We start from the raw sequence: 72089 nt of genomic DNA, 5'->3' as shown, positions 1-72089 counted from the left end.
AAAATTTGTCACAGATCCTAAAACTTGAGGAGTTGGCCAAAGTCTGAGGAGACATTTGCATGGTCTAATCGTACCTCTCCCAAGACATTTATTAAGTATGAAGCGAAAAATAGTAATTTTACAGTGGAGAAACTGAAAAACATCACCTTAACCAAGTGACCAAGATTCTGATGTCACCAGGAATAGGACATATTAATATCATGTACTCCCTATGCACTGAGAAGGGCATATTGCTTTTGTGATATTCTTGCCAAAAAATGCCAAAAAATCTAATTGGGACAATGCATAAGACAAACCCAAACAAGGGACATCCTACACAACTGGCCAGTACTCTTCAAAACTGTCAAGATCAAAAAAGACTAAGTGCTGTCACTGCTTGGAGGAACTAAGGAGAAATGACAATTAAATGTAATGTGGGACCTGAGACTGGACAGATGTGGAAAAACCTGCGCAACCTGGATAAAAGTCTGTAGTTTAGTTAATGGTATTGTACTAATGTTAGTTTCTGGTTTTGAACATTGTACTATGGTTACACAATATGCTGACATTTGGGGAAGCTGGGTGAAGAGTATATGGGAATTCTCTGAACTATTCTTGTAACTTTTCTGAGTCTAAAATTACTTTTTGGTTTAAAAAAAATTGAGCAAAGGAGGTTCTAAATTCTGTAACCAAAAAGTAGAAATTTCCTCACTTCCTGAATTTGCTGTTAACAAAAATTACTCAGAGATTACAAAGAAAAGGACTTTATATAATCTAGATTCTCCTTCTAGTAACTGCATGGCTAAACACAGTTCTATATGTTGATTATTTAATTTCCTTATTTACTATCACATAGAGAACTGGGAGTAATAATGTGAAAAAACACAAGACTTGTAGCATTAGGCCTAATTCACATCCAAGAGCTAGCACTCATTACCTGTGTGATCTTGGGTGAGTTTTTTTACTCTCTCTGAGTCTCAGTCTATATACACATAAAATGGAAATAAGATCCTCTGGTCAAGGCACTAAGAGGTGGCTTCTGGGTCTGAAAGTGAAGGAGGATGATATAAAATAGGGCTGGAGAAGACGGTAGATGTAGGACCTAGTTGTGGAAGTGGATCTAGACAGGGCTTGTGAATGGATCTGATGTAAGGATAGGGGCTGAGGGAAAGACCAGAGTCAAGGATGGACCCCTGGTCTGAACGGAGCAGCTGGGCTGGACAGTGAAGCCATTTACTGAGTCCTGGAATGGTCTGGGAGGATGGAGCAGAAGCAACATTTAAAGAGATAATGGCTAAAACCATTTCCAGGTCTGATTCATAAAGTATAAGATAAAAACACATTTAAAAGTGAAACTAATGAAAAACAAAGAGAAGCATCTTCAAAGCATTTAGAAAAAAAAAAAGAAAGAAAGAAACCCAGCAGCACATCTTCAAAGGAACAGCCATGAGATTAATAACTGACTTATCAACAGAAATAATAATGACAGAAGACCAGACCACAGAATGAAAAGGAAAGAAAATAACTTGCAACCTAGAATTCTATTCCCAGTGAAAATAACCTCCAAAAGTAAAGGCAAAATAAAGACCTTTCCCATCAAACAGAAGCTAAGAGAGTGCATCATTAGCACAGGCAGAAAAAAAAAAAAAAGAAAGATTAAAAGAAATTCTTCAGGCAGAAGGAAAAGGACTGTACGGGACACACTGGAATGCGGGAGGGGAGAACAAGCGACGGAAGGTGAGCGTACTGGTACATCTAAGTGAACACTGGCTTTCGACACTCGTCACGTTAGTTATGTGTGTTATGTGTCTACACAAATTAAATACACATGGAATTGGAATGCATAGCAACCAGTAACAAATGGTGGAAAGGGTAAAATGGGAATGGAAGTGTTCTAAGACCCTGAAAGGGCAAAAATTACTAAGTTTCCTTAGACTCTTCTAAATCAGGAATGCATGCTGATACCATAAGGACAGCCACTAAAAAAAGAGTAAGAGGATGAAAAAAAATAAATAAAATAAAATAAAAGAGTAAGAGGATGAATAATAAATTAACAGAAGTGAAAAACTGGAATTTAAAAAATGTTGGACTGATCTAAACGGAAGGCAAGAAGGAAGAGAAAAAGAAACAAAACAGGTGGGACAAATAGAAAAGAATAGTAAGATAGGAGATAAAATCAAATACACTTGCAGTTAATGTAATGTATTAAATGTAGACAAACCAACCACCCCAATTAAGCCTCCCTATAATCCTGTAGACACACTATCAGCCACATTTTACAGGTGAAGAATTTGAGGTACAGAGAAGTGATCTGCCAAAGGCTGTCCCGCTAAGAAGTTGCCATATCAGAATTCGAACCAGCAGCCCGCCTCCGAGACCAGAGCATGTCACCCCTCCAGGAGCTCCCCTTGTCTCTGTCCACCCAACACTACTTTAGGTCAGCATTCCAGACTGCACACAGACTCCAGCAACAAACTCCTTAACCCCGGGCTCGCTGGTGCCACATTGTTGCCATGGTGACCATGCTAAGGCACAAAGTAGATCTCCTCTCTCCCCTAAATTAAAATTTCTTCCTGGATTCTCATTTACTTCAGGACAGACCTAAGTCAGGGGAGGTCCTTCTAGATGAGGCCTCTACCAGCCTTCCTTGCCCCTCCATCTACTGCTTCCTGCCCTACATTCCAGGAAAGCTGGATTCCTGGGGTTTCCAGCAAGTGCAAGCCCCACTTTCAGCCAGAAAGGTGTGAGCTCTGCTCCATTCTCTCTGGCACCTCCTCTGTAAAGCAACCATGAGGGTCAGCCCCAGCCCCCTCCATCCCTACCGTTATGATTAGGAATGGCACCATTCCCTAAGAACTTTTTCTGTGCCAGAGACTGCGCTGCATGCTTTATGGGCACCCTTCCTATTTAACCTTCACAACTCCACGATGCAAGTCCTGCTTGTCTTCATCTTCTAGACAGGAAGGGGACTCAGAATGGTTAAGTGGATTACTCAAGCAAATCCACTAACTCAGGGAGTCGATTTTTTTACTAGGTACTAAGAGGCCTGGCACTGAGGTACTGGGTTAAGAGCAGTGAACAGAACAGGTATGCAAGCTACGGAAGTAAGCATATGTGCTACACGTGCATACAGACTCCCCGTTGCATCTGTAGAGCATACAGGCTCCATGCTGTGTATGTATCGCTTATAGATGGATGTAACATATATATTACTGCATATAGACCAAATGTTGCAAATGTATTGCATACATTCTATGTTGCATATAGACTGTGGTAGTTGACAAGTTACATGAGGAATATAATAAAGTAGGGGGGGGGGGCATGAAGCAGGTTGCAGTGTTTTAAAAGGGTGATCAGGGAGGGCCTTGCTGAGAAGGCAACACCTTAGGAAAGACATGAAGGACGGGATGGCCATGTGGGTACCCCAGAGACAAGCCTCCTGAGCAAAATTCCAGGAAGTTGGCTGGAGGAGGGATGGGAACGCGGGGATGCCTTGAGGGAAGAGCAATGAGGAAACAGCAAGGCGGGGAGCACTGAAATGTTAATTACTTATGAAGCAACCTGACCCCGGCCAGACCATGAGCTCCTCAGGACATGGTCATATCCCCAGCTTTCGGGCATACAGGAAGCACTTTAAAACAAAGGAATCTGGACTTCGATCTTGAGTGCAACAGTAAAGGGGCACTTTCTCCTCTGCCACATTTCGTGGATTGGGAACCCTGAGGCCAGCACCACCCGTGCTCAGCCACACCGCACCATACCCACATGTGCCTCCCGACGAGTCTGACACCATCCGAGTCGCAGGAACTGGATCGCTATATGGTGAGCCTCTATGAATTCTTCTGAAGCAAAGGAAGGGCGCAGGAGAGACTGCCAGGGGCGGGGCGGCCTGATTCTGACTATAACCCTGGTTTCATTCACATCACCTTCCCACTTGAAGAAAAACCGAGCTATTATAAATACAAAGTACAATCAGATTAATGTCACAGCCCTGAATTCTTGAAGAAATGAGGTGCAAGGCCATCAGGCTATATGGCATGATGTAAAAACCTATCACTCAAGGAGAGAGCCCTTGTCCTTTCCCTGTAGCCAATGTTGACAGGGGGTGAGAAACTTGGCTAAGACCAGACCAGATCAAGACTGAATTCCAGAGGGTTCTACATGAGGTAGACCCAACCCACCCCGAGAGGTGAGACCTACCAGATGACCTGTGTGGAGATGTCGGAGACTCAGGCCCGCAAAAAGGAAAACCAAAACCACCACCTGCAAAAACTTAGAAGCAGGCTTCAGAAAGGGAAAGGGGACCCTGAGGGTGGGGAACAGGCCAAAACCCCATCCGATGGAGTCAAAGTGGTCTAGAATCACTCCCTGGGCCCAGAGGAACATGTGTCCTGGACCAGGGGCTTTATCATGCCTTTGCTCTCTCCAGGAAGACTGACAGAGGACAGAAAGGCGTACAGGGAGATACTGATCATTCAGATATTTGAAAATAATCTTCCAAATTCTATGGAGACAGACAAAATGATCTGTAAACAACTGCATAACTATTAAGTCTATATACTTTATGACATGCAAAAACTTTCAGGCATAATGAAGCCTCTTGAATGATCAGTGTACTACATGGTTAGTCTTTATGGAACCTAAAATAAAACCTCACTATTTAAAATTAGAGAGGTTTGTTAAGTGCCATACCTTGGTTTCAGGGCATGTGGCTCATACCTGTCCTTGGTTAGGAACCGTTTCCCTGTCCCAATCCTATAAACCACCAGGCAGTGCTTTAGAAAAAACAAGATCTGCTCTATGGCCTGCAGTTAATAGTTTCCAAGTAGAACGACGGCTGGTGGTACTCGTCTAAACCGAAACCCCTGCTTCGTTGAAAATGCACTCCACTCATAATGAATAAGCATGTCAACAGAGATGAACACACTAGACTTTTAAATTACGTTTGCTGATGGCGATCTTTGGTGCCCCCAAGTGGTCATAAGTAATGTGCCATCTCAACAGGGAGACCTGTCCTGAGGGAAGGTGAAGACTGGGAAAAATTTTTTTCAGAACATATGGTTTAAAATGAGGATATCTGGGCAAGAGATGGTCCAGAAAAGAATGGCTCCTTTGCTGGACCTGAGCCAGACTGTGAGTTATTGCCAAGCCCCAAGGCCCAGGACACAATACCTCTTAGAGAAAGTAGGAATTATAATCCCTGATCATGAAAATTAAAATAAGCATAGATGTGATTTGTTTTAAAATTTCACATATAGAGTACCTGTCTGTATTCTTCTGTAATTTGCTTTTCCTCACTTAACACTATGGTTTTAAAGTGTTTTGTAGAGATCAGTGTGGTACAAAGATAATTCCTGCTTCATTTCCAAGGCTGGTCAACACCAAAAAGATATAGGTTGGCAAGGGGAGAAAGAGGAATAATGGCTTAAGGAGGGCATCATGTAATAAATTTATTATATTTTGTTACATTTTCCACTTTTCTCTTAATTCCAACTGTATACTATATAATCAACTGCTGTTCCAGAAATAAACCGTTTTTAAACATAAAAATATAAATTTTGCTTCTTAAAAGTGCATACACCTTGAATAATAAAACATACAAATAAATAACAGAAGTCAGTGACACATCTCATGCAGTTGTTTCTAAAATAATTTAAAAATGTACGGTACACTTTTCTTCCAGCCTCAAGAAAAGCCATCCCGCCTGCTGTATACAACTAAAGAAGAAAACGATACAGAAATCACTATGAACGGTGCACGAACAGTATCAAGGCATTCTGAGTTCAGTGACAGGGACATGCAGCTTTTAAGACAACTACAGAAATTCCAGTGTAGCACTGAAGCATTCGGGGAAGAAACTGTTTTTGTAATGGGGCTTGAATTCGATTTTAACCAGTGGTGAGAGGCACAGTTGGTGAGCAAAATGAGGGAACACAGACGCGTTTTTGGAAAGGCCAGCAGAGGACGGGAGCTTCAGAAAACCCTGGAACTGTCTTCCCATCTGGTACGAGGACGCTGGGTCACTGAGAATAGCACCTACAGGCAACTTCGCGCTGCAGATTCACCCCCACAAGGCCCCTCTGCTTCGAGGGGCTTTTCTACAGGGGGATTTCCAACTTGGATTTTCACTTAGATCTTCATTCCCTCGAAATGGTGGAAATACCAGGTAAGTTGTGTTTCTTTTCTTTTCTTTTTGTAGGCAGCATCCTGCTCCACAGGGTAAAACCACCTGAGCAGCACAGCAGACTACTCTGAAGATGTTGTACATGCCTTTAGCTCACCACAGATTAAAACTCGATTTCATTCGCCTCTCTAGGTAACATACTGCCAAATTTTTGGATGAGCATTATTTGACTTTTTGTAATTACATGGAAAAACACAGAGGGTTACCAAAAAACGACTCCAAATAAAATGCTTCACATTCATTTTTAAACTGAAAATAACTCCTGAAATGACACCGCGGAGAAGTAGAGAATGAGCTGACTAGGAAATCAGGTGACAGTGTGGAGTTTGCTACTGTAATTACTACAGAGACAGTCAGTCTATCAAAATCAGGAACAGGCTTTCCAAGGCCACGAGCGCTTTACTTCAGCATTTTCTAACTCAGAGTGCCTTCCCAGCTCCTCTGTGGGTCTGGCCCTGTGGTGGCATCCAGGGAAAAGGCTCTGGGAAGGATGCACACCACCCAGGGGACTGTCTGCTCTGGCCAACTGAAGACCATTGAATCCCACTAGACTCAAGTGTTGGGCCACCCACCAAACGCTCCAAACACCCAAATAGGGTCTCAAATCAGAGAGGCTCCCTTATTTCAAACAGGATGTTAAATCAGTGGTTCTCTTTTTTTCCCTTTCCTCTCCAATGAAACAAGAGTCTGAGTCACTCCTGAGTGCTTCACATGGCAGTGATTCTCACCACAGGGATGGTGTTTAGCACAGTGGTTCTCAATTCTGACTGCAAATTAGAAACCCCCAGGAGCTTTAATATGGATGGCAATTCCTGGGACCTTGCCCCTTCACGAGTTAGATCAAAATCTTGGGAGTGGGACCCAGGCATCTTTAAAAGTTCTCTAGATGATTCTAGTGAGTGCTGAGCATCAGAATCTCAGACGAGTCATTCAGAAGAGGCTTAAGAGAATCTTCAGGAGAGTATTCGTATGAGATCTGAAAAAGCCTTGCAAGCCTGCAATGGACCTCCCTTCCCTCCAAACTTGGGAAACACTTGTTTTGAATGCTTGTGAGATGGATCTAGAAACTAATCCACTGTAGTATGCTACCATAAATTCCATGAGCTTAGTCTTATTGTGACGAATGGCTGGGAAGCTCCAAAGCTTTCCGAAACAGCTCTACGTCTCTACAAAAGCATTTTAAAATTGTTAGCACTATTAGAAGCCACATTCAATCCTTGTGACCACAATAGAACCTTAGAAGATATAAAAAATTAAAATCTATAGAAAATGGCAGGTTGTTTTTTTTAGAACAAAATACTTTAGGAAAGTGTTCATGCTAAATACAGTATATAAACCCATGTGTGTTCAACATATCCAATTCCACTCCTGCTTGCAAAATACCATTTTACATACAATCTTGCCGACTTAAAAAAAAAAAAAAAAAAGCAAGCAGCAAAGAGAAACATTTGTAAGCAAAACAAGAAAACACATTCATGCCCTTCTGTACTGATGATTAAGCCACATGTAAAAAATTACAAATTCAAAAATAGAGCTCCATAATCCAAGAATTGCCTTTTTAAAAAATTTACACTTAGGGTAGTCTACATTTTATTAGTTATTTGCATAGGTGGTAAGAACATGCTTTCTGGGTTAGATGGAGGCCATGCAAAATCGTTTTCATTACTTGGGGGGAAAAAATGACTTGTCATGCTCAAATGGCAGCTGCAAAACAAACACTTTGAGAGTTGATCAAAAGGCAGTGTGAAACACTACGTGTTCATTTGAAGAAAGCATAGGATTTCCCCCTCAAAAATGTAGTCAGGTTTAACAGTAACGTTTCCTTTATGAAAGTAAAGACCGACAGTCTGCACCGCAGCAGCTACTCTGTTTGTGATATAGGCACTGGTTTGTCAGCCAAGTTTGTTCTTCTCAATTCCAAATAATACAAGTTCAACACGCCTCACAGAATATGTGTTTTATTGAAACTGTGCTTATGATTTGCATACTATCTCAAAAATCCAACCCAGAAACACTAATTATCTTGCCATCCAATAATTCCGATAACCTACGTACGAAACAACCGCTTCGGCTGTTCGGTTATTTGTCAGAATGAAATGTAACGTCAGATGTCAAGCTATTTTTTAGAAACACGTTTATTTGAAGTAAGTGAGCTCTGTTCCACAGCTCTTCTTTGCTCCATTCTTCCTAAAGGCTGACACTACCGCCTCCTTGACATACTGTCCCTAGTTTTTTCCGCGACAGTTACTTTAGAGAGATGGCAATTTGTCCCCGGCCCCCAATCCCCACATCTACTTTCATACACACGTGGATGACCAAATTCTAATGGAAAGTGACTTTGTAATGGATTTTCAACCCCTAAGTAGTAGAGACAGCTCAGTCTGAAAAAGTGGATGTTAAGAGTAAAATGTCTCTGAAGATGAAGAAGGGCACTTTTGGTTTCTGGAACAGGAGAGACTTGCTCAAGAGGACCACAGGCCTTGGCCAGTTCACCAGAATCCACTTGCTCTCTTTGTTCGGGGAGGGACCATCACTCCATTTAGGGTATCACTGGCATCCCCTGGCTCATCGGCTGGGCTCCCAGGGCTCCTCGGCTACAGCAAATTCGTGATGCTTTCCGCTTGCTTTTATGAGCAAAGCAGGCCCTCAACAAATGCTTGCAGAATGAATGAATGAATGAATGAGGAAAGAATGATTACAAGGGTTTAGGGCAGCTTCACAGAGAACTATAATATTTTACCAGACCACAAATACTCCCACATCCATGGCTATTGGTCCAGCGAGGTATTACTTCCTTTCAGTTAGGTTGCTTTTAGGATGGGAAAACACCAGGGCTGGGAGGTGATCTTGAAATGACATGAGCTCAAACGTTTCGTTGTGCTTCCACATTATACAAGGGATTGCAAAGGAATGATATAGCCTCAGTGCACTGGATGTTCACAGGAAAAGAAAGAAAAAATAGAAAGGTTTTTTAAAAGCAAAAAACATTAAAAAGCCACACTCCTGTCAGGGATTACTCTGTGCCTACCAGGAAATGACTGCTCTGGCCCACCTGGTTATCAACCAGAAACTCAGGCCCACCATCCCTGACAGATCATTTCTAACCCCAAAGCACAAATATGCTCAATGCGCCAAACATCACCAGGAAAATAAAAAACAAAGCAAACACCATGTCCCTAAGCTACTGAACAACTGAACTGAACCAAGTAATAATTTTCCCATAAGATCTTTCACACCTCAAAGACCACGTCCAAACTTTTGGGCAAATATCCTCTTCTGTGGCTTAAAGATGGTTCCTAGTCATTATGGATGAGATTTTCATTGTTTATCAAGAAAAAAAACAGAACAGCTTAAAGATGCCCAGACAATGCCGCAAGGCTTCCTTTTTTTTTTTTCATTTAAATATGAAAAAAAGAAGACTAAACCCCACAGACTTATAGTTTACAGATACTGAATTTTTTTTTCTAGTTCCCATGGAAAATTAAAAAGAAATCTGCAGAGTTGTTCTTTAGTTTGGTGTTTTTGGTTATTTTTTTTTTTTTTTGAAAAGAGTAGATATAATGGAAAATCCATTCCTGAAGGTCTCGAGAATAAAAATATTTGCCACTGTGAAAATTAAACTAGATTCTACTAATGCTTAACTGATAATAGCCACAGAAAAAGGTGTTATTAAACCCTTTGGGCAGACAAACTATAATTCTAAGGCTGTTTCAGAGCTTCGGATAGGAGATTTCAAATGACATCTACCTTTTTAAAAGAAAGACGAGAGGCTCAAATCAGACAAATATTCAACTCCTGATTGATGATCCCATACTTGGTGCATCCTTTCCAGGAAATAAAAGTGACACAGAAAAACCAGCAGTGGCTAAACACTGAGAGGGCTGTCAGTGTGCCCGAGGAAGCAGTGACAACACTGAGGGAGGGCAGCCAGTCGTCAACGGTCACACTACAACAGAGAGGAGAGGAGCGCTGCTTTGGGAGACCAGAAGCTGGTGCAGTGCAACGGGGACACCTAGTGAAGGGGTGAGTACAGGGTTGAGTGCACTGGGCAACAGGCTCATGTTCAGTGAACTTCACGGAGCACTATGGTAACTTCCACAAGGTGGAGTAGCTAATTCTTAAAAATTGCAAGGGTCTAAAATTCCAGCTACCCTCAGCAACAATGGCCTCCAGACTTGCAAGTTACCTGCTAACGCTCAAAGTAGCAGCAAAATAAAGTTAGAAACCTACTGGAAATATTTCCCAAGAGGTATTCATGGGGGAAGGCGGGATGGGGAGGGGAAAAAAAAAAGGCAGTACAGAATTCATAGCTATGCATGTGTATGTATTCTAATCACTTCACACACAGCAATACTGAAAAGGGAGGTTATAAATGGATTTGTGCACCAAGAGTTTAGGAAGAACTAGAAGGGTTTACAATTTTTTTTTTACAAGTTAGTATTTTAAACCATAAAAACTTAGCATGCTGTACTTCATAGCAAAGCGACAAATGCTACGCAAAGAGAATCAGGGTCATGACTCTCCTGACACTTAAAAAAAGAAATAGAAAAAAGTGCCAGGATACCTCCAGAAATCTCAAAGAACTATGTATCTTGCTTATCGGTGAGATTTTGGGGAGGTTCCCTTGTTTTCTGAACAAGAAATGCAATTCGCACTGACAACGCCAGATGGAACATGCTCCAATCCTGCTTCTGAGTTCTGGGCGAGAGGTGAGGTCTTAAGCACAGAGAAGAAGCGAGCGACTTACTGGAGAGCGGTCTGCCACTGACAAGCAGCATCAGAAGCGCACACGGAATACTTCGTCACACGCTGCTTCAACACACCATCGGCTGACGCTCAGCATTAAGCATCTTCTTTCCTCTCCAAGTTACAAGAAACACGGGCACGCGCACAGAGGGTAGCGTCGAGCTTTCAGCTTCCAACACACAAAAAAGCAACAGCAGGGAAGGAAAATGGTACAGATTCACGCATCTAGGTCAGAATCCACTTTTTTCCAGGACTCTTTCAAAGGTGTTAACTGCTCTACTACATTTCAAAATGCCAATGGCCATAGCTATAGCAAATTTAGAAGGAAAACAAAATTAATTAGTGACTGGCTCTCTGGCTGTCCTACGTGCCACCTCTTAGGACATATCTTAAGAATCAAGACAGCTTATAGTACACACATCTTTGCAGACATGAAGGTCTGAAAGACTTCAGTTCTGCCTCTAGAAATTTCTATCTGCGGCAGCTGGAGAAGCAACAGTCACTCACAGGCCACCTTCTTCGTCAACCCTTTTACTGATGTGCATCCACCCTAAACTGGCTGAGTATATACCTGAGAAACATTAGTGTGAAAATATTGCCCTTTACAGAGACTGGTAGATGGGGCCAAAGTGCAGAAGGTAAGTCTTCTCTCGGTTTGTTCGTTGTCAGCGTCACAGTTCTTAGAGCTCCTGGTGCCATACAACAATCAGCTGTGAGGACAAATCCTGCTCAGATGAAACCCAAGTCAAACAACCGATCCTTCTACAGCACACGCTAATGACAGCCTAACTGGTTCAGAGGTTTCCAAACCCTAATGCCCAACGGAAGTCATGAGAGTTCTCTGGAAAGAAATATGTACAATTGCTAAAGGGACCGCCCAGGGTCTCGTCTACAATTCTTCCAGTTAGCTTGGTATCAATGCTTTGCCTACGGCTGTTATTTGGTTCAATGGCAGAATAAGGCGACGCTTTTAACAATTTGCAGTTGAATTCTACACATACATATACACACACTCACACGCACATGCGCGAGCGCGCGCGCGCGCACACACACACACACACACACACCAGGCACGTGACCCAAAACATACAAAAGCATAGAGGGCTTTGGTGGGAGGGAAGGGTTCTAAATAAATAAACATCTTTACAGATAAAACACTTAGATTGCAGAAATATCACTGAGGTTTTGGAGAAGGCCGTGCAGAGGTTTGCATGCTAGAAGATAACTTTTTTGAGGATTTCTCAGCGGACTGCCTGCCACCAGGAGATGCCGGCACTCCAGGATCCGGCTGGGAAGACTTGGATTTGCGAGCAGAAAGCAGGGAATGTTTAGCAGAAGCAGGGTCCTTGGAGACAAGCTGCTCTCTTCCAGCTGCACTTGCATTGGGCTGCCGGGAACCTGGAGGCTGGTAGCCTTTCTCTGCTTCGTCATCCACGGCATTCTTACCAGCCGACTTGACAGAGCTCCCACCAGCCTTCTTGGAGAGTAAGGTTGTTTTGCCAAGGTCAGTCGACCGCCGGGTTTCCTTCTGTCTCAAGGCTGACTTGAAGAAGGACAGCCCCTTGTCTTCTGACTTGCTGTCCCTTTTCAGACCAGACTTCATGTTTGCATTGGGGGAACGCAGACTGGCCATGGAGGAGCTCCTGACGTGCTTTCCATCCCCTCGGCCCTCCCCCGCCCTGGCCTGGCTCACCCGAGGGGAGTTGGGTTTAGAGCTGGAGGTGACGCTGGCTCTGTCCGAAGCCAGGCTTTGCCTGGAGCCCTCTCTACTCAAGCTCCAGTCTGAAGTCCTGCTCTTCCCAGGAGGGAGGGGGCCCCTTGCAGCAGGGCCCGAGGATTTTTTGGCAGACGTGGAGGGAGCAGTGTAAGTGAGGGAGGAAGATGATTTCTGCCTCTGGGGTGAAGGAGATGACGTGGAGTCCTGGGGTTTGGAGGAGGACTCCTTTCTGGACTGGCCAGGAGCAGGGGAGGAATGCCGTCCACTGGCCCTGGAAGAAGAATCTGCTTTGCTTCGGGATCGGGAGGGCTTTATAGAAACTTTTACAGGAACGGGAGAAGAAGGGGATGTACTTGAAAGAGAGGATTCCTGGCTTGCCAAGACTGGTCTACCCTTCCGCAAGCTTCTGTCTGGCTCAGAAGTGCCTTTGGAGCTGGGGGATCTCTTGGCTGTGCTGTCTGGTTTCTTTGTGAGGGAGCCCGGGTGGCTTGTGGGTTTCACTTCTTTGACTGGAGAGCTGTCTACAGAATCGCTCTGATCCACATAAGCAATTTGGTTATTGTTATCAAATGGATCAGAGATGGGGGGCACATGATCCCCTTGTGCTGAGTTTTTGCTCTGTGTGTCTACAACACTGGAGTTCAATTTGCGGGTGTCTGATTCGTCTCTGAACACACCTTCCATGACAGCCAGAGGGGCCCGACCCACAGCCTTGTGCTCACGTCGGCTGTGAGTATCATTTGATTCCTGGTAACTGCTGGCAAGGTTCCTCAAGCTGCCAAAGCAAGAGATAGAGACCTTGTCATCCGCTGCCTCCCCGATCTTCTCCAAGGTGGAGGCAGAGGTGTGGATCGGAGAGTCCCCTGAGAACCGGGAGGGAGAACTGGAGCGCATCTGCAGCTTGGCGGACAGGGACCAAGAAGGTCTAATGCAATTGTCGTTAACGGCCAAGGGGCTGGTGACAGAAGATCTGGATGACAAGCTCTGACGCTGGACACTTCTCACGAATGGTCGAGTTGAGAAACCTCCTGAATGCAGCAGAGAGAATAGCATTAACCTAAACCAAAAACACGTCCCAGCAACACCTTAAGATATTGAAGATGGAAGGCAGGCAAGCCTGGTGGAATGACAAGAGTGTGACCATCACAGCCAGCATGTCTGGGGTCACAAAGGCAGCCACGTGACTTCCAACTTTTGTAAGCTCAATTCCCCTCTGTACAAAATAGGGACATTCTAACTCAAAAATCAGTGAAGGGTCTCTTTACTTCTTGCTGTACATCGGGGGTCAAGAGACTTAAAGGCTCAGACAGTTCATGCTCTAGGGTTTGTGGGCCAACCACTCAGCTCTGTCACTGCAGGATGAAAGCCACCACAGAAGACACATAAACCAATGGGTGTGGCTTTATTTACAAATAAAGACAGGGGCCATATTTCGCCCATAGGCAGTCTGCTCTAACTCACAGGATTACTATGAGAACTAAATAAAATCCTGAAAGTCTTATGCCCACCTGGCACTTCGCAGGCACTCAGTAAACGTGAGCTACTGATGTAGTTTCTTCATCTAAGGACAACCAGGACCCACAGAAGTCAAGTCGCTGCTCAAGATTACAGAGTCAGAGGCAGAGCAAACACCAGAACCACAAACCCTTGCCCCTGACTCAACACCACATGCAATCTGACTTGTGATTATTGACTAGCAGATCCGTGGAAAAAAACAGAGACAATATACTCCTAGCCTGAGTGACTTCAAACTTCTGAAGGGAATATCCATAATCAGAACAATATACTCCTGAGTGATTTCAAACTTCCGAAGAAAAAGTTCATAATTAGAACTACACACTTCTATTTTGAGTGCCTTAAAACTTCCTTCCAAAGAAAATATTCTAAATCAGACTCCGTGCATATTGGGTACTACAGCTGTGGTGTAAAACCTTCCAGATAAGATCCTCAGAGACAGGCTCTGCTCTGTGGGCACCACCCGGCCCCCTGGTGATGACGATGCTGAAGAGGATAGTGATTTCACCAACTACACTGTTTAAAAACTGACCGAGGGCAAACCAGCCTACTGTTAAAACAACAGTGAATTCTAAATTCAAAGACCACATTGAGAAAAACCTACCTAAACAAGCAAAGGTCCACTGGCTGGTTTTCCATAAAATGTCAGGAGCTTAGCGATTCCAGTTAAGTACTATTACTTTACAAATAAAGAGGTAACAAGCCAGAAGAGGGAGCGGGGCTGGAGTCGCAATGATGCAGACCTCCCCTGCCAGCCTCCTGCTGCTTCCCTCCACTTCACGTTCTCAGTTCTCACAATTACCCATCCCAAGACGCAGATTACAGCCACCAGCTGGCCTCAGATTACAGCCACCAGCTGGCCACCACCGGCTGGCCGCAGAAGGAGACTTGCTGCGACATGAGTCACTGTCCTCATTAGAGAAGCTGAGCTCACTCTCACCTCCTCCCAGCCTCAGTGCCTGGGCTGCCTGATCCCTCCCGCAACACCTGGGGTTCCTGTCAGAACTGAGGGTTCTGCTGCCATTACTCAAGCAGTCAGTGAAGGTTTAAAAAAAAGGGGAGGTCCATTTGTATTGTATTTCCCAAGTTTTTGTATTGCGACCATCTTCAGAATTCTTGAAAACTACCTTTATGCAAAGGCAAGAGTTTTTGCTCTAGATGCTTCTATACTTAAAAGAACATGCCACAAATTCCTCTAAAGGAAACGGAGGTAGAAAGGGGAGAAGTCAAGGGTCAGGTAGCCCTCACCGGAGCCAGCACCGTGACGCCTCCTTGCCAGGAGGCCCGGGGCAAATCACCACTTTGCAGAGTCCCCTTACAGCTTATTTTAAGGACTCTGAAAAGCACTTTGAAAGAAATGTATATATTATTGTACAGAGTTAGAGCTCCAGCCTCCACGCTAGACCTTAGAAGTGGAAAATAATGAAATGGGAGAAGAAAGTCATCCTAAAGTTTACAGAGGAAAAGTGAAGGACCAGGTTTATAGAAAATAGCACTTACGACTGTAACCTACAGCTACACAGCCCTTTTACCTTCTCCCAGTCTTCTTGGGCCTTAGTTCCTAAGCATGAGGTACACTGTGCATGTCTATGAGACACCATCATGGAAATGTGTCACAAAACCCATACCCACCATCATCTTCACTCCTCTCCCCAGCCATCTCCACCGACTCGGACAACGAGGCCAGGGAGGTACGTCTGGAGGAAGCTGCAGAGGTCACACTGGCTTGCTTGCTCCCCGGGAGTCGGCTCACCCAGTGTTCACACAAGGAAGAACTTGTGGAGCCTGCAGTAAAGGAAGCGGGCACTGAGGTCAGGTCAGAATCCCGGGCTGGCGGCTCGGTGCACACCTGCACAGAAGTGCGGCTGCCGGAGCTGGAAGCTGGCTGAGCCCATGCTGCTTGCCTGTTCCATTAAGATGAGAAGGAGGGCAGACTCGCACACGTTTATAGTACCGAAATGCAAGTGTAGGCATGGACACTTCATAATGCAAAGTGCAGGTCTTAAGTGCTGGCAATGGAATCATTCATACTCATTCTACAAATATTTATTAAGCACCTACTGCCAGGCACTGTTCTAAGCACACGGAAAAAATTCCCACACAGAGCAAATAAAAGTGGCATGCTCCGTTATCTACTTAGCCTCACTGCTTTGTGGAATAGTTAAGTCATTTTCACGATGTTAATATACAAACACACACACATACGCACATACCCAGGCTGCATGTCAGTCTCTTAGTGTCCATTCCAGGGATGCCCTAAAATATACTCCAGAGCAACAGATACTGCTCTTGAAATTGAGAACATGTCTTTAATAGACTTCGAGAGGATGTAATTTCCAAGCATATCTCAGGCTGTGGAAAGCACTGGGGGAAAGGACTAGAGCACTGGAGTTCCCACTCTCTTAATGGAGTGAGTGCCTACAGAGAGGCGGGTGTACTGAGTGGGGCTTGACCCCAGCAGGGGCTCACGCTGCTTCAGCTGTGCCCCCTTCCAGAGGCTTCGAACTTACCTCTCACAAGCTTCAGTCTGGGGCTAATACTCCCTAATGTGATCCCAGGTTACCATGTCCCCGTCCTCAGCCACAGTCTCTTAAACTCTGCATTAAGAAGCATGCATCGGGGCATCTGGGTGGCTCAGTGGGTTAAAGCCTCTGCCTTTGGCTCAGGTCATGTTCCCAGGGTCCTGGGATCGAGCCCCACATAGGCCTCTCTGCTCAGCAGGGAACCTGCTTTCCCCCTCTCCCTCTCTGCCTGCCTCTCCTCTACTTGTGATCTCTGTCAAATAAATAAAATCTATAAAAAACAAAAAAAAAAGAAGCATGCATCATCTTGTTTGGACTGTGTGGCTGTATCCAGACTAGACCCCATCCAGCTAAACTCAGCCCATCTAATAGGACTATAGCCTTTAACCCTTCTAACAGAACAGGCCAACCTCACAGGGAAAAATAACTCTTTCTAATGGCGCTTTACCTTTCCTAAAAGGCTCTAACGTTCACTTACCGAATGTGATGCACACAATGACCCCGTACGGCAGGCATTATTGGTATTCCCAGATTACAGGGGATTAAATATGTGGCTTAGATGGGATGTGCTCCAAGATGATGATTCAACCAAAACATGGCAAAGCCAAGACTCATTCTCTCTTTTAGAGTAGCATGCCATACTGTTTTTCCATCCATCCATTCATTCATTCATTAGCTCATACCACAAGCAAACATGGTGAGCTCACTTTGAGACAGGCTCTACCGCTTCCATGTGAACTCTGCTGGTTCACACGTTGCATCCCTGTTTTCTTGACTGCAATCATTTTGGTTTCTGGATTAAGTGTAAATGTGACAATTTATCCGATCAGCCCCACGGAGTCATGAGACCTTGTGGAGTTCTCTGGACCATTCATTACAATCTTCTGTTCTAGAAAAACCTGCCGAAGAATAAGTTGGCCTTACCTGCCACTGAGCTGTTGGCCGACCATGATGGAATAGCCGTCCGCCTCTGGTAGAAAAGGATGTACGCAGTCTGTGTGCAGACCTCATCTTCCGACAGCTGCTGCACGTCGCTGTCATCAAAGCAGTACCACAGGCCGTCCACAGAGTTCTTACAGTACGCTGCCAAAAAAGAGCCTGTCATCAGTACCAGGGGAGGAGGGCGCTAGCCCCTCCACTCTGCCCAAAGACACTTGTGTTTTGGCTCGCATCATTAATTCAAGAGCTTTTTAAGGCTGCATGTAATATGGTTAAAAAAAAAAATTTTAAATTGTCTATCACACTCAGGCAAAATGTTTCAGGGAATTCTAAACTATTCCAAATGGACAAAACTCTCTTTAATCTTAGAAAACACAATATACTCATTTATTTAAACCAGTGGGTCTCAACCTGGGACAATTCTGCTCCCCTAGGGACACCTGGCAATGAATGGAGACATTTTTGACTGTCACACTAGAGGGCAGGGTGCTATTGGCATTGAGTGGGTGACTGGGGATCCTGCTCAACATTCTACAATGCCCAGGACAGTCACCGCTGCAAGAATTATCCAGCCAAACTATCAAGAGTGCTAAGGCTGGAAAACCCTGATATAAGCATGTTATCACATTTTAATGTTTATTAGAGATAGAAAACAGAACTAGAAATAAGGATACTAACACTACCAGAAGCTAATATTTGTTTAGCACTTATTATGTGCCAAACTTCTCAGCTAATCCTATGAGATTTGTTCTATTATTATTACCATTTTACAGAAGCTCAAAAAGATTAACTGGTTTGCCCAAGGTCAAGCAGCTGGTGAGGGGCAGGGCCCAGCTCACAACAGATGAATCTAGTCCTAGATGTAATCTAGTGTAAGAAGAGCTTACACTTAAACCACCCCACCCTTCCTCCCTCAGGGGTAGCACAAACAGGGACCCAGAAGTCCCCTGGCAAACTAAGAACATTTGAGCTCATAAATGCATGCATGTTTCTCTCCAGTTCAAATTCTAAGCCTGAGATAGAAATAATGACCATTCAAGTACCAACAAAAGCAGATAAGAACTTAGTGTTCACGAAGCTATGTAATCTCAAAAGGATATATCAAGGGGTGTGATAAGCTTGATCCAGAGGGATACATTCTTAACAATCTTTCTACAAATACCCATTTATTGGAGTGAGAATGAATGAGTGTTAGAATATTTAACTGAACACTCCAGGAGCAGGGCATATAGTGTCCTAGAGCTCAGGAGTTCCCACTCCAGTGGCGCCAAAGAGTGACTCCCTTGTAGGCAACAGCCACGTTTGTCAGTATAGAACCTTAAGAAATGAAAGGGACCCGGGTGAGGAGGGGCTACATTGGACAAGTCCCCGAAAAGAAGATCAGAATAAGAATCTTTGATTGTGGGGAGGGAAGTCATGGATAGCTATGAACTGCTAGAACGAGAAGGGGAGAGAAGTGGAGAGAGAGGCAGCACAGGAGCTGGTAAAACAGCAACTGGCCAGTGGTGTCAGGTCAGACTTGATATAGAAATGACCCGGCTGGCGAGGTGGCTGCTCGTCTAGAGTGGGACACACACCCAAGACACGGTTACAGAGCAGCCCAGCACTTATGCTGCAGTGTTTCTCTTCAAGGTGGTCTGTTCTCAGTCACAGTAAGGCAACTAAGGCAGCAAGGCAAATCACTAATGGTTTCAGTGTATTTACAAAATAATTCTGCTTGCTTTTCTTCCTGGCACTAGCTTCTCAATTGTTCTCTAGACAAGTGCTACTCAAATTGTGGTTCATAGACTGGTCTCGGTCCATAAGATAAGCACCCAAACTGAGATTAGCATTTAATAGCAATCTGACGCTGTTGTGATATTCTTACTGTATTTTTACAAAGGCTGTTTCATGAAAAATTGGAAATTTTAAAAAAGAAAAAAGGCAGGTTCTTCATCAAGGAAGTCTGATCTAGAATTCATACACGAGTTAGCCATACACGTACTATGTAATTATAGCTAGAACTAGTGCAAAATAAAATTCTAATTAAAAACTTAAAAACATGTTATCTTGAATTCAACAACACTAAGGCATTTAAAATGTTCTCTAAACTAAAACCGTAAACTTTTATATATCAATCAGAAAAGCAGTGGTATAACCTAGGCATCACAAAGGGGAAATAATGCAGAAAGTGCCTAAGCTCTTCCTAGGTAACAACAGGTCCCGAGAGGCAGGCCTGCACCCTTCTAGCTCACTGGCGTAGTCACCAAGTTCATGTGAGGTCACCTGCCATAGGTCACAGAACGTGGAAGAGGTGTCTAGCTTCTAGCCCATGTTCCTGTCTCTAAACTATAGGACCTCCAAAGTACCTGTGGGTTTTCAGGTATTTTCCAAAGCCTACTCTATATAGAGAACAAAACAGGATAAAATCCAGTTCTGTCTTACTTTTTCTCAACAATTTCTTGCTAGAAAGTGCATTTTCTTGAGAAACAACATTATCAATGCAACGCACATTCTCTACCGACAGCAGGTTACTATCCCCACAGCTTCTCCTGTGCCTCCAGCACTCCGACCACATTCTCGGGGACCCCTGCCACGCCCACTATGCACATTTCCACCACAGAACCTACGACACATTACTGATCTTACATATCATCCGGCCCTATATCCCCCTATCCGATTACGCTCCTGGAAGACAGACTTAAGGCCTGCTCGTTTCTGATGCGTCTCTGCTGTGAGCCCATGGCAAGCTATATAGGATGTAGTCCATGAATGTTTACCTAAATAGAACCTACCAGTACAATCACGACAGTGTAAAATAATGGCCAAAACTTACAGAAAAACACTGCAAGAAATATTACCTACATACAAGGGACTCTATCATTCAGCTTTAAAAGGAAGGAGATTCCGACACATTTAGAACGTGGGTGAGTCTTACATGAACTAAGCTGGACACAAAAGGACAACTACTATATGGTTCCACTTACAGAAGGTTCCAGGAGTAATCAGATTCAGAGAGACAGGAAGACTGGTGGTAGCCAGGAGATGGGGGGAAGAAGGCAGATGAGAGTTGCTGTTTAATGTTTCCTTTTGGAAAGAAGAAAACGTCTCCAGACGGGTGGTGGTGAGGGCCGCACAACAACGTAAATGTACTTAGTGCCAATGAGCTGCACACTTCAAACGTGGTTCAAATGGTCAATTTTGATAGGTACGTTTATCGCTACTTTTTTAAAAAATGTTACCAACAGTTATTTCTGAGTGATGAGCCCATGGGTGATGATAATGTTCTTTCTCTCCCTCTCTCTAGTTTATAAATTTCAGATAATGAACAAAGTCACTTTTAAAAAATGAAGAATAAATTTAGCCTTGAAACAAAAAAAACTCTTCCAAGTCACTTTAAAGACTCTATGAAGCTGGTTCATATAATCACTCCAAATAAGCAAGAAGCTAGAATTTCAAGGAGGCGGAATGAAACCTTAAATGTGGAGCACAGGGGAGGTAACCACAGTGAGCCCTTGGTGGCCCAGACAGTGCTGTCTGTACGCACCACTCCCCAGTCAGGTCAGACAATTACTGGAGGATCCAACTCAGGAAAAGGAAGAATTTTCATTTATTTGCTCTTGGATAGAGATCCAGAGGATGAAACTGCCCTCAAAGTTGGCACACTGCCTACTGGAAGAGAAAGGGAGATTCTAAAGCAAAAGTAACCCTGTCAAAAGCAAAAGTTGTCTAAAGGAAGGGTCAGCATAGACACCCGGCCTCTCGCACTGCAGACCTGTGTAGTGCCCCCCTTGCATGGTGCCATGATGATTGCACACAGCATACAGATCATAGACGTAGTCCTCAGGGTCCCTCCCGAGTCCATAGGGCCGTCTCCATGGAGACCAATGGGATGGTAAACTCCAGCTGCTCTGACTTCTCTTAACCACATGAGGTGTCATATCCAGGCCAGTCAAGGGGAACTTGACCATGTTCTGAAGTTTCACACGCCTGTCTCCTTCCTGTTGCAAGAAGAAAAACAAGTTCTGATGATATTTTCATGCAAGTAGATGGGAGATCAGTTTTGTGTGGAATGTGGACCCTATCAGCTAGAGTGGTTTGAGTTACCTATCTGATGTTTCCCAAGGCACATACAAAATAGGGAAATTCACTAACAGTTTGAACTACCTGGAGAAACAGGTTGTAATACCACTAAAAGTAGAACAAGCCATGACCTACGTATAAGGGGTCATGAACCTCTGAGTCTCCATTTCCTTATCTGATACAGGGTTTTTAGGTTTTTTGACTTACAGAATGACATTATCAGGCAGTTCATCCTGATACCTCTGTCACAGAGGCATGCACAAGGGACGGAGTGATCATGTACGTGAGAGACGATGCACAATGCTGCCACAGAAGAGCGATGGATAAGCAGTATGCCCTTTTCCTCCCCACCTCTCCCAACAAGCACATTACTGCCTAACATTGACTTAATATATTCATTTAGGTGATAATCTTGGGTAATCTTTACTTTCTATTGAGGCCACTGGGAAATCCTCTGAAATCCAACCATTAGCTCAATGGCTGTTTTCTGAATGTTTCCTATCTATGGGAGCTTTAAGAAATTAACCAGCCACGGCTAACGCCCACCCCAAGGAACCAAGGATCTATTAAGAGAAGGAAAATGTTCATAAGAGAAAGGCAGGATGCACCCTAGATGGTCAGGAAGGTCAGACTAAAGAATCTGGACCTTGTTCGGCAATCAAGCACTGAGGCTTGAGGGAGGAGGGGACATCATCAGAACTGTGTGAGCAGTGCACAGGACGTGACATGAAGGAGCAGCTTAGGTTAGGAAATCAAGTAGAAGACAATGTGACTGCAACCAGCTAGGCAGTCTCACAGGTCTGCAGGGTGGGCTGACAGCACGAATGGGGAGAAGGGGACACACTCAGGAGACCATGTGGAGGCTCAGCCAAGCTCAAGAGGTGATTGGCTGTAGGGGAGGGCCAAGAAAGAAGTCAAAAGCAACACTGCAGTTTTGAGTCAGAGGTGTGTGCAGTGTGAGGACAGGCCTTCTAAAGAAAGAGAAAGTGAAGGAAGTTAGTGTGTGTGTGTGTGTGTGTGTGTGTGTGTGTGTGTGTGTGGAAGGGGCCAGAGAAGTCTGGGCTCTGAACATCACCAGCTTTCTACCTGTGGAAGAATGCATTTCTACCATGGAAGCATGCAGTTGGGACATTCCTTACTATTATAGGAGCCAAACCCCAAACCTTTCAGTGAAAGCCCAGCCCCAGGGATACTGTGCATGTCACCCCAGACACCTCCACTTCAACAGCAAGTCCTCAACATCTTCTGATTCTATTCCGGTCTTATCTTCATTGCCACTGCTCCATAGCAGCATCCCTCCCCTGGGCAGTTGCCATGGCTCCTTTCAGATCTCCCTAGCTTCATGGGTACAGCCTCACATTCTCTGCATGGCAGCCAGAATGGTCTCTTCAAATCACCAATTTGGTCATGTTGCTTCTCTGGTTATAACCCTTTATCAGAATCCCACTCTGCCTGCAAGGGTCTGCTTGGCCAGTTCCTGCACACCCCTTTGACCTCAACTCACAGCTTCCCCCACCCTCTGGAGCTTCAGCCAAACTGGCCTGCTTTCTGGCTCTGGCACGTGCTATCCGTGCCTAGGGCTCAGCGCACACTGCTCCCTCTGCCCCAGCGCGCCCACAGCCCTGCTGCCACCTCACCTGGGAGATGCCTCCTCCTAATCTTTAAGATACAAACCTTAAAGCTAGGCCTTAGGCACTTCGTAAACATTTACTTCCTCTTTACCTCTCCTACAACGGGGCCTCGGGAAATAGACAGCCTTTTTTTGAAAAACTGACTCAGAGTAATTCAGCTCAAAGCAGCTTTTCTTTGTATATATTTATGACTCATCTTCCCAACTATATGACAGCTCCCTGGGAGCAGGATGACACCCATTATTGGTGCAAAGAGAATTCTACCCACCCCAGAAAGGAGCTCTACTTTTTTTTTTTTCAATCCCAAAGTACAGTTACCAAATTTAAAATACAACATTCACAAATCAAAAGCAAGTCCTCAAAAACAAAGTAAAATATCTGCAGTATGAACTAAAATGTTTAGAAATTAAAGGGTTACAGGATGCTCCAATTTTGCTTTGGGTAAGAAGCAACTTTGGTAAAAAGAAACAGGGGGCAGATGTGTCTGTAACACCATGGACAGACACACTACATCAAAAAGGGACACCTGAAGAATCCCCATGCAGCCCACCGTAAGAAACGCCGTCACAGCTTTTCTCACTAGGACAGAGGATTTACCTACCTGTCGAAATCTCTTGAGATGTATAATAAGCACATCAGGCAGAGTCCAGAGGCTTAACGTAATGCTCCCCTGCTGCAGCTGCTTACAGTGCGGGCAACGCCAGGCGTCATCTGGGGCGAGCTGAAAACAAGCAGCACAAAACAACTTCCGTTAAGCAGCACTTAATGCAAGACTTTCTAGAGGAGACCGTGGCACTCCCTTCCTGGTCAGGGCAGGTGTGATTCAGAATCTCACTGGAAACCACGTATGATAGGGAGTCAATGGAAAAGCACAATCGCAAGAGGCACCTGGCCAGAGTGGCCCCCGAAGATTTGCTGAATACGTTATCTCTCAAAAAGGGATGACTGGGGCACCTGGGTGGCTCAGTGGGTTAAAGCCTCTGCCTTTGGCTCAGGTCATGATCCCAGGGTCCTAGGATCCAGCCCCGCATCGGGCTCTCTGCTCAGCAGGGAGCCTGCTTCCTCCTCTCTCTCTCTGCCTGCCTCTCCGCCTACTTGTGATCTCTGCCTGTCAAATAAAAAAAAAAAATCTTAAAAAAAAAAAAAAAAAAAAAAAAAAAAAAAAGGATGACTGAACAGGTAAATATTCCACCGAGGACGTTCAATGTCACAGAAGAACCTCAAATTCCACAAACTCCCAAACTCAACCTGTTGTCTTTCCATCAACACACTTCTTCCCCCTCTACGTCCTACCTCAGCGACCACCACTACCACCCACCAAAATTAGCATCCGTGGCAGGGGTGGGGGTGGGTATCGCAAGCCTTCAAACCCTTCGCTCTTCCTCTGATTCCACATCTATCTGAAGTAATTGTCCCCGCCACAGCTCACACCTGCCTCCTCTACTCCATTCCCACGGAGATGGCCTTAATTCCAAATCCTCACCCCTGCTCTTACCTGGACCTCTCCAAGTTTCCTAACCGCTCTCTCCACCCCAACAATGAAAAGCTCTGAAGAACGCCCCCACCTCCTGCTAGCAACAAGGTCTTTCTGAGGCTTCAAGTCCACGTGTGTCATCTCTCCAGGCGAGGCTTGCAGGATGCGGACACATTCAGTTAGAGGTGCCCATGCTGCACGTCTGGTGAGAGATTTCAATCCCCTCCCGAGTTCAGAAGATGCATGGGATTGAGGGCCACGAGAGTGATGAGGTAAAGAAACCACGGTATGGATGACAGTGCCCGCCGAGATGGAACAGACAGAAGTCAAGAACAGAATCTTGGGGAAATGCCTCTTTTTAAACAAAATACTAAAGCTGAGAAACCACCAGAGCCTGAGGATGTATAGTCAGAAAAATAGGCAAACCAGAAGCATTCTTTTTTATGCACACCAAGGAGAGAGAATGGCAAGATCCTGGAGAGACCGGATGGAGATGGAGCAAAGGCCACAGAACTGGGCAAACCAGGGGCCACCGAGAGTTTGCGAGGACGGTGTCAGAAGCGTAGTCAGATGCAGGGAGAGAAAGAGCTGAGACCACTACAGGGTAATGAAGCAGAAAGGAGGAGGAGAAGGAGAAAGGCAGGCCCGGTCACTGGAAAGGGAAACAGAATTGAGGAGATTTTTTTTTTTTTTTTTTCATGACAGGGATACCCAATCATGGTTGTAGGAAACATGGGGAGAAAAAGAAGTCTGGGTGGATGGAAGTGGCTCAGACACTTAGACCTGCAGGGACCTACACTGTCATCCAGTAAGTCTGCACCTCTCTATGACATAGTAATAGTCTCCAAATGTGGGCATCCAGCCCAGGCCTTGTGGTAAAGGGACAAGTTGTTGTTTATTTGTTTTGTTAACTTCTAATATAGATACTTACATAAGATACAGTAAGAATGTCCTGACAATGTCTAACAGCTATGACATTTTCTAAAATGTCTCTGATTTCTGCACTTTTCTTCTTGTAAACTGCTACAAAGAGCTCCTGGCCCTGCAGATCATATTCGGAGCACCGCCGGTCCAGCTAACTCTGCTCAGCAAGCGAAGGCCAGCCATCTCAGCGGGGAGCTGTTTTGTTTTCAGATGGTCAGAGAGTCCTTTCTCATATTAAGACAAATACATTCTCCCTTGTGTTTCCAATCTTTAAGTTCTGCTTTTTAGATAGAATTCAGTCCAATCCCTCATCCACAGACAGTCCTTGAAGTACCTAAAAATAACTATCAGGTCCCCACTTAAGTCCGCCTCTATCAAAAGATATTCAGCGCATTATAGTTTGCAGATGCACCACCTCCTAGCCGCTCTCTCATGCCCCGGTTTGTCACTCTTTTAACCATGAACATTTAAGGTAATGAAAAGAGCAGCGCTGTCACCATCTGAGTTCTGGGCACGGGTTTAAAAGTTATCCATGGGGCGCCTGGGTGGCTCAGTCGTTAGGCGTCTGCCTTCGGCTCAGGTCATGATCCCAGGATCCTGGGATCGGGCCCCACATCCGGCTCCCTGCCCGGCGGGAGGCCTGCTTCTCCCACTCCCACTCTCCTTGCTTGTGTTCCCTTTCTCACTGTGTCTCTCTCTGTCAAATAAATAAATAAAATCTTTAAAAAAATAAAAAATTAAAGTATCCTTAAGGCAGCTGATTGGCTGACACGTGACACTGAGAACCAATACTGAGCTTCCAGACAACTACACCCAAAGTTACTGCCTCATGGCCTGCTGCTAAGTCTCCTTGTCTCCTCCTCTGTACCTGTACTGTTATTTTTGGACCTGATAACTGAACTGCCCCAGTTATACTCATTTATTCATTCATTCTTATGTACTTACCACATGCTTTCTCTGTGCCAGGCACTGCTTATAGATGCTACGGATATACAGATGCTAGGTTATGCTAGGACAGATTCCCACAACTCTCTTCCTCAGGTCTGTGTTCCAGCCACACTGGCCTCATTCCTGTTTCTCAACCACATCCAGTTGCTTCCTTGATTTACTTATTTATCCCCACTAGACTATAAACAGCCCAAAGACAGAAACACCACCTGGCCCAGTCCCTATTATATCCCCAGTACCATGCGTAGCACCTAACACATAGTATGTACTCAGTAAACATTTATTGAACGAATGAATCTCTACTAAAATGTATCTTGCCAGCTTGAACTCATCCTTCTAGATCAGTGAGATGTTTTGTGGAATACCAACGTTGTCATCTAGAAGATCTGATCAGTTTTAAGCTCTGTGCCATTCTCAAACATCTCCAAAATTAAAAAGAGGGGGGAAAAAAAACCCACAAATAGGACAAAGTTCCAAACAGAGTCTACTATCAACCCATTTTAAAGCCAACTAACTGGGGCACCTGGGTGGCTCAGTCAGTTAAGCATCTGCCTTCAACTCAGGTCATGATCCCCAGGTGCTGGGATCAAACCCCACATCAGGCGCCCTGCACAGCAGGGGGTCTGCTTCTCCCTCTCCTCTCCTCCCTGCTGTGTTCTCTCTCTCAAATAAATATGTAAAATCTAAAAAATTTTTTTAAAAATTAAAAAAAATAAAGCCAGGACGCCTAGTTGGCTCAGTGGGTTAAGCCTCTGCCTTCGGCTCAGGTCATGATCTCAGGGTCCTGGGATCGAGTCCCGCATCAGGCTCTCTGCTCAGCAGGGAGCCTGCTTCTCTCCCCCCCCTCTCTCTCTGCCTGCTTCTCTGCCTACTTGTGATCTCTGTCCATGAATAAATTAAAAAAAAAAAAGTCTTTAAAAATAAAAAAATAAAAAATAAATAAAGCCAACTAACTATTTTATAATTAGGCCCCACACTGAAAAAGAAAAAATAGGTCTTATTAAAAAAAACTATTATTAAAGGAACTGCTATGAAGAGCTTGGGGGAAAAAGACTCTGTGAGAATATTAAAAGTATTCTCAAATATTTAAAGGATAGACAAGTGGAAGAAAAGTAAGACCTGTCCTCAAATATCCTTAACAAACTCAGGAGAGAGAACGCCTGTTGGCTACAGTAACCTGGGGCCCATTTCAGGGCAGCCTCCGTGACCATCAGAGACATCTAGAGAGGAAATGGTGTGTCTCTTGAGTAGAGACTAATGCCTCATAACTAAGGTATCCAAACAGTGGCTGGACAATCACCTATTTGCAATTAGGTAAAAGAACTCAACCTTTAGAATAAAGGAGTTTTAAAGTTCCCTCCGGCCCTAAAATTTCAGGGTTCACTACATACAACAGTGAGCAATAACAATTAGTCAAAATTATGATCCTAAACATCAACTCAAGATTAGATGAACGCCAAGTACTCTAGTCAAGGTGCATAAACCTAAAGAGTTTTAAACCACACAGGCCTTGGCCCCATCCACAGAGACTTATTTATCCATGTAACTGTCCACTCTTCCATTCAAATATTCACTGAGTCCCCGCTATCTGCCAAGCACTGTGTTGAGCGGTCCAAAGCATGCTGTTTGATAGAACTTTCCGTGTATACCCACTGCAGCTAAGGAACTGAATTTTTAATTTTACTTCATTTTCATTAATTTAGTTTAAATTTAAATAGGTTCTAGCACCTATGTTCTTAGCACCAAAAAATTAAGAATCACTATTCTGGTTAATAGGGCAAATGATTCAAAATCTCTGAATCAAGGGGCGCCTGGGTGGCTCAGTTGGTTAAATGTCTGCCATCGCCTCAGGTCGTGATCCCATGGTCCTGGGACTGAGCCCTGCATTGGGCTCCCTGCTCAGTGGAGAGTCTGCGTCTCCCTCTCCCTCTGCCCCCCACCCACTTGTGCTCTCTCTCTCATGTGCGTGCTCTCTCTCGCTCTCAATAAAGTCTTAAGAATAAATAGACAAAATCTCTAAATCGAAACAAAAAAATGTACTATTGTTAAAAAGGGAAAATATTAACTATGAAGGTTCACTTCTAGAGCATTTCAATCAGTCAAAATTTTCTAGTAATCTAAACTACTCTGTTAAAGTCCTAAAAGAGACAGCACTTAGATGCCCATCAAGTGTGCAGAACTTACATGACTACAGAATGTCTGGGGACTTTTCTGGGGCATTACCTTCTCTCGTGTCATCCCGCCCCATCACCCCCGCCCCCTCCCCACCCAAGAAGCGCTGCCAGGAGCTTACCCGCTCCTCTTTGGTGTAGAGCTGGAAACACTGGGATAAAGTGCAAGTCTGAGGCTGATGATGACGCTCCCTCTGCAGACGGACGCTTTCTGCATCAGGAATATATTCATCTTCAGTATTTACAAACAGGCTGCAATGAGGGAGGGGGTGGGTAATTATTAGAGAATGTCTTGCAAAAACTGACCTCAAAACTGCAGCTTCACAATGTGACTGTAAATTTATAACCAAAAAGAACCAATGTGTAATGAAAGCAAACAGGTTACCCAACTGGTCATCCAACTTCTCTATGTTTCAAAATATGCTTGAAAAGCTCTGTATCTATAAAGATATTTTCAAGAAATAACTTGGGAGTTGGTTATCATGGGAGTGGCCATGAACTATTAATTCATATATTCTTGTCGTGCGTATCTAAGGGCATCTGACACAATTTACAAGAGTTAATGGGCCTATAGTAAAAATTAAAGGGGCAGCTGGGGGGCGCAGTCAGTTAAGCATCCCACTCTTGATTTCAGCTCAGGTCATGATCTCTGGGTTGTGGGATTAACTCCTGAGTTAGGCTCCTTGCCCAGCGTGGATTAAGATTGTCTCTTTCTCTCTCCCTCTCCTCCCCTCCCTAACCCCTCCTTGAGCGTGCTCTCTCTAAAAGTTTTAAAAAAGTAATTGGCCCTGTAGAGTAATGAATAAATAGTTCTGTCTGACAGCATCCAACAAATACTCTGAGGTTTTTGAGATCCAGACAACTGGTTAAATAAAGGATTAGCAGTCCACTTGGATACTTAAAGAGAGATTTGTTTTAGCTAATCTGAAAGATCAAAGGGATGCTATTAAAATGATCATTAAAACAATGATTCTATAAGCACTAGGTAAAAAAAAAAAAAAAATACTCACAAATCTTTTGTTTCCTTGTCCCATTCTACCACTAACTTCACATGAGCGGTGCCACCTGGTCCACAAGATTTTAATGCCCTAGAGCACAGAGATGGAAGTCACATATTATGTTCTAAAGAAATGATTTTACTTATTTGATTATGTCCTATTTGAAATTCAATATCATAAACTGCGATTACTGCGATTACTGAAAATCTTCACCATCGTTCCTTATCAGAAAAAGTTTCTAGTGAGACCATTATGACCTCGTATCTAGAATAACTAGGTTACAATTGGACTGAAAAATCCTTAAATTAAAATATCCAGTATAGGGGCGCCTGGGTGGCTCGGTGGGTTAAGCCTCTGCCTTCGGCTCAGGTCATGATCTGAGGGTCATGGGATCGAGCCCCACATTGGACTCTCTGCTCAGCAGGGAGCCTGCTTAACCCCCCGCCCCGCCTGCTCTCTTACTACTTGTGATCTCTCTGTCCAATAAATTTAAAAAAATCTTTAAATAAAAATGTCCAATATAGACATAAAGAGATTGGAAGAAATTAGTCTCATGTTATAAGGCTGTCCACAATCACTTTTAGATATTCTTTATGACCTTTCTAATTTTTTGTCTCATTTCTCACTAACCCAGATAGAGACCAGATAATAGTTCCTCTGGAAACAAAGTCTGCTCCTGCATCTCTCCTTCTCCCCCATAAACCAAGCACAGAGGCAGCAGAATGAAGTGACAGTCTACTGAGGGAGAGGAGGGACAGAAAGAAGGCTCAAAGGAATGGAATGATCAACAGAGGGCACCACACATGCAAAGGCACACATGAAGCTGTGCCACATGTTCCAGCAATCCTCGTGCTCTGATACTACTGAAAGTCTAAGATGGGAGGAGGAGAAGAGCGGGGCCTGACAAAGTGGGAAGTAGCAGGGTTCAAACTGTGTAGAGCTTCATACACTGTGGAAGTCAGACTTTATCTTTTAGGCTATAGGTTTCCATTTAAGATTTCCAGGAGGAGAGTGGCATGACGAGAATTCTACTTTGGGTAAGTTCCATCCTGACTGAATATTAAAGTGTAATTTAGCTATAGTCCTGGGACATATAATAATTTGATTTCCTGACAGGACTACTCCAGGCTTCTCTGATTTCAAAAAATATCATATATATCATACTCAAGTATGAATGAAAAGTAAAATAAGTAGACTTAATTTCTAAACAAGCCTAAAGAGCCTACCACACTGAGGTAGAAATGATACCAGACATCACTAGAAATTACATAGGAGCATTACTAAAATTCTACAAGGTGACCGATTGATTTTTACCTTTCTACTGTTGGGTGGCACAGCGGCTGCTCCTCCTGGGGCAACAAGTATGTTATCCCCACAACACTGACAACACGCAAACTGAATGGACACACCTGCGTCAAACAATAAAGGAAAATGTGGCTGAACTGCTCTTCAAGGGCATGTGCGTCACAGTGGTCACAGTGGCGTTTCCAAAACTGATTAGACAGACAACAAACGGTTTTGCAAAATGCTTCTCTCTGATATTGTTAGGTTGTTGAGTCACTCTTACACACTTTAAAGATGATGTACCTAAATGCAATTTACATAGCAAATATGTTATGCAAGACAAGTAATATGTTGCTTTAGGCTGAACCTTAACTGAATATAAGTCCTCCAGGAATACCTTCATATAATAATCCTAATTTTGAAAATATACAGAGAGCTGTTCTACAAAATCTCTCAAAGCTGATCATGTACTAATCTTTATTAAATAAATATATATTATAAAGAAATACCTAGCAATTCAAAGAAATTCTTGCAGTGGCCAGGAACTGAGGGGTAAATTCTTAGTCTTGAAAATGTGAACACAGCTGACTTTACCAAACAGCTTTCCACCAGGGCTCCTCAACATCCCAGCTCAGCACCTGGTCTTCCCTAAGTGCAGAGGTCCGAAATTCAAATTTCACCGCAGTGACTGTTTCTTCACTTGGGTACACACGCATGCTATGCTGGAGTGTCAAAATGCTTACCCACCTGGACGCAAACTGTGGGCCTCAGGAAATACTTCATCTTCTCCAAGATTTCCTTCTGCAAAAGGTCCCACGCTATTGTCTTCTCTAAGTGCAGCACAAAAGGCAGTCCAAATCTAACACACATAAATACTGCAATCACCTTAAAAGTATGGCAATCCCTTTAATGCATAATTCTTCATTCATGGTCTCTTAAAATGGAATGACTATATTATCGGGTTTAGGACAGTTCTCAAAATAAAACAGGAAATTTAATAGTTACTTCCATAAGTGGATGAAAAAGTCAGCAGAGAAGCTTAGGTTTCTAAATGAAATTTAACAGTTCATGTGCCAAAATGGCTTCTCAGGGGTACTAGATAGCAAGAGGACAGGATCGACGGATATGGAAAGGGGACGGTTGAGGACATGGTCTGGCAAACAGCATGGGTCCACATATAAGGGGCTGTGTGCTGCAGGAATAGACTGGAAGGTCTAGCAGGCAGGTGGCTGTAGCCTGGTTGTCTGACAAGTTGCTGGCAAGCAAGTGACCCTGAAAGTCAGCTTCCAGCCTACGGTAGAAGCCATGTGCCCCTGCCCATGCTGCAGCCCCCAGGGATTTTTTTTTTTAAATTAAGCCCCCAAGATTCTGCTGTAATCACTCTGGTACAGGGGCCGAGCACAGAGATTTACTGAGGAACCCCCAGGTGGTTCTGATATGCAGCCAGGGCCGAGGACCCCTGGCCCAGGGGCTCTCTCACCCAAGCCTGGCCACTCAGACCTATTTGTGCCCTACGCGTGTCTTACTCATTCTCTGTGCAGTCAACTCCCTCCCCCGGAACACCCCTCCACCCTTCCTCTAGGCCACCTCCTACTCACTCACATCAAGACCCAGTAGAGGGATTCTTCTCTAGGAAGCATCCTGTTGATTTGTTCCCTGTGCTGTCTGGGCCACAGCACTAACTCCACCATGCTACAAATACTGTCTATCTTCCTGCCTCCACCAGTAGACAGTTATCTGATAGCAGGAACTGTGATTTATTTATCACAGTGACCCAAACAGCCAACGCCCAGAAATCCATAGTGCTTAATGAATGAACGAAGGAGCCAAGAGATAAACCCTGACTCAGGCTGAAGGAGATGCACTCAGATCAAAAAAGCCATTCCTAACAGCCTCCGTCTACACAGAGCAGTACTCCACAAACAGCACTGTGACATGAAAGAAATTACAGGCACATGTAAATCGGCCACTCCTATTTTTCACACGGTCGTGTCTTCACTTGCAAGAGAAGAGCATCACAAAAGGGACTCCACAGGTTCTTTATTCTGTATCAACACACTGAGCTGCCTTTCTTTCTGCCCCTTAAACATGCCAAGTTCCCCTTAGTCTCAGGGTTTTTGTACTCATGTTCTCTCCCCACAAAGCCTTCTCTCTGGAGGCTCAGATCACTTACACTGTCTCTTCAGCTCCATGCTCCTTCTTCAGGTGGACCTCCCTGTCCCCCTCTCTAGAGGGGTCTGGCCGCCCCCCGACCAGCACACTCTACCACCCCGGCCCGCTTTAATATCTTCTAAGTGGTGAAGACTGTCTGAAGTGATCTGTGTTTACTTATTTACAGCAGGTCTGTCCTCACTGGGATGTAAGCTCCACAAGAACACAGTCTGTCTCATTCACTGCCCCATGCCCAGTGCTGGAACAGTGCCCAACACGCTGTAAACACTGAAGTATTTGTTAACGAATATCATAAATACACAAATCAACACATTTCGTACTTACATTAACCATTATAAATAAGGAAGTTATTTCTAAGCAACATTTGAAAAGACTAATAAAATGCTATTCTGACAAACAGCAGAAAGAGAGTCCTTTGTCCATGAAACATATCCATATTTTGTTATTACTCAGGTTACAGTACTACTGTGGTAGAGTTGCCTTAAAAGATAGTCTAAAACTCTTATAAATTCTTAGCAGGAAACAGATTTGAGAGAGATTTGCAACTCCCGATTTTCTGACTTAAGCAGCTAAATGAATAGTGCCACCACTTGCTGAGACAGGAAATACTGGAGGCCAGATTTATAGAGAGAACCAGTTCAGTTTGGAACATAAGACTGAGATGCATGTACCATTCAAGTAGATATGTTAAGAATTTTTTTAAAAGGGAAAAAAAAGCTGTTAAGAAAGTAGCTGGATTTAGGCCTACAGGCCCCTTGAGGAACCTGAACTAAAAATAAACACATGAACCAAGACTTTAACAACTAGATGAGCTTGCAGAGCCTTTCTAATTCTGATTCTATCATCCTAATTTTATATTCTCCCCCTCCCAAGCCATCAAATCAGGTCAACTAATACACATATTCTTTCTAAATATCTAAATCAAAAATTAATAAAAGGGTTTTTCATCCTTAAATACTGAACTTTTAAAGTTTCAGCACTTATTATGAGCCAGTTTTTACCTTTTCCCTTGCTGCCCAGTGCATGCTCGGTTACACACTAACAGAACAATCTTGTCGTTTCCTGCTCTTGTTGGGGGCAAGTCTGTTTTCCCTTGCTTTGCTGCTGCCTGTGTAGGAGAAGATAGTCGATGATCCAAGCCAAATTTCAAGTGGTTTAGATTGTTGTTTAAGTGGATTCCTGGAAAAATAAAATAAAAAAGAACATTATCAATTCAAAATTCCTTTTATTCATTACAAAGAAATTCATGCAAAAGAGAAATTAAGAAACTGCATTATGTAATTTAAACTACAATAAAAAAAACAATGCTCTACTTTGAGATAACTTCTCTAGCCATTAAAATAATTTTTTCTTTTTCACTTTCTTTTTTTTAAGTAGGCTCTATATCCAGCGTGGAGCCCAAGTGGGGCTTGAACTCACAACCCTGAGATCAAGAATCTGAGCTGAGGGGTGCCTGGGTGGCTCAGTGGGTTAGGCTGCTGCCTTCGGCTCAGGTCATGATCTCAGAGTCCTGGGATCGAGCCCCGCATCGGGCTCTCTGCTGTCTAGGGGAGCCTGCTTCCTCCTCTCTCTCTGCCTGCTTGTGATCTCTCTGTCAAATAAATAAATAAAATCTTTAAAAAAAAAAAAAAGAATCTGAGCTGAAATCAAAAGTCAGAGGCTTAACCAACTGAGCCACCCAGGCGCCCCACCATTAAAATAATGTAAGTATCTACATTTCCTTTAAACTAGCTTTATGTATCTTGAAAACTGAAATTTAAAACTCTTCACTTGAGGTCACCTGGGTGGTTCAGTCAGCTGAGCATCTGACTCTTGATTTCAGCTCAGGTAATGATCTCAGCGTCCTCGGATCGAGCCCCATACCAGGCTCCATACTTGGTGGGGAATCTGCTTGAGGAGTCTCTCTCTCTTCCTCTGCTCCTTCCCCTGCTCATGCACTCTCTCTCTCAAATAAATAAAATCTTCAACAACAACAACAAAAAGCCCTCTTCACTTGAGCAAATACTGGATACAGTTTTAGAAGAGCAAGTTTGCAGAGATGATCCGCCAAGACAAATTTAAGGTAAGACTATGCAACCAGCAACCAAATAAACTGGAAAAAAAAAATTTAAGACTAGTAAATGTGGAATGAACTTCAATATTCTAACTGCAGTTTCTTCTCCCTAATTAAAGAGCCAGAGTTATGAGAAACAGAAGATAAACCATCTTTACCAGATCCACAGCCATTATAAGACACGGAAACTTTAATACAATCAACCACACTAGATGGACCTACATTTAAGTGAACAAAAATATATGACTGATGGGCATGATACAGGTCGCTGAAAATCAGGTGAAATAGAGCTATCAGAGCCACTCAGCAACTCAGCACCTAGTACAATGCCCTGTACTTAGCAGAAACTCAAGTGCTTGATTAAACAATGGTTCATGTTCATGGAATACTACTCAGCCATAAAAAAGAAGGAACTCTTGCCATTTGCAATAACATGGATGGACATTAAGAGCATTATGCTAAATGAAAGAAGTCAGAGAAAGAGAAATACCATATGATCTCATTATATGTGGAATATAAGACAGTATCAACAAAACCAAGCTCACATATACAGAGAACGGATTAGTGGTTGCAGAGGGTGAGGTGATGTCAGGCAAATTCAGTGAAAGGGGATCAAAAGGTACAAACTTCCAGCTATAAAATAAATAAGTAATGGGATGTAATGTACAGCATGGTGACTACAGTTAATACTGTACTGTATATCTGAAAGTTGCTAAGAAAGTAGATCTTAAAAGTTCTCATCATAATAAGAAACTATTGTTAACTATATGGAGATGGGTGTTAACTAGACTTCCTGTAATGATCATTTTGCACTATATACAAACACTGAATCATTATATTGTACCCTCTGAAACTAACATGTTATATGTCAATTATACCTCAATAAAAAAATAAAATTAGTTGTTCCTGTCTTTAATCCTCTGGAAGTACAGCCTAAGGAAACCTACAAAAAAAAAAAAAGAAAGCCCTCCGGGTTGCCTCAGTGGCTCACTCAGTTAAATATCTGCCTGAAGCTCAGGTCATGATCTCAGGGTCCTGGGATCAAGCCCCACGTCAGGCTCCCTGATCAGGAGAGAGTCTGCTTCTCCCACTCCCTCTGCCTCTCCCCATTCCCCGTGGTCTCTCTCACTCTCTCTTAAACAAAAATCTTTTTTAAAAAAAGGAAAGGGGAAGGAAAGCCCTCGACCACCACCACCACAACCGCCACATGCACAAACACACAAACAAACCCGCCACCAAAAGGAGACTAAAAAAGTGGCTATACAAAAGCATTCATGGCGGCATTTTAGCAACAACCTAAATATCCAGCAATATGAGACCTGCCAAACCTATTAAGGGACATTAGTATTACAGCAATTTAAAAGGACCAGTGTGTGGTTAATCGAAATAAATTCCAGGTGAATTAGAGTTTAAAAAAAAAAAGTAAACAGAAATTAGAAGTAAGAAAAAATAGAATCTTCATCAAGCTATTAGAGAGAGGAAGACTTTTTAAGCTTAAACACCAAAAAGAAATCACAAAAGGAAGAACAGATTTCACTTTATAGTCATTTTAAACTTTGATATGAGAAAATAAAAACAAGTCTGAATTTGAGACAATGAATTATCTCATTTCCCAGCTCCTTGCAGAAGGCAGGCGTGTGCTAAAGTGATGAGGGTCCCTAATGAGATGAGGGGCAGCACTCAACTGCACGGAAATCAAGCTGTGTTCAAGAAGCGCCCCCACTTACTAGCAGATGCACTACTGGGGGTTACTCAACCTCCCCAAGACTTCGCACTCTTATTTGCAAAGCAGGAAGGCAGCAGATTCATACGTCTCAAATAAGTTATTTACAAGGCTTTAACAGAGGCTAACACATACTCAGTAAGTGGTCTGGTCTTCCAACAGAGGCACTCTCTGGTTAGTAGATGATAACCTTGGACCTCACCAAATTCACTTAAAAACAGAAACTTAGGGTTAACCCTTAGCAATGAGGGTGTGAAAGGGGATTTTAGCAAATCTTCAGTTAACAAACTTTAACTGGGCTCTTGTTATGCATGAGGAACTATACTGAACTGCTGGGTACAGAAAGAGAAAACAAAACACAGCCCCAACTGCAAAGAATTTCATAGTGCAGTGGAAGGACAGAGGAGAAAAAAGATCATCTGCATACAACGTGCTGGTGTCAGAGATTAGCAGAAGATGTGACTAGAGCAAGGAGGAGGAGGAAGTCAGCCAGCTTGGGAGGAGGGGCTCGGGGGGAGGGGGTGAGTGGTGAGGAAAAGCTTTCTGGAAAAGGTGATAACTGAGTATTCTTTTACTGTAATGTAATTAAAAGTAGAAAACAACTTGAGCAAAGCACACACATGAAAATGCCACTTGCAAATAAAAAGAAGCTGTCAGGTCAAAGAAAAATTAAAACTGAAACAAAAGACTACCTAGAAAATAATAATGTAAATATGGGTATACCAGAGATAATGGAATCCTAGACTGGCAGCAGAGAAAGTTGACCAACCCAATGTACAGAATTACCAAAAGGTTCAGAAACTCGAGGCACCTCTGGAAATAGGTGATGAAGGAAAGGTGGAACCAAAATAAGGACATTCAACAAGGACACCAAGATCATTCAATGTGGAAAGAATAGTATCTCTGACAAATGGTGCTAGGATTACTGTTTACATACAACAGAAGAATGCAGCTGAATACCCACCACAAACCACATACAAAAAATAACTCAAAAGGGTACAAAGATCTAAATGTAAGAGCTAAAATGTAAGAGCTAAAACTCAAAAGGGTGCAAAGATCTAAGTGTAAGAGCTAAAATTCCTAGAAGTAAACACAGGGGTAAACTTCATGGTCCTGGATTTAAGAATGGAATCTTAGATAAGCAACAAAAAGCATAAGCCACAAAAAAAGAAAACATTAGACTTCATCAAAACTAAGAACTTTTGTGCATCAAAAGACACTATCAGGAAAGTGAAAAGGCAATCTATAGAATGGGAGAAAATACCTGGAAGTCATATATCTGATAAGGGTCTAGCATCCAGCATATATATATTTATATATAGCATCCAGCATATATAAAGAACTCCTACAACTCAATAACAAAAATAAACTAACAACCCCATTTAAAAATCTGAATAGACATTTTTCTAAAGAAGGTAAACCAATGTCCAAAGCACATGAAAACATGATCAACATCATTTATCATGCAAATACAAACACATTAACACACCACTTCACACCCACTAGGATGGCTATAATCAAAAAGATGGAAAATAATAAATGTTGGCAAGAATGTAGATAAATTATGACCCTCATATATTGGTGGGATGAAAAATGATTCACCTGTTGAAAAAAACAGTCTGACAATTCCTCAGAAGGTTAAACACAGAATTACCATGATCCAGTGTTTCCACTCCTAGGGGTGTGTGTATGGATGTGTGTATCCCCCCAAAAAACTGAAAACAGGTATTCAAACAAATATTTGTACATGAATGGTCATAACAGCACTATTTCATAATGTGGAAACAACCCAAATGTCCATCAACAGATAAATGGATCAACAAAATGTGGCATATACATACAATGGAATACTCTTCAGTGATAAAAAGGACTGAAGGACTGATACATGCTACAATATGGATGAACCCTGAAACACTATGCTAAGTGAAAGAAGCAAGTCCCAAAAGGCCACGTTATATGTTTCTGTTCACATGAACGTCTAAACTAGGGAAATCTACAGAGATCAGAGTAGAATAGCGTGGTTGCTTAGGACTGGGTGAGATGAGTGGATTGCAGGGAGGCACGTGTAGGGGAGATAAAGTAAGAGCTGATAAAGGATCTAGAGAAATGAATTCTCAACAGAAAGAAAGTATAAAAGTACATGACATATTCCAAAAATACAGAGTAACCTAGATAGGGTACATGAAGGAGATGGAATATAATAAAGAGGCTAGAAAGAAAGGCAAGGACCAACCATGAATTCTTCCAAGGTGTTCAGATTTAATCTCAAAAGGGAAACACTGGCAAGTCAATAAGCATATAATATGATCAGAAACGTATATCCAAAAAAGTCTGGTGGCACCATGAAAAAATAATTAACAGAAGAAAGTCGAGGGGTAAAGACAGTTAGTAGAGAAGTTACTAGAAAAGCCCAGCTGAGATAGGTCTGAGCCATACCAGTGGCAAGAGGATGAGGAAGAAAACGGCATAGTGTTTAATCATTTCTATGTGAATTTTGAGGAAGAAGTGCTCGGATCCACCTTGGGTGAAAAGAAGGATGGTGATACCATGATTCCAGAGAAGAAATGCAGGAGGATACAGTCTAAGAAATGCTGATGTTAAGACGATGCAGGACTTCTAAGCAGAGATTCCGAGGAAGAGTTAGAAGTCAGGGATGGAAGCAGAGGAAAAGGAGATGAGCGGGGAGGTTCAGTTCTAAAAAACATGGCAGGAGAAAGACACTGCGCAGACTAGGTTCTCAGTTCAGCCATTCTCCCACTTTGGCGTGCACTGGAATCACCTGTGAAAAACCGCAGGCTGGGCCCCAGCCCCAGGGCTTCTCGTTCAGTAGGTCTGCAGTAGGTTCCGGGAATCTGCATTTCTAACCAGTTCCCAGGTGCCTTTCATGCTTTAATAATCACTGGAATAAAGTAAAGGAAAAGAACAGAAGCCCCAGAACCATGAAGAACACTAAGGCCAGGAACAAAGTTCGAGTTGCCTAGCAACTTTCAAAATCAGAAATAGCCCCCAAATCCTCCAACCACAGTAGAGAGACAGGCTAAGTTCCAAACCACAGGAAAAGGAACAGCACTGTCCAGAGCTAGACTTTCTTTTGCTTCTTATTGATGCAAATTTCTTAAAAGCAAGGTATTAAGCAAACATCTTATAACCGAGTTAGAATTTAGAAATTAAGCATCGGAGCAGGTAACAAAAGGCAAAAAAAAAAAAAAAAAAAAAAAGCAGCTATGGCATCATACATCTTCCCAAATGCTGTCGTAAGATGCTAAGAAGCCACTTAACCAAAAAGGAGGGAGGATTCAGTCATTTCTGAGACTCAGATAGGGACTGCTCCAAGTGCAGGCAGAAAAGATTAGAAACTAAGGAAATATCTTTGCCTAAAACAGTGAGAACTGCCTTGTTCCAGAGAAATGCTACCATAAAATTTATACCATCATAAAAATAAGTTATGGGTATTTTACCACAGTTAAAAAAAGTATGCCATTATAGAACAGACATCTCAAAGGGTAGACAGTTGTGAAACCTGAAAACCCTTATGGAAAAGATGCTCATTTACCTCTTTGACTGAGAATTCCTTCAGGCCTAAATATTTCTGGAGTCTCAAAGGCAAAAATGCAGTCGCTTTCATGGACTGTTTCCAGGTCGTCTGTGTCACAAAAGGAACGATGGAACCCATCATAGTACATTTCCGTTAACACAATCTAAAAATGGGAAAAATGTAAACAGTTGGGTAACTGGAAAGTCAATACGAATTGATCTCCCGATTCTACCATGAGCTTCTCCAGTCTGTCAGGGCTTGTGGGGACGTGAGAGGGACTGAAACATGTCACAGGGCCCACACTGTTTGCCTTCAGTGAGAGAATCATAGAAGCACGATATCCTCTGTAAACGTGTAACATACCCTCATTTCAGAATGCTATGTCACGGAATCCAGAGTTCCTCTAAGTTTTTGTGAAGAAGAGTCCCCAGGAAATGATAAAGTATAAGCCCCTTGTCTCACAAGGGGGAGAAACTGAAGAGAGGTGGGAGACTTGTCAACAAGACAAGCAGAGACCACATCTAATTCCGAGACTTTCTCCTACCTCAATAACTTTTCTTTGTTTCAGGTTAAAAATGTCATACAACCACAGATTTTGTAAAAGGAAAAAAAAAATGAAATCAACCCAAACCAGGAACTAGTTAAGTATATTACACAGTCCTACTGTAATTACAAAGAATGAGCCGCACATACGTGCACTAACATGGGAAGATCTCCTAGTTAAATAAGAAGTGACATAAAGAATAATTTGTGTAAATGATTCCATTCTTTATAAAATAACAAATGTAGTATATGCACAGGAAAAAATAGGGGTGAATATACAACACAGTATTAGAGTCAGTAACTCTGAGTTCTAAGATACTTAGGACAAGATACTTCTACTTTCTAAGTCCTGTTTCTGAAATGGTTGAGTTTTCACAATTAAAAAAAAGGGGGGGGGAACACAATGGAAACATTTAGATGCTCACTACACACTCAGCAGCACTGTCTAGAGAAAAAGCACTGGGCTGGGCATGAAGAGGCTCCAGTCCCAGCCTGCCACCAACCAGCCCTATGCTCTTGAACAAGTCACATGGTTTCTCTGGGCCTCCTTCAAATGAGGGGCTTGGAAGGGAGCCCTAAAATCCCCTCTGCTAACACAAACATACTACGAGTCTGTGAGGTTAAAGAGGCTGGTGGCACATTCCACAAATAGTCCAAGAAAAATACCCCTAGCGTATTTTTCTTCTGATGAGTTTAATAACCACATTGTTTTTCTGCAGGTGAACATGCAAGATAATTTACTTTCTCCAGCAAGCTAACGTCAAAAACAAACTTGTAATTCTATCAGCCATTTAAACCACATGCAAAAAGAGCCAGAGAGCACTGAAGCTTTAAAGATACAACCAGATCTGCCCAGAAACACACACCTCAGCCTGCCTCCCTCTTTCAGTCTTTCCCCTCATCCTGAAGGGAAAAAAGAATCAAAAAGCACTTGAAAGTAAGGAAGAATATGAACATTTTATCAACACGCCAGTACTTGGCCTATGAAAATATGAGATATTTGCTGTTATTGGTCGTATTTGTTTTACTGTATTTGGTTGTATTTGTTTTACTGGAACTTCCCAAATGAAGCCACATGAGGCCAAAGTACAAAACACCTTTATTAATCACGTGATTACACAGCAGCTTCCAGAAGCTATCTAGGGAAAAGTTATTCTACCACAGGATCATCTTTCCTTAGTAAATCTAAAATCAGAAATGTTTTTCTAAATAAAATCGTAATAATGAATTGAGTAAAAACTGTATGCAAAAATGTCAAGTCACAAACAAGCCAAAAGTATTTTGGGTCAACTTAAATATAACTACTTATCAAAAATTTACACCCCCCCCCCCAAAAGAAGGCAGAAGGGGCACAACGTTCCTTTCTCGCATCTAAATGACGTGAGTCTCTGACCCAGCTTTAAGCAGGAAGCGAACCATATGGAGCATCTGTATGTACTACACCAGCAAGAAGATATCCATCCTTATCACCATAATGGAAAGGGATTTTCAAGAGCCACTAGTGGAGTTTTCCAAGCCTCTCTGACCTTCAAATAGCATAGGGATGCTCTTTCAATTGCCCACATAAGCATCCATAAGGATAGTTTAAGAAAGGCTGAGTAATTATGCTTTATAAACAAAGCTAAAAGAAGGTCTTGGTGTCAAGTCACAGCTTTCCTTTTAAAAATATATGTATAATTAAATGAAGCATGAAAAGTTTTCATATATATTTTCCTTCTTTGGGTCTTGATTTTTCTTTCCTCAACACAGACACAACTGGTTTTGCATTTCTATCTAACCATACTTGGCAGAGGACTATTAGAAAATTCCAGAACAGAAAGCAACACTTTTATGGCTCATGTGTAATCGGCCTGAGCAGGCTTATTACCTGATCAGTGGGGATCTTTGTTTCCATAGACACTGCTTCCCGAAGCCTGGCGACAGTCCCAGACAGAGGCACGGCCACACCAATCCTCATGCAGTGAGAACATTTCCCCTGATACACTACGGTAACATAGAGAGGCCTGTGCAGATCAAAGTCAGATCTTCTCATTAGGCATTTATTTCAACTAAAATACAGAAGCAAAACAAACCTGATCTGAAATTAACACAAAACTGAAGCTAACCTACACCTTTATTTGGAAGCCAAAGGGGTTAAGTGGAACCAGAAAACAATAATCAAGACACCTTTGGAAAAGGCAGTCAAACAAAATGTAACATATCAACACTTGATTCTGTGCTTTGTATGTTACAAAGCCTAACTCTCAGAAATTTTGAAAAAACAGTTCAAATAAAGTAACTAATTTAAAGTGCAACATATAGTCTCTAGAAAATCTAGAAGACACTCCACAACCCTCCCCCTGCCCCACACTATCAGTGGACAAGCAACTGAACAAACGACAACCACGGGAACTGTAAAAAGACTTGCTTGCCGCGTGTGCCTGCTCACCTTGTAAATTCAGACTGGGATTTACAGACTTCTGTGAGGTTTTTACAATGCCTGTATTCAATTTATCACTAATCTCGTTACCTAAGTAAGGAGACCAAACAGGAGCCTACAGAGGAAAGGAATACACAGGAACGTACAGTCTTAATTTTATTAAACCTGCTCTTCTTACCTTGTGTGGGGTAGAGGAATTGGCAAAGAAATGCAGAGGAAAGGGTCAAAGGTGTTGCTCTGCTTCTGACAGTGAGGACATGTCAAAGAAGATCTTCAGAGACAAAAATGAGAGACACACAGAGTAAGATCATCTAGGGCTATGTCAAGCAGACCACATAAGAGACAATTTGATATGCTCATACCTGTACTGGGCTTGAAAAAGTTCTTGTACAAAAGTGCTACAGACAGGAAAAGATGGTCCCTCAGGCATCATATCAGTCTCTGATGGTGGCTAAAAAAAGGGCAAGTACAATTTCACACATTAGAAGTACCAGTTTTTGATGGGAGATAAACCTGAAACAGTCACAAATGTCCTGACTTCCTCTACAAGCTGTGCATCAGGTCCAGATGTTCCAGTGAAAAGAATGTGCTGAAGGCATCAGAATGCAGTGGCCAGGATGGGGGTCACGAGGATGCATGTCATAGGCTCTTCCACAGACCGTGCCTGTGCTGGTCTCTCCACCCCACACAGGCAGCCCGGCAGTCCTTCCATAGGGTGCTCCCATCTCCCTCCAGCTCTGAAGGTCTCCCTCTGGGCTCTTCCAGGAAATAACCCCCACCATGGTGCCCACCCGCTCGAGCCCCTGCCAGCTGTGCTGCTCGATTTGGTGCCCAGCCACTCTACTGCATATTTAATTGGCCTTTTCATGTCCATCCACCTGACAGTTAGTCACTGAACACCTGCTAGCATGTACAGAGAGCCCCGCAAAGGGCACAAGGACACAAAGATAAATAAGACACAGTGCCTGACCTTGAGTACATCTCAGTCTGGTGGGACACCTAGCCACAATCACGTGGTCCTATGACAGTACAGAGTGTATGGGCACAGAGGGACCTTGAATCAGAATTACTTAACACCTTACCAAAATCACAGACTGAAATTTTGAATTACAGTGCAGAATTATCAAAACCTTTAAAAATGGCAAGCGAATAGCAACTCTTTGGTCTATTATTTCCACTATAGAAATCATTTCACCAATCATATTAAGGCTGCATGCATAAAAACTGAGGAAGAATCACTATTTCTTAGTAGGATATTCTAGGGGTTCAGTTCCTACACTCAAATCCAATTGTAATAGCAAAGACATCCATTCATTTCCTTTTTGAGCGTGTATTCATTTCAGTAATCTGTAAGTCTATGTGTCTCACTGGAAAAGAAAGCAATTTCTGCTTTAAATACAGCTTAGTGACCTGGAATCACTTGACTGTAGTCTAAAGCTAGTCACACACGCAAATATGTCCTCCCTCCCTAGACTCTAAGTTCCTTAGACACAGCATCTTTCTTATGCTCCCAGCAAGCAGTAAACACAAGGAAAATCCTCTAAGTACCCCTGAATTTTATACTTACCCAGGGCTTAGTTGATTTCACTATTATTAACTAAATGCAAACCGCAACAACTCCTCAGTGGAGGTCTGAGAGAAGAATCTACATTCACTCCATTCACTAAACCATCCCCTAGCCCCCTGCTTCCGGCTCCCTGGCTGCCCCAGCAGGGCGCGCACCCTCACCTTCAGAGAAGGCTGGCCACTCTGCTTCACAGCATGATTGAGGTCTTCATGAACTCGGTCCAGAAGCCACAGCAGAAACTCCTGGGCGTCATGCTGGGAATTTCCCCGATATTGCAGTGCGTTCTTTGACACAATACTCTACACAGGTAAATAAATCAGCATGAATAGTTGAATTCCTGGTTTTAAAGATGAACTATTCATAATCCCAAAGAGGGATGCAAAATCTCAAGGGTGTTAAGAGCACGTCCTAGAAAGACAGCAGCATAAAAACAGATGCTTAAGGTAAAAGCCACCCCGAGAAACATGTATAGAAGACTTAAATGCACCTACCGAACCAATCCTACTTTGAGGAATATCTCTAAAGAAACCAACAAAACAGCAAGCCAAGACTTCTAAGAAAATATTCGTTCGTCAGGCTTTATAATAGCAAAAAGTTGGTAATAACTTGAACATCTTAAAAATGAGAGCTGGTTAAATAAGTAACATAGTACTGAATTATAAACCCAAGTATAAAATAAATACATCTACAACACAAAAATGATTAAATGAAAAAGGGGAAGAAATAAATCTTCCTCATAGAATTCCAAATAATTAATGTCAATAGTTTCCTCTCAGGAGTTGGACCTTAACTACCTTGACCAATGACATGCTTCCAAAGATTACAATATGGAAAGAGGGGTGGCCAGTGAAAGGTGCTCAATGAACTGGTTAATTAAATGCATGGCTCTGGAGCATACAGCCTGGGTTCAAATTTCTCTCCTACCACTTGTATTTGTGAGACCTGGGCCGACTCTCTTCCGAAGTAAAAGAATGGTGAGTTAATGTGGTGGTTAAGTAAGAATGCATGCACAACATTTCACATGTAAGTAAGATATAATAAGAACTCAAATTTCAGCTGAGTATGGGATTTGGAAGTAGGAGGGAGAAGGAGACACAACTGCAGTTGTGGGCAGTGAGGAGACAAAGGCGTTGATGAGGCAAGAAAATACTGAGGATCCAAGCTAAGGCAGTGAGGACAGAAACATGAAAGCAGACCTGAGAGATTTAGGAATTTAGGCAGTAGACTCAATAGAATTTGTGACCAAATGAATGGGGACAGTGAGAAGGGAGGCATTAATGTCCCCAAGGTGTCATATCTGGGCTATGGGCAACTGATGGTGCCCTTCATCAAGGCAAAATGAAAAAGGAAGAAGTCTGGGGAAGATGACAATGAGTTCCCTTTTCAAATCCACTGCATTTAAAGTTCTGTGGAACCTCCAAGTGGAAGTATCTGGTAAACAAATGAGGAATACAGATCTGGGGTTCAGTGGAAGAGCGTGCCCTGAGGAAAAAGATTTGGGAGTAACAGATGAGTGGTAGCCGAAATCATGAGTATAGATGAGATTGCCCAGACATGGCCAGGAGAGATCAAGCCAGAGGACAAATATATTTGGGGGCCCTCAAAAGAGACCAAGAAAAGACCACCAAAGACATGGTAAGAAAAGCAGGAGAACGGGGTGCCTGGTGGCTCAGTGGGTTAAGAGTCCGCCTTTAGCTCAGGTCATGATCTCAGGGTCCTGGGATCAAGTACTGCATGGGGCTCTCTGCTCAGAAGGGAGCCTGCTTCCCCCCCCGCCCCGCCCACCTGCCTCTCTGCCTATTTGTGATCTCTGTCAAATAAATAAACAAAATTTTAAAAAAAAGAAAGAAGGGGCGCCTGGATGGCTCAGTGGGTTAAAGCCTCTGCCTTCGGCTCGGGTCATGATCGAGCCCCGCATCTGGCTCTCTGCTCGGCAGGGAGCCTGCTTCCTCCTCCCTCTCTCTCTGCCTGCCTCTCTGCCTACTTGTGATCTCTGTCAGATAAAATAAATAAAATCTTAAAAAAAAAAAAGAAAGAAAGAAAGAAAAGAAAAGCAGGAGAACAGAGTCTCAAGAGTCAAGAGAAGAGGGTTATGAAGGAGACAGTGATCAACGGTGTTAAGAATGATAAAATAGGGGCGCCTGGGTGGCTCAGTGGGTTAGGCCGCTGCCTTCGGCTCAGGTCATGATCTCAGGGTCCTGGGATCAAGCCCCACATCGGGCTCTCTGCTCAGCGGGGAGCCTGCTTCCTCCTCTCTCTCTGCCTGCCTCTCTGCCTGCTTGTGATCTCTCTCTGTCAAATAAATAAATAAAATCTTTAAAAAAAAAAAAAAAGAATGATAAAATAGGACAAAGAACTAAAAATTGTCCACTGAATTTTCCATTTAAGATGATAATAGGGGAGTGCCTGGCTGGCTCAGTTGGTGAAGTGTGTAACTCTTGATCTCAGGGTTGTGGGTCTGAGTCTCACATTAGATCTAAAGATCACATAAAAATAAAACATTAAGGGGCACCTGGGTGGCTTAGTTGGTTAAGTTCCAGTCTTGGTTTTGCCTCAGCCCATGATCTCACACGTAGTGGGATCGAGCTCCGCATCAGACTCCACGCTCAGCAGAGAATCTGCTTGAAGATTTTCTTCCTCTGCTCCTCTACCCAGTCACTCCCTTATGCTCTCTAAAATAAATAAATAGATCTTTAAAAAAGATCTTTAAAAAAAAAAAAAAGGGACAGATTTACAACTGGATTATGAACCATCATAACCTGATGATCAATTAAATGTGAATGATAACAAAAAGATGATTGACGAAGATTCAAATTCAAAGAGGAAAAAAATCAAAGGGACACAAGTAAGAGAACACTGAGGTCTCAACTGGCAAAATCTACTAACTGGATAAAGTGAGCAGAGGAGCAGAAGGACCCTGACAACAAAGTTTCAGTGACTAGAAGGACACCACTTGAATGCTATCTCAGACAAAGGTACACCAAAGGAGAAATGGTGTGGGGAGTCTTCACTATGCTACAAAACTTCCTCCACGGCCAGATACCACCTGAATCATCAAATCCAGGATTTTCTTCCTTGGGTTTCACCTTCCTTAATCTCCCTATAGCAGTTTATACCTGACACCGTACTTCATCTAGAAATAGTCTGGCTTGTGGCCTTATGTACTCATTTAGGAGAATCAAAGCCAGAGACATTTGGTGTAGACAGTGGGAAAATGTGAGCTACAGAAGAAAGAGAAGTTTTTCCCATAAAGAAAAAAAGACCAATAAAAGCCATCAGCACTAGCAGCACCACTGATAGTGTGGACAACTCAGGAAGGAAAAGAAACAAGTGACAAGTAATGGTGATACTATATTAAGGGATACAAAGAAGAAATGAGGGATGACACCAAGGTTTTTAGTATCTGATTTAGATGGATAATGAAATCGGGAACAGAGGAAGTGACTGAGGGACAGTAGAGATTTCAACATGCTGAATCTGAGGGACCTGTAGGATCCCCAGTGAGGTGAAGTCTGGGGTTCAGGAAAGAAATCTGAGCTGGAAAGTTAAATCAGAGCAGCACTCTCTTACCGTATGAACACAGAGGAAAAAACCCTGGAAACACATAATGAGAAAAGGAGGCAGCTAGATTCTTGAAAAAGGATGGCACAGAAGGGATAAGTCACAATGAAGAAGCCAAAGAATTGATAAGAGAAGCCCGAAGAGCCAGAGAGTTCAGGAAGCAGAGAGGTAAATGACGGCAGAAAAGTCAGGTAAGACGGGCACGGAGGCGGTCCTCTGGAACAGCAAGTTAAGAACAGACAGCGCCGTCTCAGTGAAGCAGATACTGACCAGAGAGGGTGAGAGAGAGGAAAAGTAAGGAAATCGAATGACTGCAAGAACACCACCCTTCGTCCGCAAGAGGCTCAGTCACAGAAGAAGGGAAGGAAGAGAGATGCTCCGCCTGGTGGGGAGCTTCCGGTGAAGAGGGACTTGCACGCTGAGGGGAAGGAGCTCACGGAAGGGAGACACCTGCAGAAGGAGCATTCTTCAGTGAGAGGCAAGGGGGGGATTCAGAAAAGAGGTCGAGAAGTGCCTTAAACAGGAGGTGGGAGAGACAGGAGAGAAGGACATAAAGATAGTTACAGATTCAGAAGTTATAGACAGGAAGGCAGGGAACCTTCATTTTTGTTAGTTGTTCTGGGTTGTTCCTTTTGGGGAAAAACCACACGACAGCTGCCAAGAGGCAGTCTCAGGGGTGGCAAGGCTAATGACAAATCTCCTGGCCTACAGACAGGGCACACCAACCGCCTGAAGCACGGCAAGTGTCTGGTCTAGGAACCCTCTCTTGTATTTACTCCCAGCGGGGATGGGGAGCCCTCCACGCACACGTTCCTGAGAAACGAGTTAGCTGAAATCAAGCTCCTCGTTACGTGTCACAGCAGACAGTTCAAGCACAGTATCCATCAAATGTCACCGTGGAGACAATACACAATTCTTTATCAGGACTGCATCAAATCTGATTTATGATTCCTGCCACTATCACTTCAACTCAGCTAAGCACTTATTCCCCAGTCCCTGTGTACAAAGTGCTGTGCAGAGGCTGCTCGACCAGATTTTTGTTGGGCACGACTCAACAGGCAATAGGACTTCCACAACCCCCGTAACTAGGGCAGAAACTGCTCCAGGTCAACCCCACCCTAAATCACTACATCACAAACTGAAGGACGTTTTACAGGAAACCTCCCTGAACACACACAAACACAAAAGCTCCTTTTTCTGACCCTTTTTCCTCCTTCACAATGGTGACTTCTTCCCACTGCAGAGACCCAAGGGACTATCTGTTTTACTTCTTACCAAAACAAGACAAAACATAGAATAATCTAGTAATTACTTTGTAGCACATGTTACAGAAGAAAGAAAAATAGTGGGAGTCAAGAAGGAAAAAACAGTGGGAATCAAGAAACCGGGGCCCAGTCTCTGGCTCTGCCACAAACCATAAACTGGTTATCTCAGGTAACTCACGGAACCTGTGCTTTCTGGTTTATAAAGCAAAGCAGTTGAGTTGGCCATCAATGACACTTCTAGCATCCCAAATCTTCCCCTAACCTCTTCCCCTAGAGTCCCAACAAGTGATTTGACTTTTGCTTTGGGCTTCGTTTTTTTTTTTAAGATTTTATTTATTTACTTGATAAACAGAGATCACAAGTAGGCAGAGAGGCAGGCAGAGAGAGAGAGGGGGGAAGGAGGCTCCCTGATGAGCAGAAAGCCCTATGCTGGGCTCAATACCAGGACCCTGAGATCATGACCTGAGCCAAAGGCAGAGGCTTAACCCACTGAGCCATCCAGGCGCCCCACTTTGGGCCTCATCTGACATTGCTTTGGTTTGCCTTTTATAACTTTTTGCATAATTGAACCTTAGTTTATTCTTATTTATATCTTAAAATCAATCCCTCTGTATTTTTGCAGTTTTTAAAAAAGTTAATTATCACTGGAATATGTCATCTATAAATAGGAGCATTGCTACAATCTGAGAAATTATTTACATCTGTCACTTCTGGGCACCTGGGTGGCTCAGTTGGTTAAGCAACTGCCTTCAGCCCAGGTCATGATCCTGTAGTCCTGGGATCGAGTCCCACATCAAGCTCCCTGCTCTGCAGGGGTCTGCTTCTCCCGCTGACCTCTCTCCTCTCATGCTCTCTTTCTCTCTCTCTCAAATAAATAAATAAAATCTTTTAAAAAAAGATATTATAAAAAAATAAATCTGTCACTTCAATGAAAAATAGAATATGAGCCTTCTTAAAATATCCATTTTCTAGAATGCGGGTGTGGTATTTGTTTGGAAGATTAACCTATTGGTTTAAATCCTACACATCCTACTATAAATGAATTTCACTATCACTCCAATTTTCCGATGATCCTTAACATGCAGTTACTTAACAATAATGTGGAAGTCAAACAAATCTATAAAGCTTTTGAATTTTATAATAAAACTTCTCTTTACCCTTCAAATAAAATCTTAAGGCCTAGCTCTACAGAGAACTTTTTTCCCCTTATGAAGAAAAAAGAAAAAAAGGGGGGGGTGGTTGGAAGCATGGCCCTGAAAAGAAAAAGAATGAAGTCTATCCAACTGGCACGGTAATATTAGACATGAGGTTTTCTTTCCATAGCACCCTAGTACAGCAGCAGCAGAATCCTGGGCTCAAGCGAAAAGACAGAAACTGGCTCTAGACACTCTTGACCCAATCCCAGGAAGAAGACGACAAAGCAATGGCTATTGATTTCCTCCTACAGGGAATGGACATGGTGGTATTGATTTGATCAGGAGCTGGGTTATTCTATTCTTTCGGGGAAAAAGTAGCTTGCCAAAACTCACCAAATTATTACCCACTTTCCTTGATTCTATGCCAGAAGAAATGCAGAATTTATTTCCAGTGATTCTGGGTAAGAAGGAGAACTTGGGAGGACAAGAGCACTTAAATTTTAAGAGAAAGATGCATTGTGAACAGCTGAGTTCACAGATGGCATCTAAAAGTGAAATTTGGTTTCTGTACTGCATTGGTAAGAACAGAATAGTAACACTTGTCTTGAGAAAAGTTTCATCTTTTGAATCTGACTTTATGGACAACTACTAAGTTGATGAAGAATACTTAACTAAAACATAAGGGATAAACAGTGATAGACCCGAAAGAGGCCATTCAACAGTGTTCCATACCAGGGTACAGAAAGCAGCCATGCTCAAACAGGGTTCTCTGAGTCCTTTATCCACTCCTGCCTGCTCACCTTCACCTCTGGTGAGGAAGTCTTCACATAACACAAATTAGGCTGAGGCACTCTTGTTATTTGCCAGCCGTGGCAACAACTGGCCCTTGAAAGAGACTGTAACGCTTCCAGACTTTCACATATACTTGCCCCAGGACTGGAATGCCCTCCATTCCCATCCCTCAAATGCACTCCCTTACTCTCCTTCCTTGGTAGAATGGAGCTGGGAGCTGGGTGGGAGAGGAGAGAGAAAAGAAAGGGGACAACAGGAAAGGAGCTTCCATCCAAGATGGAAAGACAACTCAATGAGAATAAATAGAGACTGCCAAACAGAGCCTATTCATGTGTTCCCATTTGGCCACAGAGGAACGGGATTTATAACAGAAGGACCTAATGAGTAACTTAAGTAGAGGTGTCCCTTGAATCCAAGTTCTCATGATCCAAACTCAGGAACTAAACAGATTTGGATAGCAAGGGATATCTGCATTCAAAAGAGTAGATTTGGATATTAAACAAACTTGCATATACCAAAAAGACTTGGTGGCAGGGACTCAATGCTGAAAGAGAGACTAGGAAAGGGTATATATCTTATCTAAAAGAGAAGGGAGAAAGCTTTAGTAAGAGTGTTGAGAAATAGTGACTGCATTCCAAAAAATTACAACTAAGGTGGAAGTAGGGTCAAGAGCATTAGAGCCAGGATGAAAGAGAGAAATATAAAAAGGAACATACCCCAAGTGGTTCGGCCAGATGAACAATGACAAACGAGTTTACAACAGATCATAAAGCTATGTAGGTAGAAAAATACAGCAGCAAGAGAAGACCACCAAGTACGTAAACAGCAGTTGGAAGTTTCTACTAGAAAGGCAACAGAAACAGAAAGACTGGATTCTGAATACCTGGATTCAAATCCTCTTTCTACTGCCTTTTTCTTCATGTGTGTTTGCTCTGAGCATCAGCTATCTTTTCTATAAAATGGGGATGAGAATACTTTTCTAAAAGAAACACTGTGAAGCTTTAATGAGTTTAGTTTACAAACTCTATAAAACCATTTTCATAAAAAAAAATTTTTATAAAAGCATTTTAAAAATTCTAAAATTCTACACAGCTTGTATTATTTAAGTTTCAAAAGTCAAGAAAAAAGAAAGGAATTATCCTATATAATTCTGGAAAATGTCACAGAGAAAGCAAAAATATCTAAAGCATTGTCTCTTGGTTGCACATTAGAATCATCTAGGGAAATTAAAAAAACAGAAACAGAAACAAAAACCACAAACTGGGAGCAGCCCAGAGATGCTGATTTAATTATCTATAGTGGGACCTGATCATTTTAACCTTTCTCAAGTGTAATTTAAAAAAAAAAAAAAAAAAAAAATTCTCTTTCTAATGTGAAGCCAAGACAGAAAGAAAATGGCCACACTGGAAAAGCTCTGAAGTTTCACTTCCAAAAGCACTAAAACTCAAGGGTGGGTCTTTTATCATAACTGTACTATATTGTTTATTACACTCTATCTTATTCATATCAACAGAACACATAACCTCATTATCTGCCTCTGCCAGTACACAGTGATTTGGAATGTCTCATTCAATATTATTTCCCCAACACTTAGCAAAAACAATACTTGAGACAAACAGTAACAATAATGACAGCTAATAGTTGAATGTTCATAATACATCAGGCATTATACTAATTGTTTATAGGTGTTATTTCCTATAAAATTAACCCTCAGAAGTTCCCTATGTTGTTAAGTATTATCATTATTATTTACAGACAAAAAAAAACTTGGGCTCAGAAAAGTCAAATAACTTGTCCAAAGTTACCACTATTCTTCAACCTCGTCTGACTAAAACAGCCTTAAAAACTTTTTGTCCAAAATCCTTCAATAAATGATTTTTTTTTTTTTTTTGCCTTACATGACTCAGAATCATATAGGGCTTGGTCATTTGGAATGTCACTTTTCGGTGTGGACGTAGAACACGTGTTGGAGACGCCAGGCTTCTGGGAGTTTATTTCCTTTTAAAGAAATCCTTATTAATGAGTCCTTTGTTGTAATTTGCATTTTTTCCTACGACTGAAATATGGCCCAGAAACAAAAAAAAAAAAAGGAGTCTATCTAATTGAGATGTTATTATTTGAGGAGTAAGGAGGAATTTGGACAATACCAGAAGATCAAGTTGCAACATGTGAAGGCGAATATGGCCCGCCTGAGAGTCCCAGGAAGCTGCAGAAAGCAAACAAGGGAGACAACAACCTGGCTCTGGAGAACTACATCTGTCCCTCATCAGCTAATGTAAAGGGGACGCTCTTTACCTTACAGTGCTCAGGCTGCTCCGCTGGTGGCACTGAATTCCCAGCCTGTCCATCCCTCCCAGCACACCCTATGTGGCCGAGCCTCGCTGAAAGTGACTTAAGGAACTCAAGAGTATCTTCTTTTTTCAGTCTCTGTCATTATCCAACACCGTCTAAGATTCTTCCCAACTATAACAAAATTAGCTTTTAAAAAAAAATTTTTTTTAAAGGAGGAAAATCTGACCAACACGGTCCAAAAAGCAAATGTCCGGTTCTGATTTAGCTGAAAAGCCTCATTGGGAGTGTAATAATCTTCAACAGTCAAAAGTCAAAACAGAGATCTTGGAGTCCCCTCTATTTGCTAGATGGGATGCTGCTTGATTCATGAATTATTATTTAATAAAGAGCTTTTTTTTTTTTAAGTCAAAACAGAAAAACTAGAAAAACCACCTAAATATCTACAAAATTAGGGATGTCTGGGTGGCTCAGCTGGTTAAGTGTTTGCCTTTGGCTCAGGTCATGATCCTGGGGTCCCGGGATCAAGATCCATGTCAGGCTCCTTGCTCAGCAGGGAGCCTGCTTCTCCCTCTGCCTGCCTCTCCTCCTGCTTGTGCTCACCCTCTCTCTCTCTGACAAATAAATAGAATCTTTAAGAAATAAATAAACTGATAGATATAGATATATCTACAAAATTATTATATATTCCTACCATGGAACAAATGTTTAAGTTTTAGAAAACATGGAGAAATTAATACACAATACAATTAAGTGAAAAGAAGATGCAAAACTACATATGGACATAATTTCATACTTTTTTTTAAGAGACTTTTTTTGTCTTTTATCCTTCTAACTATACACTGAAACACTAACAGTCATTGCCTCAGAGTGGGCAAGTTTTAGGTGAGTTATCCCTTTCTTCTTTATACATTTCCGTATTTCCCACATTTTCTAAAATGAATTTGTTAGAACCATGACCAGGTGGTACATAAGGAGATCTTACGAGAGCACACCACCTACTATCCTGGCCAGGGAACCCAAACCTTCTGCACAGAAGATGGGGCTGGCAAAACAAAGAAATGTACCTTATTTCTGGCTGCAAATCCTAGAGAGTCGGACTGCACAATGCTGAGAATTTCTTTTTCCTCTGCTAGACAGACCTAAGGAACTCAGATCAAAGTTTTCTGCCTATAGTAATACTAAACCCAAACTTACACCAATCTTTGAATCTTATCACTGAAGGAAAAAAAGGACTGCAGCTAGCATCAAAGAAAAATGGGGGAAAGAGAGACAGAAAAAAAGAATTTATGTTTACAGACACCTACCAGGGGCCTTTTTAAGCCACCCTGTCTTGCCACATAGGAGGTAAAAGCTTAGGTCTAGGAAGAGGAAAAAACCCAGGGTCAGCTTCCTGATCAAGGGAGCCATACCACAGGAGAAACACACCCTTGGAAGTCAGCACATGGTATTACTCATTGGCACAGAAGCCAGAGTACTTGGTTGAGTGGTACTGCTCTTTGAGGTGGAAGTTAAGTGACCTATACACCCTTGGAGGTAGAACAGGTTGAGAAAGACAAGCAGTGAGGGATGCATAAGGTCAAACCTTGAACTATCCCAAAGCCAAACATGCATATATTTCTTCTATAATCTGTGTGTGTGTGTGTGTGTGTGTGTGTGTGTGTGTGTGTGATTATACACAAAGAGACAAAGTATGCATCCTCTTGATTCTGAATATGTTGGTATTTGACGATAAATAGATCTAAAATGTTTTTGACCAAACAGACAATTTTATAAAGGGATCCAAAATATTCTGGAAACAATCTTGCTTTGAAGCATTATTGCTACTGCATTTTGATAACTGAAACATCAACTAGTAGTAACCAAGAAGTAGCATTCATAAGCAGATCCAGCAAGTTTCACTTCAAATGATGTGTTCATATTGCCAAAAACCTGGAGTACCATAAACCCAATAAATCTTAGCTGGCTAAAGATGCTTTCAAGTCATGGGCCTGCCATATCGCTTCTCCACACCCAACACCGTGTGTCCCACAGTCAAGACCGCTGACTCCTGAGCCGCACACAAGTATGGTCTCCAAATCAATCCGGCCTCAACCAGATCTTTCAGCCCTCACCTTGAAAATCAGATCAGATAAAAACCAGGACAAGGCCCTAGTCCTGGCTCCAGGCTTTTCCTAGCAAACTACAATTTAAAACCTTGCCAGCCTCAGCCTGGTCTGACCCGAACAATTCTAGTTGGTGCAGGTCTTGGTCATCTGCCTGTAGAAGGTGAAGGCTAAATGGAAGAGTGCGTGCATACACAGAAAACAAAGGCAAGTCTGTGGAATCAAAACAGGGTAATTCCCTCAGCTATCAAAATGTTACCATCGTATGGGTATATTTCCACTGCAAAGAACAGATGAAGCTGTCCTACCTCACTAGTTATCAAAGACATGCAAATTAGAACAGTAAAATGCTACTTCCCACTTGGGGGCGTAAAGATTTCTATTTTGCAACAGTAGGGTATACAAGAGACATTCTTGCACATTGCTAATGGCACAATCCTGTAAAATAAGGATAACAAGGTGACTTAAGGTTCTTCAAAAAAGAGAGCCACTGAACCAGGAATTTCACTTCTATGTATCCTAAAGAAATAATCAAAAGTAACTAGTTTTCTTACAAATTTTAAGAATTCATATATGTAATGAATAACCATTTTCTGCTCCTAAAAAAAGGTGAAAGATATATATAAAAAATATTCATCACAACCAGAAACCACCCCCAAATAGATCATCATATACCTTCATACAATGATCAGAAGAGTTTTTGTGGCAAAAATTAATCATAATACAATACTAGGAAAGTAATATACCAAACAACTTCTACATTTTCGATTTTCCTCTTTCAACTTTTACATACTCTCTAAGTTTTCCACAATAACTTAGATAATATTCTTATCGAAATAGACTTAGCCTCATAATGAACTTTAGCAAAAGAATCCAGACACAAAAGAATATATACTTAATGCAGATCAAAACCGCAATGAGGGGCGCCTGGCTGGCTCCGTAAGCGGAGCACATGACTCACCTCAGGGGCTGTCATTTCAAGCCCCATGTCAAGCAAAGGGTAGAGTTTACTTAAAAGATGCCACTTAAAAAAAACAAACCACAATGAGTTACCACTTCACACCCGCCAGGATGGCTTTAACAAAAGTGACAATAACAAGTGTTGGCAAGAATGCAGAGAAACTGGAAACTTCCATGCAGTTCCATGCATTGCTGATGGGAATACATAATGGTGCAGCCACTGGGCAAAACAGCTGGGCAACTGCTTAAAAGTTAAACATGGAGTCACAATGTGACCCAGCAATTCCACTCCTAGGCATGTACCCAAAAGAAATGAAAACATAAGTCCACACAAAAATGTGTTCATCAAAGTTCACAGAAGCATTATTTGTAACAGTCAAAAAGTAGAAACAACCCAAATATTCATTAATGGGTGAATGGATAAACAAAACACGGTATATTCATGCAGTGGAGTACTTTTCAACCATAAAAAGGAATGAAGTATAATGATGAACCTTGAAAAAAGATGCTAAGTGAAAGAAGCCAGATGCAAAAAACCACGTGTTGCAGGATTCCATTTATACAAAAGGCAAATCTAGAAAAACAGAAAGACACCCACTGCTGAGAGGCTGGGGGGAAATGAGTAGTGACTGCCATTAGGGAATGGGGTTTCTTTGGGGGGGGGATAATAAAAATGTTCTAAAATTGATTGTGGCTATAGTTGCACAATTCTGTGACTATATTAAAAACCACTGAATCATACACTTTGGGTGAATTATATGATATGGAAGTTATATCTCAGTGAAGCTTTTTTTTTTTTTTTTAAAGTAGGCTCCATGCCTAACATGGGGTTTGAACTCATGATGCTGAGCTCAAGAGTTAAATGCTCTATTGACAGAGCCAGTCAGGCGCCCCAATAAAGGTGTTTTTACTATTCTACCCACAATAAAACTCATGAACAGGCAAAGTCTGTTAGAGGTGTTCGAAGTCAAAAGAATGGTTCCCTTGGGGAAGAGGGGGAGGGTAGAACTTGGGAGAGGGCGGCCATCAAAGGAGCTTCTGGAGTGCCAGTGATGTTCTACTTTGTGATCTGGTTGACACATTATCACTTTAGGATAATTCGCCAAGCTATACACTAACGATGTATGCATTTTTCTGTATGTATGCTGTATTTCACTAAAAAGTTAAAAAAAAATTAGTGGGGCCTAGGTAGCTCAGTCAGTTGAGCGTCTGACTTCAGCTCAGGTCACGAATCTCAGGGTCCTGGGATCAAGTCCCGCATTGGGCACCCTGCTCAGTGGAGAGTCTGCTTATCCCTCTGCCCCCACTCATTCTCTCTCCGTCTCTTAAATTAATGAAAATATTTTATTTATTTTTTAAAAGATTTTATTTATTTGAGAGAGAGAGAGAGAGAAGCATGAGCAGGGGGTAGGGGCACAAAGGGAGAAGGAGGCTCCCCACTGAGCAGGGAGCCCAATACAGGACTCGATCCCAGGACCCTGAGATCCTGACGAGCCAAAGGCAGATGCTTAACAGACTGAGCCACCCAACAGCCCCATAAATAAAATCATTTTTAAAAAGTTTTAAGGGGCGCCTGGGTGGCTCAGTGGGTTAAGCCGCTGCCTTCGGCTCAGGTCATGATCCCAGATCCTGGGTTCGAGCCCCACATCGGGCTTTCTGCTCAGCAGGGAGCCTGCTTCCTCCTCTCTCTCTGCCTGCCTCTCTGCTTACTTGTGATTTCTCTCTGTCAAATAAATAAATAAAATCTTTAAAAAAAAAAAAAAAGTAAAAAGTTTTAAAAATTAGTTGACTTCAAAAAGGAAGAACACTGATGTTTCTTAATTTAGCCAGACTCTGAGGCCATAACTCTAAATTTAGTCTTATTTAGAGCTGACTGTATTTATCTGGTTACTTAACTAGAAGCAGATTGAAAATGGCAAAAGACAGGAATGAGGAATCAGGAGCTATAGGCTCTCTGGAAAAAAGCAAAACTGGATAAAGCAAGAGAAAAATAAGGAAGGACCGTGAAGAACAAATAATTATCTAGGAAATAACTTACATGAAAGACTTATTCCCTCAAAAGGGCAGATGAATGGTTAATATCGTTTTGCTCAAAAATATCATAAACTGACAACACAAGAGCACAGAATGAATCATCCTGAAAAGTACTCTCTGGGGGACAAAGGTCTCAGCAGAGCCACCTAGCTCTGTAACACTTGAAATTTAAATACCACCCCTTCAAAAAGAGTCTACGATTCAAGGGGTCAAAACCTGGAACACACATGCATCAAAGGTGAGCTACAGAACAATTAGAGTTGCAAGGCCAGATCCGGAGAAAATTCTGCAGCAGAACACGTTTCTCTTCAGCACTTGACTACCGTGGCCTTCTGTAGGACCCTCCATGTCTTCTTCCTACCAAGGTCCCTTTCCTGTGTCCCAGACTTACTCTTATAGGCTGGGCTGGTGGATGTGTGAGACAGCTGGTTGGTTTTCCAGCTAAAATGTTCCCATCACTAAGGGAACCAATGGCTGTCAAACACCGATCTGTGAAGCTGGTCTCAAGTGGCAATGAAAAGGAAAATAAAGAAACTGAGGCTCAGCGACCAGCTCACTAAATTCAAAACTCATGGGTTCAGATTTTCAAAAGGGAAGAAGCAGACCTGCAGACCTGCATCCCAGGTACCGTCCCCCTCCCCCAGCATGGTCCTCTGATGCTGAAAGCCTGAGACAGAAGCGGGTATCACCAGGAACCAGGTGTGGGCAGTTACAACAGCCTACTCAGCTGCCGGGCATCACCACAGAGCCTCAAAGGGTAATGACCAACAGGTCTCCAACCTAACCTACCCTTCCTCCTGATGGACAGATGATAACAAGCTACCGGTGCTCCTCTCTCCACCTACCTGCAGGGAAATGAGGCTACTTTCCTTCCCTTCTGTCACTAGTACCTATTTCCCATGAGCTACTGCTTTTAAAGGTGTTTGACTTCTCTTTAGCATTTCTAGTTTATTCTAACTCTCATGGAATAAAGGCTCTAAAATGAGAGAGATTTACCAAGTTGTCACTAAACTATTAAAAAGGAACTCTTACTTTAGGGTAAGATTAAAGAATGTTCTAAGTTAATGTATCTTTATAATTATTGGGAGCACCTCTGGTCAGGAAAAGTTCTTTATTCTTCTCCAGCTATAGAGAGTTCTACACCTCAAATAAAAGGTTGAATCTCCTTCCTTAGAGTTTAAATACAAGCCTTGCTCTGCCTCCCTTATTGCTTAAAGTAAAGCACATAGAGAAGTTAGGTCCCTGTCCATTCATTCACTCATAAACATGTATACAAAGAACAAAACCAGTTATTATGGGAAATTTAGCGATTCATGGGATTAAAAAAGTCTGTAGAAATGTCTTGGTTTCTTCATCTGTAAGACAGAAATAATAATTCATGTATTTACTTTACACTGTTATAAGAAATAAATAAAATAATCCACTATGTAGGGCATGTGGTAAGCACTCATATGTCAGCTATAAGAAAAAGCAAGATGGAGAAAATTCCATACAATGCACTACCATTTATCTAAATAAGAGAAAATATGAATGAATACATACACAATACACACACACATATATACACACACACATAAAGCAAGAGAAAACTAATTTGCTTGTATTAAAACAACGAAAGAATAAATCATACAATCTAGGGAGAAAGGAGGTGTCAGGATCAAAGACAAACTAGACTTCCCTGAATAGATCTTACATTGTACATTTGACTTCCACCATGTATTTTATTTTTTACATAATTATTAAAAAGCAATCACTCTGGGTGCCTCAATGGCTCAGTCATTAAGCACCTGCCTTCAGCTCAGGTCATGATCTCAGGGTCCTGGGATCAAGCCCCACATCGGGCTCCCTACTCAACGGGAAGCCTGCTTCCTCCTCTCCCACTCCCCCTGCTTGTGTTCCCTCTCTCACAGTCTCTCTCTCTCTGTCAAGTAAATAAATAAAATCTTTTTGAAAAATTATTCTGGAAACCAAAAATTAAGGGGAAAAAACCTTCAAGCATTTATGTTACCTTTCTTCTCCAAATTTACTTTAGGGTAACCAAATAACTCATGAGGGCAAGAGCCTCTACAGAAGTGCTCTAACTAATAAGATGTTAAAGTTATAACACCATTTTCGATCCTTAATGAACTAATGGATCACGGAATAATCATCAGTGTCTACTAACATAGTAAGACACACAACCAGACATTAATAGGCTTCCTGATTCAAGTTTACAACACTACCAAAAATAGAATGGGGAATAAAAAACAAAAACAAAAACACCTCAACCCTGAATCTCATTAAGCCTCCAAATCTATCATTTTACAGGAAATATGGGAACAGAACATTTTTTTTAAACTTTATGTATTTATTTGACAGGGATCAAGAGAGAGCCCAAGTAGGCAGAGCGGCAGGCAGAGGGAGAGGGAGAAGCCGGCTTCCTGCTGAGAGCGTGACCTGAGCCAAAGGCAGCAGCTTAACTGACTGAGCCACCCAGGCGCCCTGGGAACATAACATTTAATTGAAACTACAGGAATACAACAGGCAAAATCAGACTCTGGAAAGCACTAGAGCAATGCTCTTCAAAATGTGATCCACGGACCGATGCCTGTCTGTGAAGTGTTTGTCTCCAGTCCATGACCAGGTAAATACAGAAACTGAGAGCAGGCATTTAGAAACATTTAGAGCAAAGTGACAGTAGTTTTATGTCTACTGACTCTAAATTTTAACGGGGCTGGTTTTATGTATGCTTTTTACTTCATTTTTCTGGAAAAGCTTATTAAATTCCAAACTTAGAAATTCACACTGTGTATTGTATATAAAAGAAAAAGTAAAAGCAATTTTTAAGAAGAGAAATAATGTAATCACTGGTAAACTTTAAGATGAACGTGGCAGCTCTCTGTCTGCCTGTGCTCGCTTGCTCTCCCTCTGTCTCTGACAAATAAATAAATAAAATCTTTTAAAAATTAAAAAAAAAAAGATGAACGTGGCAGCAATAAAAACTGCTCATTGGAAGAGACAGAGTTTAGAAATGGGGAAGGGTACTTGAAGGCCACAGACATTAAAATGACTGCCTTCATTTTCACCACCTGCTATTTACTGAATAGTTACTAAGTTTCTATATTAAACCTTCATTTATATCTTTTTACTTAATCCACCTAAAAATCATGTAAGGCTCTCCTACTTACTAGCACTGAACTCAATATCCTAATTTCAAAAATGGAATAATAATGCCTCTTTCAGAGGCACTGTAGTGAAAATTTAATGAAAAAAATTAGATGAATGTACAGTTGACCCTTGAACAATGTGAAAGTTAGGGGCACTGACCTCCACGCAGTCGAAAATCTGTGTGGAACTTTGGACTCCCCAAAAACTTAACAACCAATAGTGACAGCCACAAGTGATCACTTATTGCAAAATACAATTTATTGGACAGATGAACTGCTCACCCAGACATGATTTGCGTCACTTGGCATTATAAGTGGATGTTCACATCGCTCGAGCTTGCCGCACGAGCAACAGAAGGTGGCCATGAAAATCCCACAGTAGCACAGTATGAACTATGGTGAATTTTATACAGTTATGATTTAATACTGCATCTCCATACTTGTTTACATTTGACTATAAATCATGCCATGTACAGTCTGTGTGAGCTTAAGTTTTGATAAATTTTAATTTTTTATAATAGGTTTGTACATATTTTATGGTAGTAAATATTAACACAGACTAATATCTGCATATATTTCATGCATTCATGACCTACCTAACTTCCACTTAAATTTTTTTTATATTTCTAGGCACACAGTTCATTCGCAAGTCTCTCTTAACTGCCACAAACCTCCAAAAAAATTTCATATATATTTTTTAAATTTCACATATAAGTGGACATGCACAGTTCAAACCAGTGCTGTTCAAGAATCAAAGGGACTTTGTAAATGAACTGGTTCCGCAGAAATAAATGGTATTTTATTATGATTATTGTGTCTTAAATCTCCTGAGAATCAAACAGCTCTGCCTTGCTTTTAAAGATTAGAATACTGGGATGCCTGGGTAGCTCAGCTGGTTAAGCATCTACCTCTGATTCAGGTCACAATCCCAGAGTCCTGGGATCAAACCCCGCATCAGGCTCCTTGCTCAGCGAGAACTTGCTTCTCCCTCTGCCTGCCACTCACCCTGCTTGGGCTCTCTGACAAATAAAATCTTTTTCAAAAAATAAATAAATAAAGATTAGAATATCAAGGGCACCTGGCTGGCTCAGTTAGAAAAGCACGTGACTCTTGATCTCACGGTTGTTGAGTTTGAGCCCCATGTTGGCTATAAAGTTACTAACAAACAAACAAACAGACTTAGGAAGGAAGGAAAGAAGGAAGAAAGAGAAGAAGGAAGGAGGGAAGGAAGGTAAGAATACAAAGAATTAAAAGAATTTACTGAGCTGGTGATGCGATTACAAAGGTTCCTTACAGTAGAAGCAACAAAGGCATTTCCGGACCCAGTCCCATGAAATGTTCTAACACGTGAACTGTTTGTTTGTGGACACACTGTTTGCTACCATCCAGGCTCAACAACCGGAGGGAAGAAGCAACAGATGTTCAGTGACTGGCCAATTCCTCTAGGAACTGCCGCAGTCCATGGCATCAAACAATGATTTCCAAATGGAGAAAGATCACAGTCAGATGAAAGACAAGATATCTCGATGTGCTCAACTGCAAAAATGTTGTTTGTTAAACATAAAAGGTCATTTGAGGAACAGCCAACAAACGATTAATTAGCAGAGCAAACAAGAATATTTTTGAGGGGAAAAGCTGCAGAGGACAGAACTTTAAATCACTCAGCTTTCAATGATTTCTTTTCCACCATTATATATAAAAGGTTTTTTTGTGGAAACCATGAGGTCATTGTTTTGCAGTCTTTACTATAGGAAACAGCTGTGCAGAACTACACGAACAGTGAACACTGCCCTATTTAGTAGCCCCTCACTGTGACAAGTGTATAGAAGGGGAGAGGAAAAATCCATCAAACCACACTCTAATAACAAAACAAGAGGCAGAGTCAAACTAAAAACTTTAGGCCACACAAAGGGAGACAAAAAAAGAACGAATTCAGGATAAGCATCTGTAAGTCAGGCCAAGCACCTGTATTATTACATCTATATCTGGACTTAAGAGAGAATTATCAGAGCAGCTGCTTTCTACACGGGTCACCAAAAATCCAAATGATTCACTTTGCACAGTATCTGATATACGACAACATTCAACAAATACAACTTTAAAAAAAAAGGGTAGGGAGAGGGGTACTATCAACATCTAGTGGGTAGAGGGCAGGGACGACCCTAAACATGCTGATATATCAGGACAATCCCCAACAAAACAAACAAAACTGACCCTATGAAAGGAAACAATTTTAAGTTTAAAAAGTGATGAACAAAGGCAGTCTTGTAGGAGGAAGCACATGTCCGGGGCAGGCACTAGCATGCACCACGGATGTGCCGGAGAATCTTGTCCTCTACAGCTCTTGGCTGGGCAATCTGGCAACGTATAGCCACATTTTAAACGCACCTTCCCTTTGACTCAGAAGTGCCACTTCTAAGACTCAGTCTTTAGAAAAGGAGACTTGATACATGTTGAAGAATTGGCTGTCATCATTAAAAACTTTATACAACCTAAACACCCTTCATTGGACTTCTATACAACTGTTAAAAAGAATGAGGTGGGCTTAGATGTATAAACAAAAAACCAAAGCAAGTCACGCTACCCATGGGGAACTAGGATAGGGGAAAACAAGTTACAGAACTACAGGCGGAGCATGTGATGTAAAAGATGTATACACATGTTTATATGTGCATTTAAGTGGTCTGAAAGGATTATTTTTAAGACAGACTTCCAAAAGTGCCTAAGTCTGAGAAGCAATGGCATATACATAAAGCTAGCTACAACCAACCTTCTTGTCAGAGATTCCGCACCACAATCTTAGAGGAAAAAAAACATGACACATTTCAACACACCCTCCACTTCATGTTTTATGTTGAGAACCGTCATTTCAGAGGTTGCAAAGATAAGGCAACCATGCCTCAGCAACGCGGGGGCGACAAAGAGTGAAGTTAGAACTCTGGTTCTGGACGCCTGGGTGGCTCAGCTGGTTAGGTATCTGCCTTCGACTGGGGTCATGGTCCCAGGGTCCTGGGATCAATCAAGTACCACGTCAGGCTCCCTGCCTCTCCCTCTGCTCCCACCCCGGCTTGTGCTCATGCGTGCTTGCTCGCTCTCAAAAATAAGAAATAACAGTAATTAAAAAAAGAATTCTGGTTCTGTTCCCTCAGTCTCTAGCCAGCAGTGGTGCTCAGGTGAAGAAACCTTAGTTTCTTCATCCAGAAAAAGGTGAGGCCACTCACATCTCCCCCACATCTCCTTCTAAAATGTGATGACTCTGTTACCTCCTTTCTCTTTCAAAGACGTCACAAAAGTGACACCATTTGATGGACAAGGGAACTGACCAACCAGGAAGAGACCTAATTTCTATTCTATACCCAGGCACAAAGCTAAATGTGACCTACACATTTTTTTTTCTACTTTTCAAATGAATTCAGGGGGTCCCCTGAAGTCTGAGTACTCCCTGGGAACCACTGGGACATACCAATATCCTAAACATCTTCTCTCCAAGCAAGAAAACCTAGACCACAGGTCTGCAGCATAAAATCAGAGCCCTCAACATGAGTTTACGAAAAATTTAGGTGTGAAAACGGAGCCAGTATAACTCTGACTGTTAGCTTGTCTGCCGCTACTCATTTATACATTCCTTCCCTTTGGAACCTGAGAACTCTCACTAATAAAGAAGCACCACTGAGCACCACAGTTCAAGGGGGAAAATATGGAAGAGAAATTTCTATTCATCAATTATTTTTTGTTTTACTGCAAATTTGGAAGGACTACCCACAGTTCTTCTATCTGTAGATCACTCTGTTCTAGCTGTTCTTTGGGAGCACAGTTTGAAAACTGCTGCTCTAAAACGTATCTTTGTTACTTGAGATGACCATCTTTTCACTGACTGCGAAAGGGCACTGAGCACTAGAAATCAGCATCTACACGAACCTGGAAGCGTGCATGCTAGTATCCTACTAGTGAAGGCAATAAGCTCATTTCCTCTAAAAACAGCATATTGCTTATTTGGATTTCAGCATGATTTGTTTTCTCTCATTGTTTTTACTAAGACAGTGATCCAAGGACCTACCAGTGAAGTCCAAATTTTATCTTAGTGCTGCTGCAAACACGAAACAGAGGAGAAAAAGTAACAAGGTAACCTTCTAAAGTCTGGGCTAGTAAGAAAAACACCCTAAGGGGGCTCAAAACATTCCTCCAACAGAGTGTTTCTCAATCTTAGCCTTACTGACATTTTGGGCTAGATAACCCCTCACTGAGGGGAGCAGAGCCCATAGCACCCCCAACCCAGTTGTGGCAACCAAGTAGGTCTCCAGACAGGCCAAATGTACCCAGGAATAAAGGGGTTGGGGAACAAGGCAAAACAGCCCTGGTTGAAAACCCTGCTCAAAGAGGAGAAAAATACCTGCTTAAAAAGAGAAGTGACAGCCAGAGAAATTTCTTAAAGAAATTTCTTAAAGCAAGGTTGGGCCAGTCAATCCGTTTCATTCTGGGAGATTAAAGTCCTACCTTAACAACCATCTTGCTCATCCAAAACCAAAAATCCGTTTACCTGGCAAGCTCCTAAATCTCACAAAAATCAATGTGGTTAGAAACCAAGGAAGAATTCCAATAGAAAAACTTACAAAGAAAATCATTAGTAACTTTAAGACAGTAAAAGCACACTCGAAGACATACTAAGTGCTTTTCGAAACCTCAAGGCAAACTTTCAAGAGGGCAAATTGGTTTTATCTTCTCTGCCAACTCCAATGAACTGGTAGCGGCTCACTGAAGCCCAGAACTGAGCAGGATTCTAAGGCTGAACGTGAGCTCAGGAAAAGAGCATCCACATCGAACACCAACATCCGTCACAAACAGGCAAGGGGCCGGGGTAACAGGTATGCCTCGCGTCCCCCCTATAGGTGTTGAACTCAGCTTACTTTATGCTCAAAATAACGCCCATCAAATCTGGCTGTAATAAAATATTTTGGGGAGAAAAAAGTAATCCTCCACAGTGTCACCAGACTTGCCTAATCCAGGGGCAAAAAGGATAAAAAGGAAGAAGTCTGATCTATCACTCTCCTGCTTAAGAATCAGCCGTGGATTCTCAGCTTCTACAGGATGACGTCCAAACCAACACAGCCTACAAAGCCATTCACACTCCACTTACAACACTCTTCTTCCAAATTTTCTGCATCCCCATTGTTCTGCATGGCATAACCAGCCACCAAATGTCTCACTGTTCCCCCAAAATCACAGGCCCTTTCATGCCACCTCCACCCCTTCTCTGCCCGGCTAATTTCTATTCATCCTGCAGATCACTGCGCTGTGACCCTTTACTTGTGCCCTGGACCAACAGTGTTCCCTAGACGGGCAGCATCAGCACCACCTGGGAACTGATAGAAATGCAGAATCTCAGACCCGACCCCAGCTCTGCCAACCCCAAAACAGCTTGGTAACAAGATGCCCACGTGAAAATGGGCACATGAAACTGTAAGAAGCGATGTCCTGGGGAACATACCAGGTCTCACTGGACTCGGATCTTCACAGGCAGGTACAGTGTCCCCCCAAAATCGAAGTGCCTCACACTTTGGCAGGCCGCCTCTGAGGCAAATCCCTCCTTTAGGAAGGGAAACACAAACATCCACCTTCCAGCCTCCATGGCAGCCAGAGGTGGCCAATGGACATGGTGGTAAGTCACCAAGATGTCAGCAGAAGCCTGCTGAGGGGGCGCTTCTGGAAGAACTTTTATTTTCCCAGTGACTTCCTGCCTTGACAAACATTAAGGCTAAAAAGCCAAAGATGTAATAGGGACAAGATAGCAAAGGACAACAGAGTGGAAACGCAGAAATGGTCTGAGTCCCTGTTAGGCCCTTTAAGCCACTGTACCGCATTAGAACATGAACCTCCAGACATACTGTGTAAGCCAATTCAACATCTTTACTGCTTAAGACATCATCATTAGGGCTTCCTCTTTCTCGTGCTGAATGCATTCCTAACTGATGGAGTAAACCGTCAATAAATGGGAAGTGAGTGAATGAACGCAATGTGAAAGCTACTACAGGTTCAGAAGATTATATGTTTTAAAAATAGGAACTCGAAGAATCTGTTGAACTTTGCCAAAGCATGCTTATAAATCAGCCTCTGCACTTCTAGAATTATTGACCCATTTCTGTTCATAGCTTTTTAATGGATTTAAAAAAAAAAACTCTTAAAATGCAATGGAAATGTTCACATACAAAAATGCTGTAGAAATTGATTTTTACATTTTGGAAAGAGTAGAAAAACAAACTTAAAACACTGGTCTCTGACCTTGAAAAGTTTGCAACTGCTGTGGCTACTGATGGGCAGGCAACTATAAGCAGAAAAAAAAAAAAGAGAAGGAAAAAGACTTACAGTAGCTGGTTGGTTGCCACTCTCTCCTACTTTCTTATTTTGAGATCTCTGACATGGAACTCATTTTTTTTTTTCCAGTCCCTATCCCAGTCCAGTACTTTCACTCAAATTTCCAAGACCAAACAGCAATCACTTTTTGAAAAAAAGAGAACATTAATAAATATAAGTAAAATGTCTTAAAAGGGGACAGGTAGGGGCGCCTGTGTGGCTCAGTGGGTTAAGCCTCTGCCTTTGGCTCAGGTCATGATCTCAGGGTCCTGGGATCGAGCCCCGCATCAGACTCTCTGCTCACTGGGAAGCCTGCCTCCCCCTCTCTCTCTGCCTGCCTCTCTGCCTGCTTGGGATCTCTGTCTATCAAATAAATAAATGAACTCTTAAAAAAGGGGGGGGTACTATTTCTCAACAAGGTGGGACCTCAACCAAGTGCTGAATCCTCAGATTATCATTTTGTATTTTACTAAAATCATTTAACTTAAATAAATTTTAAAAGATACTTCACAGGATCAATGGAAAACCAGTACCATTTGCCACAAAGAGAAGACAAGTGTAAAACCAAACACGATGAAAACACAACCTTATTAAATCCTAGCTACTGATACCTGCCAAGGCCTCTAAACTTAGTTTGTTCGGTTAAAAAAAAGAAAACAGAAAGGTAGGGGAGTGAGCATGAGGTCTTAAAGTCAGGCTACCACCAAGCTAAGACCTTTTCGTGGGCATAATCAGGACGAGCAGAATGGAAAAGGAATTAACTTGTTCACCATGTGATTTCATTCTATTTAACACCATATTCATGTCCCATCTCAAAGTATCCCTCATACGATTTCAAATCATCTTCTCCTCTTTTTCTCCCAAAATAAGAGCCCATTTCCCTAGCGCAGCCTAAATGGCCCTACACACACTGGCTCAGCCCACCAAGAAGCTCTCATCTAAGCTCTAAGGGCACCAGCAGACAGCAAACACCGACCCAAGGGCTGTTACCTAGCCCACTGCCTGTTTCTGTATGGCCTGTGAGCTAAGAACGGTTTGTAGAGCTAAATTTTTGTTTTTCTTTTTAAAGATTTTATTTATTTGCTAGAGATAGAGACAGGGAGAGAGGGAAAAAAGCAGGGGAAGCGCGACAGGGAGAAGAAGGCTTTCTGCCAAGCAGGGAGCCCAATGCGGGGCTCGATCCCAGCACCCTGGGATCACCACCTGAGCCGAAGGCAGGGAACACTAATTTTGAACTCCAATTAAGCTAAATGTCATTCCTTCCAAAAAAGAATCCCATTTCTCTCATTAGACCTGTATTACAAAGTACTTTTAGTCATATTTTTATTTTAGTCAATGAGAAATTTGTGGAAATTTGTTTTCTCTTGTTATATAAGTACCTACATAACAGCCTTGATTTTGCATCTTGACCATTTTAAAATATGCCCTTTACAGAAAGTTTGCAGATCCCAGAGCTACACTGTTAAAGCGCACCAGGCTCTCGTGCTTTCACGCTTTCCTTACACCTGGGAAGCAATTCCCCCTGATTCCTCAAGGCTGGTTCTCCCTGGTTACTCAAGCCTCAGTTCAAATGTCACCACTTCTAAGAGGTCACCCTAACCCTGCCCCCTCCCCATTTAAAGTAGCCTGCCCACACATCAATCCCATCACTAGATTTTACTTTCTTGGAACCACTATCTGATATCACCTTACCTTTCTGAAATCTTCAATAATAAGAACAATAAACGCGGCAAATACACATGGTACTATGTACAACGGAAGTGACTGACATACCAGGTTGAACCCTTTAAAAGTGCCAACCTGGAAGTCAAAAACAGTCCAAAATGGGTAACCTCACTGGATTCAACCTAACCTATCAACCTGTCTGCTGCTCACAACCACCTATGACGTGGATACCAGATGAGGAAACTGGCACAGAGAGGTTGAGTAACCTGCCTGAGGTCAAACTGTTAGTAAGTGAAAGAACGAGGATTTGAAGCCAGGCTCAACACTCGCATCCCCAAGAATGTAAGCTCCATGAAGACAGCCGGTCTTGTTCATGGTCAGGCACATAGTAACCCCTTAATAAATACACGATGAATGAACAGGTGCGTCTCCCTTACAAAGAGCGGTAACGGTCCCAGACTCCGGGTCCACACCCTTTTAGACCTGGGCGCTGGTCAGCCCGCCGCACCGCCAGGAAATGGAGGAATGCAAGACTTCGGGAGCCAGTGCCCCAGGGACGCGGGGTGCAGGGACCCTTCCTGGGGGCGGGGACGCGGCGGGGCTCACCTTGAAGTCGCGGCTGTGCTGCGGGGTGTACTCCAGGGTCCAGAGGGACCGCACCAGGTGCGCCAGCTGCTCGGTGACCTCGCCCTGGCCCTGCGTGCCGCGGCCCACAGGCTGCTCGGGGTCAGGCGAGGGCTCGGGCCGCCCCGCCCGGTACTGGCCGAGCGCCAGGTACTCGGCGAAGAGCTCGGTGTTGCTGAGACACTGCAGCGTGGCGTTCATGAAGCACGTGTTGCCGTGGTTCCGGAGCCCCGCCACCCCGGGCACCGGCTCGGCGGCGGAGGCGGGCGGCGCGGGCGAGGCGGGAGGCGGCGGGCACGGCGGCGGCGTGGGCGCGGCGGCCGGCCCGGGCGGGAAGCAGCTGCGGAGGCCGCCGCGGTCCGGGGCGGCGCCCTCGGAGCTAAGGTGCGAGAGCGTGGACAGCGTCTTGAGGACGCGGCTCATGAAGCTGCCCACCGAGCGCGCCGACGAGGGTGAGGCGGGTGCAGCCGGCCCGGGCCCCGCAGGGCCCCCCGCGCCGCCGCCGCCGCCGCCCGCGCGGCCGCTCCGGAACAGCCGCTTGCTGAAGGAGCGCTTCTCCTTCCCGCCCGCCGCCGCCGGTGGCGGCGGCCCGGGCCCGGGCGCCGTTACCTTGGACATGGCGGCAGCCGCCGACGCTCATCACCGAGCCCGCCCGCCCGGCCCGCGGCCCCGCCACGGCCGCCGCCGCATCCCGCCGCGCCGCGCCTCAGGGGGCCGGGGGGCTGGACGCCCCACACACCACAGAGCACTGCCGAGAGAGCCAGCGAGCAAGCGGCTGCCTGCGGGGCGGGCGGGCGCGCGCGCGCGATCCGCCCAGCTGGGCCGCTCACGTGACCCCCCTCTCGGCGCCGCCCGGCCCGCGCTGAAGCCGTGGTGGCTGCCATGTTGACTGTGGGAATGGAAGTTCCCCTCCAGCCAGACCAGATGACTGGCGGCTCCGGGGCGGTCGGGCTTTGTGAAGTCCGAGAGAGGCCATGTCTAGTGTGGGCACGGTCCTGGCGCGGCGGGCAGCGCTGGGCTCGTGCCCGGGGATGGACCCCGTGGGTGGGTCTCCGTCT

General features: G+C 43.0%; 1 protein-coding gene across 1 annotated transcript; it reads right to left on the bottom strand.

The window, feature by feature from the left end:
• Positions 1–11955: 11955 nt before the first annotated feature.
• Positions 11956–71649, bottom strand: LOC111162281 (ubiquitin specific peptidase 31). The gene is made up of 16 exons (XM_022526580.1): positions 71014–71649; positions 45268–45405; positions 43902–43990; positions 43718–43810; positions 42988–43123; positions 40596–40740; positions 34268–34445; positions 31842–31953; positions 31125–31219; positions 29823–29900; positions 28935–29064; positions 23897–24016; positions 21357–21582; positions 17588–17746; positions 15774–15926; positions 11956–13654 (listed from the first exon to the last, which is right to left on the bottom strand). The coding sequence occupies exons 1-16, from the start codon at positions 71647–71649 to the stop codon at positions 12084–12086; spliced, it is 4059 nt and encodes a 1352-aa protein (XP_022382288.1). The 3' UTR covers positions 11956–12083.
• Positions 71650–72089: the final 440 nt, after the last annotated feature.

The sequence above is a fragment of the Enhydra lutris genome, unplaced genomic scaffold, assembly GCF_002288905.1.
Source record: "Enhydra lutris kenyoni isolate GAN:26980312 unplaced genomic scaffold, ASM228890v2 scaffoldscaffold90, whole genome shotgun sequence".
NCBI classification, from domain to species: Eukaryota; Metazoa; Chordata; class Mammalia; order Carnivora; family Mustelidae; genus Enhydra; species Enhydra lutris.
The sequence above is the reverse complement of the archived record's forward strand: the minus strand, read 5'-3'. Positions and strand labels throughout refer to the sequence as shown.

Bases quoted from the DNA above. Each gene is read 5' to 3' on its own strand.
- LOC111162281 (XM_022526580.1), bottom strand. From the start codon at position 71,649: ATGTCCAAGGTAACGGCGCCCGGGCCCGGGCCGCCGCCACCGGCGGCG. The intron at 40,741-42,987 runs GTAATAAGCCTG...TCCCATTTTTAG, and splicing joins CAAAGATCCCCACTGATCAG to ATTGTGTTAACGGAAATGTA. The intron at 31,220-31,841 runs GTGGGTAAGCAT...TGTTTGACGCAG, and splicing joins GGCCCACAGTTTGCGTCCAG to GTGTGTCCATTCAGTTTGCG.